Genomic DNA, 60948 nt, shown 5'->3' with positions numbered 1-60948 from the left:
CTGAACATCCCTATAACAAGTTATTATTAGTTTGTTTTTTGTTTTTTTTAAAGTGTGTAATTAATGATATGGTGAAGTTTTCTTTTAGATCTTTATTTAGCATTTTTAGAAGTCGTCTCCCATGTCAGCACTTTTTAACAGTAAAATGTAAAGCTTTATTGATACAGAAAAGTCTTCAGGACGGAGGACTTTGCAGTTCGCTGTTTTTCAGTAAAAAATGAAGAAAAATAAAGAGAGGCTGGTCTGGTGATGTTTAACAGGACGTCATCTCTCAGACGTTCACGTCATTCGAACGTAACTATACATGTCGTTCCATTGTTGTTGTTATTATTTCCCAGTCGTGATTTCTTCCTTACTGCATAGTCACATAATTAATTAGACATCGCACACAATGTAACGTCTTAAAAAACCACATAGAAATCTCAATTTTCTTGATTCTAAATAACAAACCTGCATATTAAAATGAAGTTCATTCTATTCATTTTTGTTTTGTTTTTTTTTAACCTTAGGTCCTGTTCCATTAAGTGCCTCTTCTGGATATATCACATTCTATTACACAGGGAACGTGTCTAATATATGGAGTGCATTGCCAGCCTACTGGCTTATTTCACTGCTCTTACTTGATGTTCTTCCTTGATATTTCCCTTGGGTTAGTGAAAAATTTTCAAATAAATTTCATCCTCCCGTTATCTCAACCTGACGTATTAATCTCGGCAGCCACTGGCAATTTGATCAACAGAAGAAATTGACCTAACTGTAAACAAAATAGTACATCAGCTTGTTTTTGCATTCTCATGTGCAGTTTTGGATCGAGCCGAAAAGGACTGGACTGGACTGGTGGTGTCTGATATATCGAGGTAAGAGCTGTTGCTACGGTCATCTAGACATGCCCACACCCCTTGACGACAACAGCCTTTGAGAGCTTGCCTGTTCGTAACGTAACAGGTACGTGCCAAAATCTACACTGCAGGCCAAACTAAAAAGGTTGCTTTTCTCAGCGGTTACGCTGCTAAAGGCTGTTTTATTTTTGAATGATGCTTAAAAAATGCAGCCTTCAGTCCATTACCTTCAGGGACACGACCAGTATGTAGGTCGCGGCTTCGCTGTACCTATCCAACAATTGAAACAAATGAAGACTTTGTTTAAAGTCTACGTTTGATAGAAATTAGGAAATGAGAGCAGATAGTTTGTAAGTTAAAGATGAGGTCAGTGATTTTTAAGTCAGTAAAAAAATTCAACATTTTCGTAGTAGTATTCAAGATTTCTTTTCACATTTCAGAAGCTGTCAGTGAAATATCTACTCAGAGGAGGAAATCCAGTCCCTCTGGCCTCACAGGGTCTTTAAACAGGATGGGAAAAAACACGATATGGACCACTAACATGCAGCCAATTAGGACAAGGCATTGTCCTTCACATACATGATTTAGACTGTTTTAGGGTGATTTTTTTTTTGTTGTTTTTTTTGAGGACTTTCTACTAAAGGCAAAAACAGTTTTTGCTGATTTCTGCCAGAAATTTGAGAATTACCCTTTGTTTACACCAGCATGCGACAAGTCCCTCGTGCCACTTGTAGTTTGACTTGTGGACCACTACTGGGAATGCACTGTCCAGTGTGTTTTTAGTTCTTCTGAGTAACAGTTGCCAAAATGTAAATACTTCTACTAAAGCTAACCCGTTAAACACAAATCAAATAACACATTAATCAGTGTGAAAACGGCTTGTTTCGTTTACAACGTCTTCTGCTACTTCTGCACATCAAACTCTAAATGAAAACAAACTGCAGTGTAGGAGCTGAAGAAACAGGAGAAATGTTGGACCACATGTGCCATAGGATTGTCTGAGGAATCATTCGAGCAAGTTGTTTGGATTTGTTAGTTTACCGTATCATCCGGTCCCCTCCGAAATTATTGGAACAGCAAGGCCAATTCATTTGTCTCACCGTGTGGTACGGGAACTGCACAGCCTCAGACCGCAAGGCCCTACAGCGAATTGTGAGGACACCTGAAAAATCATCAGGGTCTCTCTACCCACCATCGACACCTCATTCAACAACCACTGCATCCGCAATACCCTTCTCACCTCTCTCATGGACTCGTCACCCTCCTGCCATCTGGTAGAAGGTACGGGAGCATCCGTGCCACCACCAGCAGACTCCGCAACAGTTTCTTCCCTGAGGCAGTCAGATTACTCAACACGCTGCTGCCTTCCAATGCTCACCGGCTAGTCAAAGACTTAACCCAGTAAGACTCGGTACCACTGCTCAGTGCACACACACTAACCCAGTAAGACTCAGTACCACTACACACCGCACTTTAAACAGCTGCATCAGTCACTTTATATTATGAAACTCGTTTTTACTGCCAATATGGCAGCTATACTTGTGCTGCTACAGTACACAACAGCTACAGTTTACAGCTCATGTTCTGTGTAACTATTGTCCTGTGTATATACTGTCCTGTCTATTTATTGTTTTGTTTTGTGTATTTATTGTCTTGCACTCGTCTCACACTGTTTGTATTTGCACTTTATGTAGTCTTGCTTTACTGTTCTGTGTTGCACCATGGTCCTGAAGAAACGTCATTTCATTCCAGTGTATACAAGCTATATAGAGGAATGACAATAAAAACCCACTTGACTTGACTTGGTTTGTTTTTGCTGTCGGCTGGTTTCTTTGCTGTAAAAAATCCAAAGACGTTTGAGTTTGAGATTAAAAGATGAACATGAGAAGCGAGTTTAGAATTTCAGAGTTTATTTCCTGGTGTTTATATGTAGATGTGTTAAATGAAAGGGAACATAGCACATTTTGTATCAGACTACCCAATTTGTAGGTGAGCAAAAATATTGGAACATGTGACTGATAGGTGTTTCTTGTTAGCCAGGTGTGTCTTGTTAGATTGACTGTTTAAACTAATAGCTCTGAATGCCTACTCTTGGTTTTAGTCTTCAGCTTCACCTGTGAAGACTGCATTTGATATTAGAAGAAAAACCCCAGAACAACAGTCTGTGAAATCAATAACAACCTCCACAGGGCAGGGGTGAAGGTAGTACAATCCACCATTCGAAGAAGACTTTGAAAACAGAAATGTAGAGGCCATACCACAAGATGTAAACCATTCATCAGCAGTAAGAATCAGATTGGAATTTGCAAAGAAATACAGAGATGAGCAACAAATGTAGATGAACCTCTACCAAAGTGATGGAAAGGCCAAAGTGGGGGGAAAGAAAAGATATGCCCGTGATCCAAAACATACAAGCTCATCTGTGAAACATGGTGGAGGTAGCGTCATGGCTTGGGCTTGCACGGCTGCTTCTGGAACAAGGTCACTAATCTTTATTGATGATGTAACTCATGATGGTAGCAGCAGAATCAATTCAGAAGTTTACAGGAACATTTTGTCTGCCAATTTACAGAGATATGCATCCAGATTAATTGAGAGGAACTTTATCAAAAAGCAAGACAATAATACAAAACACACACGCATGCGTTTCACCTCCCGAAGATGAGACATCCCCCAAAACAAACAACAACTGAAAGTGGCTGCGGTAAAAGCCTGGAAAAGCATCACAAAAGAAGAAACCAACAATTTGGTGATGTCAGTGAGTGCAGGCTTGATCCAGTTATTGCAAGCAAGGGATATGCAACCAAATATTGCATACTAAATGAAACAAGCATGCTACATTATTATTATTATTATTTTACTTTTTGTACTAGTTAAATGTCTCATTATCTGTCAAAATATTGACTAGTTTAATAGTGAATAATCAATTCCTGCCACCTAGTGACAAGAAAGTGAGGTTAAAAAAAAACAAAACAAAACCGTATATGTACACTGTAAAAGCAAAATGATGTCGCCATCTTGTGTTTGTCAGGGGTAATGCAGTCAGTTGTGTTTTTTTTTAAACGGTCCTCAAGAATCTCTGTTTTCAGCTTTAAAACAACAAATACCAGATAGAACACGCGAAAAAGAGTTTTTTTTTTTCCGGTACAGTATTAGTTGTTCTTTTAAACACTAACACTTTGTCAATGAATAAACATTGTGAATATGTTAAGCGCATTATCGTAGTAAATAAAATAAACGGTTCAGTATTCTCCAGGTTCGGATGTAGACCCGCCCCCTTTCCAGTCTCAGCCAATTACATTTCGTCTTAGCGTCACGGTCATTATTATGCAAATTTATGAGCCAGCTCAAATCAGTAGCATGCTCTTTAGCTGTAGTGAAGGCAGAGTGAGTGAGAGAGATTGTATTATTATTATTATTGTTATTGTTATTGTTGTTTTGTTAACAAATTAAACCACTAGAAGATTGGAAGAATTTCTGTTTAGCTTTAACGTTACTTCCTGAGAGTACGATTCAAACACTGCAAAAGAAGTGAAAGGACTGAAGGCTGGAGAAGAAAGTCGACACATCTGCACGAGCGTCTCGTGAAAGCTCGTGAACGCTCGTGAAAGCTCGTGAACGCTCGTCTTGTTTACCGAGACAAGAGAAAACCTGAAAAGAAAAGTAAACGTGTGCATAGTGTACCTGGGGAACATGAAAGAAGACGCGTTTGGGTGAAAGTGTTTGCTCCTGTGGTCGCTTGGTGATGGTGGGCGGGAGTCTGGAGTCTGGAGGCAGCTTGTGTGTTGTTGTTCTCTAGGTAACGGAGAGCCGAGGCCTCGGTGTCAACTTCACTGATTTGGGGAAAAAATAATAATAAAGACTATTCTTCTAAACATACATGTGTGTGTGGTTCTGGAAAGCTGAATTAGGGTAAGTTAAGCTTTAAAAAAAAAAAAAAAAGTTCCACTGTGTCTCAAGAGTATTTGTTTTTCAATGGTCTTATGTGTGGTTACTTTTGGTGAGTATTATGTTGTACAGTACTATAGTTTTATTATGGTGCATTATGGGAAGTAATGTTCTACACTATACACATTGACCTTGCTATGGTTTTACACTATGTTTTGGTTTGACCAGCTATAGTTTCCAAATTCCAAGCCAAGCTGATCAAACTGGTAGACCATCTTTGTGAAGGGGCGGTAATTCATTTCCAGCTTCCTTATTGCTTGACTAAATGGATTGCTGTTATAATACTGCTGTATTCTATTTTATTTCTTCAAATCATGTTGCGTTAATAGCGGTAATTCCTAAACAGTTTTCTTTGCCAACAGGTAAACATGGCCAACCAGTTTGAGCAGCTTGTCCCATGTTTTGGCAGCTGGACAAGCTGGATTTTTTCCATCAGGCTTCTTTGTAATTATGGTTATTACCAGTGACGGCTGGTTGTGATATTAAATGGAAGAACTAAAGTCTAATTTCTGTCAATAATTCGACTGATAGGTTTAAGCTGTGCATTTTTTGAGAAGGTCTCATCGACGGCGTAATAAGAACGATTCATGATTTCAAGTGTTTTGAACTGTTTACCAAACATTCATTCATTCACTCATCTTCAGTACGCACTTTATTCCCTACAGGGACACGGCGGATCCAGAGTCTCTCCCGAGAACACCCGGCGTAAGACGCGGATACACCTCGGCTGGAAATCCGTTCCATCATCACAGTTTATCAAACATGGTAAACAGAAACATAGTGTAAATAATCCACCTGTTTGTGTTCGTTACGCTCGCCACTCCCATTTTACATTTCACATGCGTTCTTTCAATCGCTTCTAATGATGTGTTACAGCTATATATTTTAAAAAAAAAATATCCCAAATGGACCCAAAATCTACTGGGTAGTAGATTGACCTGACATGACTGTCACTGATAGGCTGCATGAATATACAGGCTGGGCTAGAATGAAATCAGCCCCAGCCTCACTTCTTCATACCATTCTATGTGCTTTTCTTACACCCGTTGCATTGATGGTGATGGTTGTACTTGGGTCCACACAAGTCCAAAATAATCCTCCTTGAGTCATTTGTTAACAGCATCTTATGTGGACACAAAAAAAAATACGATTACAGAGGGTATCTTGCAGTAACTATGGTTGTTGTTCAAATGATTAAGCGATTGGGCTGCCATTTGTATCCCACTGATATTACATTTACACAAATATTAAGTAAAAGTAAATTTTAGGTAAATAAACTAAACTGTTCGTTTGACCTATATACAACACGTAGCACTATGGAGATATCTGTAATATTGCATTTCCTGGTTCAGGTATATAAATGGGCAGATTTTTTACTGAATAATGGAGACATTGTTTCACAGAGCTCAATAGCATGTACATTACAAATCCGCTTATTGCTAGAGAGCACTTCTAACACTTAACTTAGAGCTTAGCTGCACTCTGCTTGATTGTGTTTTAATTATCTGAACTGCATTAAGAGGTTAAGGTTGAACATGGTGTAGATTCATAGTGTAGAAGGAACAGCTGCACTATCAAGCACGCGTTCGCAAGTGAATACTTTACCAGTTCCCTTGTTGATCTCTAACTAATCAAGCAACTAATCCAGTGAGGTTGATTATTTTCATGCAGCAGCATATTCTGAAGTGTTTCATTCCACTTATAATACAGCAGTTTGCCACGGCTAATCATTTTTAGTGATTAAAGAACGTTTTTATTGTTGTGTAGCATCCACAAAACAAGTTCGTTCCCGTTATCACTTACATTATAGCAGCTATAAACAGTTGTTCCCTCACTACACTCTCTTTTTTTTTCTTGAAGTTAATAAGACAAAAGAAAAATGCAGCTTGTCAACTGAGGAAACCACGAACTCAAAAAAACAAAAACAAAAAAAAAAAACAGCCATTTCAGCGTCTGCGTTTTGTTTTCCGTCTCCGTCCTCAGCCGTGACCCTGAACATAAGTAGCTTATACGTATCTGCTTGGCCTTTCCTACACACTTGCTCGGCATTTGCTGTGTGTCAGCACTGTTGGATGGATACCTTCACTGCTTTAGCAGCCACAACCGCGGGAGTCTTTGACCTGCCAGGCAGCCTGGAGAGTGTTAACAAGCATTTAATTAGCCGGAGTATCATCATCCAGCATGTACTGTAACTCTTCGGCATATAAAGGATTCGCTGTGTTTAGGTATGTGTGTGTTTCTAGAAGCTGGTGTGGTTTACACGCTGTTGTTTTAAGGAGCCGGTTGTCATCCAAGAGAGCCATAATAGTACCATACTGGGTTTAAAAATACTGGTAAGTACTACCACTTCAGCACCGTTTATGTGATACGCTACATTCTTGCTGCTTGCTTATTTAACGAGTGTCGTTGACATGTACACCAAAATGAGAATGAATGGCTTGAGGTGTATTTATGTGATTTACATAGGAAAAGTGGGTATAAGAGTGTGTCAAGGGATGCATTTCTTTTTCAGATGGTGAACAGGTAAGAGGCTTATGTTTTGGTTCTTCCTTTTCGTTATATAGCATTATATAATAGTCTAAAGAATACGCTGCTCGCTCTGCTAGTCTGCGAGATGGAGTAGAAGGATATACGTATATAGTAGCTGTAGTAGTTTGGCTGCGTGTGAAGAGAACCAAAACATTTTTTTTGTAAAGAAGTTCTCAAAATGTGAAGAAATTCAAAAAATGTTTTGTAATTATTTCGTTTTACAGCGCTGTTGGATTCTTGATTCTAATTGTTGATTTATTTTTCTTTAAAGGTAGATCAAGCAGTAATTCCAGCAGTAATTTAAAAAAAAAAAATGACTGGTTTTTATGAATGTACCTGTTCTAATAAAACGGGGAAAGTCTTCACGACCGAGGGTTTCTTGGTAACACTCAAAGCTCAGTCCCTCCAGGATTTCTCGATTTTGCAAAATCAAGCAAACGGCGCAGTATTCGGAGGAGCTTGCAATTTTTTTCAAAATTACCGCAGATTTTCAGCAGATTCGAGCCAAGACGCGTCACGTGACGCCATCACAACGCGCGTTCGGCCAAAACCCTCTTCGATTCACACGTGTGTCGAACATGAGTACAGCTGAAGGGTCTCATTTACCAACAAACATCACTGCGGACGACCGTGCGAAACAATTTGCGATTGCGATTTCGCCCATTCAAATAGTCTTCCACAAAAAAAGCTCAAAATACTCCGCAAATTGCATCGCGAATTTAAAAAAAAAAAAAAGAAAGAAAGCCGCAGCAAAAGCAAGCATTTTTTGGACGCGTCAATCACGAAAAAAAAACCTTTTGTCTTTTTAACTTCACGAGAAGGATATTAGAGAGATTGTGGTGAGAGAGCTAGATACAGCTTGACTGTATCGTTATACGCATTATAACATAAATAATAACAGGAACTAACTTGATTTGTGGACATTCCACCCAAAAAAAAAATGTAAATATAACGTGATAAAAAAATATGATGTTAAAAATAAAGCACAGTGATTAAAAAAAAAAAAAATTGTAGTACTTGGCAAACTGCTGTGGTACCAGAGGAATAAAACATGTCGGTACATGTCAAGAAGTGTTTTAGTCCTTACTTGGACAGCTTTCAAATGCTGGAGCAATACAGTGAAAAACAATTCGGGTTTCTTACGCTTTAATTGATATCCATGCGTGATTAGGCTAAAAATGTACTAACATAAGCCTGTGATTTGCACCACAGAGCTGTTGTGCTGTATAAAATGAATCAACTTCTTCTGACCAATCAGATTTAAGAATGCCGCATAAAGCATTTGAATCTCTTTTAACTATGTTTTTTTTTTTTTGTGTGTGTGTGTGTGTGTGTGTGTGTGTGTGTGTGTCTCTGACATACTCATACTTTACATTCATCAGCACTTGCAAATGTACCAGTAGAAAAGCTGCTATGAAAGGATTTATTTAAATTTGCATACTGGAACAGATGTTTACATTCAAGCAAGCATCTCCTTAATCTGTGTAGTCTTTCATCCCGGTTTGTTAGTGCCGCTCACGACAGAATGACTAGCAGCGGTCATTTAAAGGAGATGTACTTTTAGAGCTGTATCTCTTGGGCTGCCCAGATTTCCTACGAGGCGACTGTTTGTTTTCTTCCTGGTGCTCTTTTAATCCTGTTTAATTATGCTCAGTGGATTTCTTTACTCTGCACTGTGACAGCGTTCTTTTTTTTTTCTTTTCCCTCCCCATTCTTTTTTTTTTTTTCTTTCAGATTTATAGTTTCATCACCTTGGCTATACCTGTTCAAACCACCATCTTAGGCATGACGGGCAAGAGAGAGTCTGGCATGGCGGTTAGTAAGTGGGCCAGTAAGCTACAAATGCGCTTTTTCGATGCGGTGTAAGATTGAGAGAAGAAAACAAGAGGGGGCATGGAGGGAAAAAGGAACACCACCAGAGTGCGGATGCGTGCGTGGACCCCTGCCTCGGGATACTCTTCACCGCCCAGCCCAGTCAGCTCACAGCTCAGCTGGGACGAAGGCAGAGATGAGGATTTCCGGAACCAAATGGATGAGAATGGCATCATAGGTCTGAGAGAGACACAAGAAGAGGTACGCATGTCACGAACATACTTACGTACTGTAGGTCTTGGGTTAAGTACAATGTAACTATGTAATTCAAGCCAGGTTGATGTATATGGTACAATTACAGTGCCATTGTGTCAGTTATATCTACATTGTCCCTAGGCTTTTTCACCATTACAGTACATCAGGTAAACCTACCATATGCAGTACTTTGCATAAGTATTCACCCCACGTTTCCACATTTTGTCCAACCTGGAATTGAAATGGACTTAATTGGGATTTTTACCTTTTGATTTACACAGTATGTTTAACATTTTATTGTGACACAGAAGTAAATTAAACAAAAAGAATACAATTGTTGTTTGCATAAGTATACACTCCACCCTTGGGTCAGTACTTGGTAAAACCACCTTTAACTGCATTTACACCTGGGATAAGTCTCTCTCAGCTTAGTACATCTGTATGCTGATATTATTGCCTCAGATTTCGAAATCCGTTTCGAACCACTCCGGTATAGCTTTGTCAGCAGGCTTAGGGATGTTGTGAACCTCTGTCCCGGCCTCTAGTCTCAAGGAGATTGGAGCAGGTTTTCTTCTAGTATTGCACTGTATTTAGTTTCAAACATCTTGTCCTCAACCCTGTCCCAGCTGAAAGGTAAAGCAGGGTAAATACTTATGCAAAGCACTGTAGTTGCAGTTTTTCAACCCTCTTCAAACGTGAGAGGAAAAGGACCACTATACGATCACCTCTGACCAGATGTTATTTGGATGATCAATCATTCACAGCATAACATTGCCACTGGCCCGGTATGAATGTGGAGCTGGTATGAGTGCCTAAAAACACAGACTTGACCTGCAGCTACACTGATGGTGACTCAAATTGTATGTGCACCAACAAATAAGTACCCATTAGTGTTTTAAAACCCCAACAATGCTGTTCCACCACCCAAATAACAACCACCAGTAGCACCAAATGTGCTACAGACGGTAACTGTAAATGTAGTTATCATGAAGCTCTGTGAATATAAATGATCTGTAAAGCGTGAAATTCACCATCGTATCACCCACTTAGCTGGAGGAAGAAGATGAGGTTGTATTAGAGGAAGAAGAGGACATGTTTTCAGATGTTGGGACTCCAGAGCCTGAAGAAGGTCCACCTACTGCACTGGAACATCTCAGCTGTCACCTGAGTGAGCTGCTGGACTCTGAGCCTCTCACCCAACCCATAGGAGATGACTGTCTCTCACCCTCACACAGTACCAGCCTTTTTATTATTATTATTTATTTAAATTTTGTATTTACGTAGGACAGCAGTATTTAGATCAAATATCTTCATGGTAGTGATGAATTTTGATACTCATAAGGATTTTTTTTTTTTATAATGGCCACTTGTTTACAGAGATGAGGTTTTTACAAGCATGTCCTGTATAAAGAAGAAACGCTTTTTCTGTAATGGAAAGGTTTTTTTTTTTTTTCTAGGGTTGCACATAAGGATTAAAGTGATAATCACTATCACAGTCAGTTTATTCTCAGGCTTTAATTATTCATTATGCTGGGGTATACAAGGAGTAAAACACTTTTTAACCGTTTCTATTTTTACATTTAATGTTGAAATTAAACATCCATGAAACAACTGATTTCCTCTTTATGACTTACATTACAGCAGCTATAAACAGTCGATCCCTCAACAGCCGCTCTTTAAAATAAAGTATTCTCTCTTAAAATTAATAATGCAACTAGTTACTGAGAAAGCGCAAATAATAATGAGATTACTATTAAATGTACATCCCTATATTTTTCTCTGATCTATTTTTAGATGATGTCGAGTATAGTGTTTCTCTGGAGGACTGGAGTGATGATGATGAAGAGAAACTTGACGACGAAGATCAGAAGAGCATTAACGTCCGCAGACCTATCCCACATTTAAGGCCAGACAGAGGTCTGGTTTCGGGAATTACGAACGATGAGATTGAGGAGATTACGACGCATAGAGATGAGTCATATCCTCTTCAAAGGAATATAGACCCCCAGGATAACTGGATGGACAGCCATGATGTCACCAGTCATGAAGGAATGGATAATAACGAGAACAACAAGTCTGATATAGCGACTTTAGAAATGCGCGCACCCTCCCAGAACAGTTGCGATGAGAGGAGTCATGTGTCTTCCTCACCTTCCTTCATAAGCGCTCCTCGGTCCCATGTACGCCCCCCCCTCCCCGAACCGACTTTACAGGAGGAGGCGGCTAACTGTAGGATTGAAGCTGAAACATTTGCAGAGCTAGGTGGGTCTAACAGCAGTCGACTCCACAGCCCTAGAACTTACCAAGCTGTCAGACTGCTGCAGAAGGAAGAGCCTGCGTCTGTACTGAGTATCTTTGAGTCAGAAAATGGTTCGTCTGAATTAGAGCAAAAGTCTGCTGGACCTCGTCAAAGTCGCCATGTTTCCTCTCGTCGAAATATCAATTCTACACCACAGGAGGATTACCCATCTTCCAGCTCTGCACAGCCTACAGCTAAAGCCTCCACGTATGGACGCAGGAGACACCACAGACCCTCCAAAACCTCTCACACTGACCTGAATGATGTGAGGTGGGTTTGTGTTTGTGTATAAGCTTTCTATAAACTATAGACAATGTCACAGAGCAGCTTTACAGAAATGTAGCTCGAGATGTAGCTCTAGATTCCTAATGAGCATGCTTTGACGGTGACGGTGCTGCAAGAACCCTAGAGAGAAACCCATCCTCTTCTGGGTGACACCTGATTTGCGTGCAGTCCTTAGGCACAAATCTGCAGTATCCAGGTGAGATTATTTCATGACGCAAGGGTGAGACCTGGGCTTGAACTGTTTTTGGGAAGTGCAGATCTTGAGGCTATACATGTGGGACCGTCCACAGCAGCAGAAGGCGAGTCACAAGTGCAGAAAGCTCCATTAGGATGAGTCAGGTAGGGCATGACATCAGGCAGCATGAAATTAGCTCTGCTCTCAGCTGGACAGAGTCTCAGCTATGCATCTTTGCCTTAAGAGTCATCTCATAAGGTGAGATGTTTGAACAGAGAAGGCGTGTGGTTGTTGGAAGGTTCAAGGCTAACAAGACCTCCCCATTACTTCCACATTGCAGTTAGTCAGTTACAGTTACATTTATATAGCGCTTTTATAGATACTCAATGCGCTTTACGTAGCATGGGGGGATCTGCTCAACCACCACTAGTGTGTAGCATCCACCTGGATGATGCATGGGCAGCCATAGTGCGCAGACCAGCTATTAGTGGAGAGGAGACAGCGATGTAGCCAATTCTGAGATGGGGATTATTAGGGGACCATGATAGAGAATGGCCACTTCCAGCAGCAACCTTAGTTTTCTCCAGGAGGTCTCCCATCCAGGTACTGGCCCAGCTCAACCCTGCTTAGCTTCAGTGGGAAACCAGGTTTAGAACTGCATGAAGATATGGCTCTGGCAGTTGTTTTTATTGTCTCCGTGTTCTCAGGAAGGGCCAGCTGAGTCACCCGTTACCAGATTTTTCCAAAGTGGAGCCCCGAGTTCGTTTGCCCAAAAGCAGCTACAAGCCCCCGAAGAGTCAGAAGCCTCCTCACAAAGAAGACTCCAAACCGGAAGGTCCTGTAGTGTTCAGATCCCCTGCTGACATTGTGATGGAGGCTCTGTTGAGTAATTCTGAAGGGCCCTCGGATACTGCAGCCCCCACTGTCTCCCAGAAGCCCTTGAATACTACAATGCCTGAGGAGTTCTGGTGCCCTCTGCAGGCCAGCACTATGGTGCAACAGCTTCAGGTATGGCAAGGAGAGCAAAATCCAGTTCTAGTGGTTTGTTTGTGTGTCTGATGCACATATTTGACCGGCTGTGTTTTACATGCATCCTGATAAACCATTAACTACATGACTCATAGCTCACTTGAAATAAGAACATGATAAAACAACAGGTTAATCCCTGTTCTAATTAACATTATAAACAGCCATAAATTGTCCTTCCATTGTCATGTCAAGGAGAAAATAGAAAAACTTCTGGAAAATTTATGACTGTTACAAAGCACTGACACTGGAGACTCCTTCCATGAATGTTAGCTAATCATCTCCCTCACAGCTTCACCTATTATATCTTTCTCTTTAAGTAACAGCATGTTTTTAACGCATTTCTTAGCCAGAGATTATGCTGAGCACATGCTGTACAAGTCGCTGTGATTGAGCTGTTTAGAAGTATTAAAATAAATAAAATGAAAACTACATTGACGCCAGAACTATTTTCTGAGCTGCTGTTATAGAAAATTTAATCAACACCGTCTGACCAAATAAACTCGAGCATTCAACAGCACTGTGGTTATTAAACCGATGGCGAGAAGAAGAAGAATGCGTGTGTCTTCAATTGAATTAAAAATTGTTAGCAAATTGTTGGCAAACTGCTGTGGTATAAGCGCAATAAAGCACTTCAGAACATGCTGTTATTGGGAAATACTAGACTTTGGGATGGAAGAAGTAACGCAACTTTACGTCAGGCCACGTCACACCACCCCATCGACGATTATTTTCCCATAAAAGCATGAACTGATTGTTTTATTTGTTACTTGAAGAAGGTTTTGCTCAGGTCCGATGTGAATCAAAGCAATAAGTAGCACCTCGTTGTGACTGTGGTGTCGGCACTAAATGGATCAAATACACAGCCTATGGGAAAGTAATTCCACATTTTGTCTTCCTTTCTCTCTTATAGGAGGATTACAATAGGCTTCTGACGAAGTATGCGGAGGCTGAGAATACCATTGACAGGCTACGTTTGGAAGCTAAGGTTTGATTTTTCTTGCAAATATGAATGGAATTGTGCACGTCAATTAAGTCAACTTTGGTTCCTAGAAAATGGAAAAGTCCAAGGGGAGTAAATATTCATTTAGGGCACTGTACAATCCAGTGCTGTGTGGCACGGTGATTAATAGGATGAAAACAGGATGTGATGTCATGCTCCCTGACAGCGTTATTTAGCATGTCATTGACTGACCCTGTGTCTGAAATGGTGCAGTGCCTTTCACTTCCTTTCTGTTTCTTTTACTTTCCTTTCTTTTTCCTTCCAAGCATATAAACTACAGTGTTTCTAGGGAACATTGTGCACTAACCTACTGTATTGCAATGCATTTAAGAATTTCGCTGGCAAAGGGGCATAAAGTGCACTAAATACAGTGGAGAGATTGTGGATTTGATCCAGCGATTCCATTTTACAGACTGAACACTTTTATTTATAGCACTCAGTGTCTTGGTTGCTGTTCTTCCATCTGGCTGCATTTATTGTTGTGCTAATTACAAGGAGCTTACCCCCCCAGCCCTCATGCCCTGGCCATCTGTCCTTCCTTTTATAGGTATAAGGATGTAGGATGTAGGCGACAGCATGTCATTCGTTCTACTGAGACACCACATTGGTTCTACAGTTTCTTAAGAAGTGTACACATTAGTGAACTTTAAATAGTAAGGGAGAATGCGATTGAAATTGGTAGTTCCTGTAGTGGTGGGGGGGTCTGCTCAGTGTAATGTATATAATGGAAAGTGGAAGGGTGGTGTGTTACTCCAGGCACAGGGGTCACATAGAGGTAAATGCTGGTGTGATATAGTGTCTGAAAGTCTTATCGAGAAGGAGCAGTTATCCTGTCACCTTCTACTGAGGCATTTGCTGACTGTGTGTGGGGGGACACAATTTCCAGACATATTCATTGTCAGAGTGTGCGTTTGGGTACAGTTGCGGTCATAAATTTCTATACGCCTTGCAGAATCTGCAAAACGTTAATACGTTTTGTTTTTTGTTTTTTAAAAAAAAAGAGATCATAAAAATTGCATTTAGTTTTTTTTATTCAGTCCTGCCCTGAGTAAACTATTTCACGTAACATATGTTTGCATATAGTCCACAAGACACAATAATAACTGAATTTACACAAATGAACCAGTTCAGAAGTGTACATGCGCTCGATTCTTAATACCGTGTGTCGTTACCTGGATGATCCACGACTGTTTTTATGTTTTGTGAGAGTTGAGCATGAGTCCCTTGTGTGTCCTACATTAAGAGCCCGGGGGTGTAAACTTTTAAACAGGTGTAAATTGTTATTATTTTGTCTTCTGGGAAACATGTAACTAAGCAACGAAAAATGAATGTGTAATCTGTCAGGTTTGCCTGTACTCGGATCCTCCCAAACCCATCCAGCCTGCTCTGTCAGGTGTTTTGAAGGAGGGGTCAAAGGTTATGACCCTGAGTTTTCCCCAGGCTCAGAGGGCACAGCTGGGAGCGGACGCTGTCCGGCCGATCCAGCAAAGGCTCGGCTCGGGTGAGAGCAGTTTATTAGTTCACACAGTAGTAAATTGCAGATGAAGCAAAGCGAGCAGGAAAATAATTGGATTCTGTCGTTTTTACGTTGTGAAAGCTACCAGAGAGACACCCGCTCGCCCGTCCTCTGTAGACTCTTTTTCTTCCAGCTGGTGTGAATCTGCTGCTGCATCTCCACTAACCGAGGCACTCTCCAAGCAGATGGCGAGATTTCAGCTACAGGTGTTGACATTTTAATACCTCTTTTCTCCCTGCATTACAGTGTAGACTAGGTTTTGCACTGCGATTCATTTTTACCATTTCATCTTTTCCATAGTGGGGAAAAAAAATGCTGTTAAATTAAACTGATAAACAGCAAGGCATCGAATTGCACAGTAATTACATTACGAGTGACATTTCCAGCTTCAATAAATGTGCAAACATAATCCATAGTCATACTGCACTATGTAATGATGTACCAGTTCTTAAAATGCACTCGTGGACATTCTGGACCTAAGAGCGCGCAGCATGGAAGCTCGTGCCCATCAACAGGGCCCACCTTGTAGCTCAGTGTGACTAGAGACAGTGTTAGTTGACTAGTCTCTGCAACCCCTAAAGTATACTTAATGCACCGTACATATTTACCATCAATATAATTTAGTTTTATTTGGCGTACATTAAATAAAATGTCATCATCTGACCCGTGTGAAATCTGATCATTGTTTTGCTCAGGTTAATGAGTTTGAGAAACTACTAAAGAGCCAAAGACTTCAACCTAATGAGCAGACACAGGTACCATCATTCTTACGTTTTTACGTATAGGACGTGAATGTGTGTGTATCTGCGATGTTATCTGCCTGCTAACACGCTATTGTTTGTGAACAGGGGTTGTCTCAGCTGGCCCAGGGTCAGGATTCGATAGAAAGGGCTTACCTTGCCGCTCGAGATAAGCATCAACAACTGCAGAGGCAAACAGGAGGGAAGTCAGGACCTTTTGACCCTGACAGGTGAATACTGAGCACTTTCTATAGATACGCAGCACCGTATTCGAGACTTTGTACATACGCAGCACGTAAGTCATTTCTATGTTGCGCTTCGTATTTTTAGGGAACTCGAAAGTCTGATATTTCAGTCGGGGTTACAATTGGAGGACCTGAAGGAGTGGATAGACCAGTCGGAACGTAATCGGCTCATAGAACCTACCCCGAGCGACCCCCCTCACTCCCTTCAGCCCTGCGTGTCTCTGAAAGAGACAGAGCCGCAGCCCGAGGTACTCTAAACTCTGTCACTGACCCACTCTCAGACATCTACGGGGCAGTGTGAGAATTATAACCTTCCTCTGGGCACTAGTAGTGTCATGAGTAATTCACATCTGAAAAGAAAGCAGTGCAAGAAAAATAAATGCAGGTTTCAGGGTGAACACAAGGTGGTGCTGTGGCGACGCAACAACATCCAGGTTTACTCTACGAATAAGTAGGTTAAAACCTGAGGAGTCGTTTAATCCACAACTGATATTTTACATAAAATATCAGCTAAAATTAGTAATACCATACTAGATTATGTTTAATTAATTGAGGAAGCAGCAACCTATAATGATAATTACTATATGATAAATTGTGTAAGCTTATTCAGTATGCTCTTGTACTAGTGTTATTGGTTGTATGGTGCTGACCTTCTGCTCATCTGTCTCTGGTCAGAAACCCGCCGCTGCAGCTCATGCAGAGGTCATGGTCGGCTTGGAGGTGAGTTCTGTCAGTGGGGAGAGCGATGGAGGCAGAGAGGACGACGAAGAGGACATGCGTCCATCTGTCCTCCGTCCACTGAACCGCAAACATCAACGTGTGGAGGAAGACTTTAGCAACCTGATGGATCGGTAAGAGCTTTAAGACCACATGAAAACCAGTACATCTGTTTAGTGGCTCTGCGTTAATCCAAGCATTTGATGCTTGATCCACACTAATGTGTAGCTCTGCTCAAGTAGCTGAATATTAAACACTTGTCGCTGTACTGTTTTTTTTTTTTTTTTTTTTTTTTTCTTTCTTTTTTGCTCAGCTACCAGAACTTCAGGGATTTTTCCAAGGTCCTAGACAGAGACCAGGCTGATGTGGACCAGGATTCCTCGGCGTTAAGAGATCATTCTCCTCACCCTGCCAGTATTGATAGGATAGAAATTGAACAGCAGTGGAGAAGCAAAGACGAGAGGGACTCGAACAAACCTCTCCAGCCGTGAGTCTGGTTGTTACAAGAAAAATAATCAAAATGGAATTTAAAAAAAATAATAATCAACATGTAAATGATATAAAACAGTTTACTCTCGTTTTCTCTGTCGTTCTATCTCTTAGACAGCCAACGGCAGACTCTCTCTCAGGCCCCTCTTGTAGCTCACATGTGTGTAACTCTATGGAAACTCTCCCAGAGGCCTCAGCTTCAGCATTACCAAGGAAACAGGGCAGTGGAAGGAGAGGTAGCATAAAGTCCCGTAGCAGCCTGGGAGAGAGAGCAGCCATGGGAAGAAGGGCCTCTAAAGAGAATGCACTGAGAGCACAGCTTCAGGTCAGTAAGAGACTGATATCAGATATTTAAGCCTTATGTCACATTATACACTCAACTCCAGAATTAATAACTCCGTTCAAAATAAAAATTGGGCATAAACAATTGGGTAGGATACCTACCTTTTTTCCTCTTTAAAACATCATTATAATCAGAATGTTTTCTAGGAATTCTTTGTCACATTTACATCGTAGAAAAGGATGAATTTAATATTTAATTCCTCTCAGTCTCCAGAAACTGTTTTTGGAGTATACATATGATTTTGCACACCCCTTCGTAGTGTTACACCCATCACCATAGAGTCCACTAAAAATACATAAAATATAATGACGCATAATCCAGTCATAATAAAAGGTTTCAAATATCTCCAGTTCAAAACAGAACGGTTAAGGATCATTTGGCAGGAATTGGGCACTTTTATATACGGTCACTTCCATGACAACAAGCTGTTTTTACAGTAGTTGAGTTGCACAGAAGAATCTGTTGCTGAACCTGAACCGAGCACCGAGTTTGTATCCTGCCTCCCCCTCGCACATTTGACAATATTATTCGTTTCATATATTCATCTTGACTTCTTGTTATGAAAGCTGCCAATATTTATGGAGTTCCCTGTATTCCATTGTATGATCATTCTTATTGAAAGACACTTCTAGAGAGCTGTATTTTGTTGTCCTTATGGGATTGTAGGATGGCGTGGTAACTCCAGAAACAGATAGCGGGTTCGTGGGCTCAGAGAGCAGTCGACTGACACCTGCAGCACAAAGCCCTGTCCAGCAGAGGGCAGCAGTGAGGTGGGCTGCGCTTCCACTGCAGAGCTTCTCTATTCATCTCTTTCTGTGCTCACTAAACACATACGTTTTCTATTTGCTGTTGATTTCACATGTTTTAGGCAGGTTGCCCTGTGTGTGTGTGTGTGTCTTTACTCTTACTCCACCCTCTTTTCCTGTTTCCTCCAGGGCGACAAGGCCATCTGTCTCGCAGGAAAAGTGCCAAATAAATCCTAAGTCTAGCTCTCGAGCACACACACAGCCCTCTTTAGATCCCTCTAGAGCCCATGCCATTGCCTCTGGAGGTGCTCCAGGATCCTTGGGGAGAAGAGGAGAGGCAAGGATGCGGCACATTCCCAGTCTGTCTACTTCTAGCTCCCCCGCCTTGCGCTGGCCCAGCACACCTCTCCAGCCTTGGCCTAGTAGCGGCGTTAGCGAGCTGGAGCAACAGAGTGAATGTGGTAAACGTTATTCACAGCACGTCACACGGCCCTGTCGTACACTTTAACTGAATATATAAACAGGTCAGCGTACTAAAGAGCTGATCTGGAGATGTATAATTGGGTGGATGTCGAGTTTCCTGTATTTATTCCTCTATTCCTGTGCACCGACCTCTCTCATGCATTTTTCTTTAGCCCATTCCATATCAGAAGATGGAACACGACAGGGTGACCGACCCGCACAGCCGTCCAATCAGGATCCGTCTTATTTCAGAAGCTCCTCCCTCACTGCACCGTATCACCATGGTGACCACCTCAAAGCCCAAAGTTCTGGGCAGCTGGCGAATCACCAGTGAGTCTCTTCATAGCTGCCACAGGGATTGTAGCACAAAGAAGCCAAGATTTCTGCCTGCTGCAGAGTGGACACACTGAAAATAGTGCACTGCAGTGTATTATTATGAGGAGAAAGTCCACAGTGGAGTAATGAATATTATCTTAGCGATTTATTTTCTCACGGGCATAAGGTTACATGTCGTCCGATTTACTAATTTACACTACCGGTCAAAAGTTTGTGGACAGTTGACGGAAATGCTTCTCATGATCTTAAAAACCTTTTGATCTGAAGGTGTGTGATTAAACGTTTGAAATCGGTGTTGTAGTGCCGACATATTCATTTCTTTCGTTAGAAAACGTAACATTTTATTTACAAAAAAATCTTTTTTTAAAACGTACGAATATGAAATTTTGACGTATGCAAATGAATTTTTCGGAAATATTCCGAAAAGCAGCCGATAAGAGTCCAGCGTCGGTGTGAACTCCTTTTAATACTCCTTTGGATTTTTTAACGCAGCATAATTCCCATAGTTCCATTTGCGTTACTCCATTTGTGTTACTTTATTATTATTATTCTAAAAATTTTAATAAACAATGAGTTTGTCTAAACTTTTGACCGTTAGTGTATAGTATCTTATGATCTTAGGTATGTGGGTTGTAGCTTAACTGATATACATGATATAAGGAATTAAGGACAGTATTTTAAAATTATCCATCTTCTATTGTTTTTTTTTGTTGTGTTTGTTTGTTTGTTTTTTTACAGTCATTGAAAGTTGATTATCTTGAGCACCATAATTGGGGAGGTATTTATTTTTAACTGCTTTTACCACATGCTGTGTGAAATTGCATGGTGTGGTTGACCCCAAAAACAGCATGCTGTGTGCCGTTAGTGCATCTTTACCACATCTTACGTCAAATGTAGCTTGGCATCTGCAGTTATGCTGTCTTTCAAACCCACACTTCCATAAACTCCTTTGTTTTGTGTTTTTTTTTTTTTAGCGAGGCCATTGAGTCTCTTCAGGCAGAGGTGCACAGACTCAGGGAGCACTTAGAGGGAACTCTCAGGACAGCCAGTCCTCCCCATCGTGTGAGAGTGCCCCCTTCTCCCTCAAAGGACATTAGAGACCATGCACCTCCTCACACATCTATACCTCATCCACGGCAGCGTGATTTCAGGTATCTGTCTTCAGAAACACTTTCTCTTTCTCGCACCCTTGTCAAACAGTTCTTCAGGTGAAAAACGAAGGACAGTGTTGTAAATACCGCACACTTAAGCATATTTCGTACCAAGGCGGTTTCCTTGTTTGCTTGCTACCTTGCCAAGTACCTAAAGCAAAGTCGTAGCCTTGTGACGGTGACACCGTATGGGCAGAGCTGGGTGGAGTAGTCAAAAATTTTTACTCAAGTACATGTAAAACTACTTATAAAAATAATTACTCGAGTAACAGTAAATGTAACGATACTAATAATTACTTGAGTATGAGTAATGGATTATCCAATGAGAAGACTACTCAAGTAGCAAGTTACTGGTTACTTCGGATCTGATTAGGATAAAGGGAAAATCCTGGATCTCAGACTACATGCAGAACAGTAAGTCACACCATATCGGTTCTCGGCAAGGAAACAGGAACATTCCGCTAGATCTGAAGGAACGCACCCTGGCAGTCCTCCCGAGGGAACATACGTAACCTTCCGTTTCCATGTGTGGAATTTTTTTTTACAGGTCTTTGGAGAGAAAGACGGCTGGCAAGAAAGAACCAAGAGAGAGTGGGGGCACTTTAAAGGGGGAACAAGAAAGAACTATACCAAGGAGGAGATCAGCATCCGTGCCCCGCCTCAGACCACAGACAGATTCCAGTGTGTAGAGTTAATGAACACGTAGCAGTCTTAATATTGAGCTTTAAAATATGAGCACATTTTCTCATATTAAGTAGAAATAATATGTGTAGCGTTAGTATGTGTCAGGAATTTCAACATGTATTGAGGAAAAATGTAAAACCAGGTAACTAGTAACACGCGTATAATGGAAGAATTCATTGTTACTATTAACTAATTAATAACACTGTATTATTGGTGTTTACCTACTCTCATGTGTTCTATATTTAAAAAAATGTATATAGGTACAGATTCGGAGCATACCCAGTCTGAAGACATGACACCGAAGCACATCCGAGCATCGCTTTTGATGTCACACACGACCCGGAGAGCGAGGGCTGAAACTAGACGAAGCCCAAAGACCCACACAGATGGTAAGAGAATGTGGTAGCCTACGCACGCACTGTATCTGCGAGCTTGTGGTAACGCTCTCGGGTACAGATTTCGGTTTTTGCTAATCACAGAATAAAATGAACAGTAGTGTATTTTCCACTAAAGGCCAGAAGCGTAGCATATCTGCTGAGAGATCGGATGCGAGAAAGGATGAGGCCGAAAGCAGAGGAAGGCCAGTACCTTTGTGCTTGAGCTGCTTGGCACGACGCAACAGAACCTCTGGATGTAAACGTTTTTCTTTTTTCGTTTCCATTATGCGATCTGTCCTCCCTCTGCTCCTGTATTGTTTAGTCACTTGTGCATTTCTGACTCTTTTTTTTTTTTTCTTGTTTTTTCAGGTCAAGCAAGAAACGTTAGCTCACCTAGTCACACTCGTTACTACTCTAATCACTGTCCCCTGTGTGGAGCAACAAACAGAGAGACAGTCCTCAGAGCTGGTCAGAAATTACATTATTTATACTTACTTATACTTCATTGCACTTCTTTTTTTTTTTTTTTTTTTTTAATAAAAATGCTCAAAATAATAAGTATAAAATAAAAGTTCTCCATTATCATGGTGGTTTTCTGTTATAGCAGTTTTACCAAACACACAGGGCAGGGGTAGGGGTGTCGAACTCACAGCTTCGTTACACACAGTCCAATGTCAGTGTCAATTAAAAAGTTTTTGCCATCGTGTAAGTATCCACCTCCTGTTGCTGTGAAACCACTAAATTAGTTCTTTTGGAAAGAGATATGGTTATATTGTCAGCTTATTTAGCTTGCTAATGAAGAAGTATGTATCGTTAGCACATGTTGTAAGTGACAGTACAGTATGTAACTCATGTAAAGGTTGAGTTACATGTGAGGTTATTGCTTCTGAATAAAAGGGCTCTTTTTTTAATCTTTTTATTCTCTTACGGGCCACAGATCCTAAATTCATTTGGCAGGCTGGATTAGACACTTGGCTGTAGAAGCTTAGGCTGTATGTCTGACACTCCTGACATAGAAACTTGGTGTGTTTTGTGCATACTCCAGCTTCGCAGTACACAACCAGCTAGTTGTAACCCGATCACAGTGAAGACTTTGCTTAATCAGGCATTGATTAGAACCCAGTATGGAAACCTACAGCTGTAGAAAGGCACCACGTATATTTTATTTATTTATTTATTAAATATTGATCTTTCCAGGTTCATTAGGATAAGATCCACATGCAGGGTGATGTAAAGTTATATATCATTTACTGATATCTGATTTCAGGAAAACAAAGCTCCATGCAGAAGGAAACTCGGCCAGTGAGGTCCACACACATGCAGACGGGGGGTATGTACCTGGCAGTAGCACCTCCCCCTCCAGTGATTGGCAGCGTGCCTGTGCTCCAGTGTGTGCCGGTCTGTCCTTCAGTCCTGTGAGTAGCTCAGGATAACCATCTTCATCTTTCTTAATCAGGTCAACGTGGACAGTGTTGGATTCTATAAAACAAATAAAAAGTGCTATCTATAAAGAGACATAGTTTCCGTGGCTGTATTTAATCCATCTGTGTTCTCTATAGTCAAAGAGGTCAAAAGAGCAAAAATACTTAATAAATAGGCTCATTTATTAATAGCTAGTAATACACTGGATGTTAAATTATGGCATTCTAGAAATACAAGTTGTTGGGTTTTTTTTTTTTTTTTTAACTTTTTCGATCCCTGGAACTTTGTGATAAATTCTAATTCATTACAGACAGCTTAGACAGACATGCTAATAATACTTAGAATTGTGACCAGGCTGTATGTTTATGTACGAGAAAATATCAGGCTGTATATTCATGTACGAGTGTATATTTATGCCTAGACCTTTCACGGTCACTTACTAATTTAAAGACAAGCCTAAATTGAAATGGATCTTATTACCTTCTCGTATTAATAAGCAAACCACTCCGACATTTGTATGCTTCTTAAATCTTCCGTCAAAATGCCATGACTTGTTGCTTCTAAAAATAATCCGATGGTTTACCTATGTGAACATGAACACACGGAAAGCAAAAAAAATGTTTATATATAATGGATTGTTTCCCACAATCTAATTCCGGTAGAAAGTCCAGCCATCTTGGGAACCTGACGTGTTAAATATTCAAAATTTGTTAGAATTGACTTTTTAACGTACTTTGACCTCCTCTGTCCTGCAGCTACTACTCCAGCCCTGTGGTGTCAGCCTCCTACCAAAAGCCTCTTTACTTTTCACTCAGTGACGGGAAAGGCTACAGGGGTCACCGTAGGCGCTCTCAATCTGTAGACGCACAGCGCTCTCTCAACCGTTCTCTGGAGCGTGCCATCGCCACCGCCAGTAGCGTGAGAGAGATGTCTCAGCGCATGGTGCACTCTCTCTCCTCAGGACTGCATCACATGAGCCCACTCACAAAATCCTGCACCTACTGACGCTGCACCACTGCTCCCAGGTGACCTCCAGAGAAGCCAAACTGCAGCTTGTAGACACCTAAAACGTTCTTGACGTGAGATTGGTAACGGATACACACATGGCAGCTATACTGTGAAAAGCTTCACTTATTGCACTGTTTACAGCTACACGGCCATTTCGTGAAAAGCAATTTCATAAACATTTCAGATATTGGAAATACTATACGTAGGGCTTTTGTTGGTGTCTATGATATTTTGTACTGGGAAATATTCTTCTACATTTCTGCACTAGGTTTTATTAATGCCGTTTATGCACAACATTTGATTACAAATGATTTCTTAAATGTGCTGCATTTTGTAATAAATAGTCTACGTCTGTTTTCATAATGGAAACTGATGCTTATTGGACGGTTAACAATTTGGGGAATTGTTTGTTTGGTAGTTTTGTTTTATATTATTTATGGTACAGGTCATAAGTTTACATGCGCCTTGCAGAATCTACACCGATCATCCTGTTCAAAAGTTTACATCCCCCCCTAGCCTAAGGCTCTTAATGTAGTGTGTTGCCTTCTTGAGCATCGGTGAACGTTAGCACCTTTTGTAATAGTCGTGTACGAGTCCCTCAGTCGTCCTCAGTGTGAAAAGATGGCTCTCAAGATCATATAGTCGCTGTTGGAAAGGGGTCAAATATGCAGAAGATGCTGGAAAAGCAAAGAATGTGCAGGACCTGGAGGATGTTATCTGAAGAACAGTGGGCAGTTTAACTGCTCAGGACAAACAAGAGACTCATAAACAACTATCACAAAAATCATCCAGGTAACGAAAAAAACACACGGTATTAAGAATAAAGCGTATGTAAACTTTTTGAACTGGTTCATTTGTGTAAATTCAGTTCTTATTGTGTCTTAACATTTGTTATGTGAAATAGTTTATTCAGGGCAGGACTAAATAAAAAACCAAATTTAAATTTAATTTTTATTTTTTTACTTGTTTTTTTTTTTTTATTATTCACATTTTGCATGATTCTGCAAGGCGTCTGTAAACTTATGACCTCAACTGTATGTTGCTTGTTACTTGCTTTGTGTCCTTTAAAATGAGTTTTGAAAATGCAGTACCTCATGGGCTCCAGGGTGTCGCAACGCATCACAGGTTCGAATCCTGACGACGACGCTGCACCAAGAAAGCAAAATCGGCCATGCTCTCTGAGCGGGTGGGATAGTGTTAATCTCAGAGTGACACTAGCCGATCGTGACTATCTGTGAGCTGATGTATGCGGATGAGGGTAGATAGCACTTTCCTCAGAGTGTGATGCACTGCTCTCTGACGCAGCGTGATGTAGAGGAAGCATGTGTTAGCCTTTACTAACATGTGGCTGGGAATTGGTAAATGGAGTAAAAAAAAAAGTACATCTAGCAGACTTTAAGACACCCAAAGTGTACTATTATATATTTTTTTTTTTTTTAAAGCTAAGAGGTACTATTACCACTTTATTCTAACTTCTGACAATTTTGTCTGATAGAAGATGAGTCTTATGGATAATAGAACATAGCGTTTAGTTACGAAGCATCAAAGCGGAGTGTGCAAACGTGTTCAATTCATCCATACGCAGTTTAATCTAATCATTAACGTATCCTTTGAGAAACGACTGTGACCCTACAATGCGACTGTGGAATAAATTGATTTTGAACGCGTAGATCTGTTAATACTCGCTAGAATGAATTTCTCTTTCGGTTTTTGGACAAGTGGATGATTTCGAAAGCAGAAATGTTTGTGAAGAAATCCTGCACGTTTTTGTACTTTTGTACCATTATTAGAAAAAAACAGTTATTAAAATGGCTCTTAATACTTCCTTCAGTCGTTCCTTTAGACATAATTCAGCATCGTTTCTTGACTATACTGACCTTGAGAGTGTTGTTGCTGCAGGTATTTGGACGCTTTCCAGAAACACTTCCTCAGGTAAGATGAATGATGTATTACCCTGCTATCACAGACCCTGCATTATTATTATTATTATTATTTATTATTATTATTATTATTATTATTATTGCACTTTTACACATAAGCTCGCACGCCGAGTTTCACTTCAATTCACTCCTGCTGATATGCGTGTAGAAAAATTATACCGATTCTTTGCAGTAATGGAAGCCAATTTATTGGACAGTCTTATTACATCAGTACACATCAAGTTTACTTTTGTTTGTGCTTCAACGCTTGCAAACATGAAATCCCAGCAAAGATAAACAGGATTGAGACAGACTAAACTTTTATTAATGAATATTTTTTTTCTCTGATAAATAAATTTGATATAAATCTAGTAGACACACTCGGTGCTTTTACAACAGCAAACCAAAAATAAAAGGACTAAAAATGAACAAGCATTCGCGTCACAGAAAACCCATAGTGCATTATACAACCTGGTTGCCGGAGCAGAGGAATAAAATAGGAATAAATAGAACGGGAAGTAAAAAAAAAAAAAAAAAAAAGAATATGGGATTACATCTCTTTGCGAAGCCATTCACCAGTGGAAGAGTTACGCTGCACTAACGAACAGACAAACCAAATATAGATCGTTGCTAATTAAATCTTCTTTTTTTTCTGTTACTACTACAACTACGGTACAGCTCGAACATCACAAACACATTGGCTTTGTATTATCGAGAGAAAAAAACAAAAGTACTACTTCACAGTCAGAAAAGTCAACAGGGAGACGGTAAAACATCAACATATGGCATATACAACATCACACGACTCAGTGCATGGCCCGGTTAAACATCGTTTACTAGCCAATGATAAGACTTAATCGGACAGGATACGATACTGAAGTACAGCTGGCCCTTTTTTCTGTTGAGAGTATTCTCAAATTGCAAGCAATGGCCTTTTTGACACTAAAACGTGAAATTCTCTGCAGAGCAATCAAATAAAAGGTCCTGGCGAGTAGATAGAGCCAGATCTGAGGCCGATCGGCGAGGGCCGATATTTGCATTCTGGAGCTATTTACATTTGACGTTTGACTCATCAGTTTTTCTCATCAACTGCTTTGGTTTCCCTCAGCAGATTCAGTTCAGTCAGTGTCAAAATCACTAGCTTTCTTTTTTTTTTTTTTTTTTTTCCCCCCCCTCCTCCCCCTCAGATTTCAAAATGGCCACAAATAAGATTCCATGGCATGCATGACTATGAATCTAAAACCAGAGCGTTCAGCATACAGCATGACGAATGACAGGATTTCGTCGTAAAGCAAGAGAAATGATATGATTGAATGAAGTTCTCGACTGGCGCTCACATACAAACGACTTGCTTGTCCCTCCCCCATCCACAACCATGATAAAATCACACCAATGATTCTAAGATTCTACCATTTACACATTTCCGAGCATCCAATATCAGTAATATTATCAATATTTGGTTCTTTCTGTTTCAAATGGCCTTTGATATTTAAACCTTATTTCAACAGTTTAAACATTTGCATCCATTGTAAAACATGAGAATACTTACAATGATTCTTTTGCTTTTCAACATACTATATATATTTATATATATATTTATATATCTCATTTTTTAAGTCAGTGTTTCCATTGTTTTTTGTTTTTTTTTTCTTTTACATTTTTCTTTTCAGGCAAGATGCATACACATTAATATAGGAGCAGGGGATTTGGGGCGATCAGATAGAAGAGAAGAGAGGGAGGGTTTTAGCTTGTCTGATCCTCGTCTGGTTTGTTCATGGTCTTGAGTGCATCCAGGAGCACGGTAGGGGTGACGACAGTGGTTGAGCCTGCAGGAGTGACGGCAGCCATGGAGAAACAGACAATATATGCACACGTTAGAACTATACAGGCAAATCGGCTTACCTCTAAATGTGTTTTCAGCTGTTGTATCTACTCCACGTAAAGATCGTGTAATGTCACGAACCGAAGAACGAAAAGGTTTTAGGAAAACTTTAAACACTAACTGGAATGCAGGAGATCAAACGCTTAAAAATGAGGGGAAATGACGTCTTCAATATGGCCGCACGTCGTGAACGTGTCACGAGACAAGGTAAAAATTTGTAGAGGCACTACGACAGACGTAGTGGGGAAAAAACCCAAACCCAGAAAGAAAAAAAGAGGGTGAAAATCTACTCCATTCATGTGACGTCAATTCAAGAGTGGATCTGAATCTTTTTTTTTTTTTTTTTTTTTTTTAGATAAATAGCTGAAGACACATTTCTTCTCAAGAAGAAACAATAGGTTCACAATTAATCAAACATTTGTGCCACCTGGAATTCATTTTATTCATTTATTTTTTCATTATTATTATTATTGTGGTTCGAGTCTCAAAAAATGTCAAAAATGATTATGAAAAATTCTGAACTTCTCATAGCCCAGCTGGAACAAATGCTTGATTCAGTTCTCGACATCCTTTCAATGTACGGTTCACGTGTTTGTTTCTGTAGCAAAGCTGCACATTTCCTTTTACTTATATTCTAAAAGAAAAATAATTTCACTGTAAATAATTGTAAATTCTAAAACAAACTCAAGTCATGTTTATAGTGGCTAAACACGTCGGACCATTTACGCTTAGATGATTATTTACAGAATTTCAATCATCAAAAACTGCTGTATGGCACCATTATAATTGAGTAGGGATGGAAATCCAGAGTTGTGTCAGATTTTTGGATCAAATTTAGTCCTTAAACCACATACATACCTTTCTGTCCTTTAACCACCCGGACCACATCAAATAAACATGCAGCTTTACTGAGCTCTGGCTAGAATCACAATGAACTCTCTAACACCAGCTAGATGAAACGACTGGAATAAAAAGCCAGAACAGAAACAAACTTTATTTGTGGAGTATAAAATGACTGAATAGTTCAGTAGGTGTTGAATGTATGCAGTATGGGTTAGGGCTGGCATACTGCAAATGGTGATCGCTATCATTTAGAAAATCCAGAAATAATAAACCAATTTTTAAAAAGGGGGGGGATATATAAAGAGAATATAGCTTTAGCACACGGTTCACTAGGCAACTAGTTTATGTTTATATATATATATATATATATAATATATATATGTTTTTTTTATATAATATATAACTTAATATCTAGTTTGATAAAATCAGGACATTATATTAACTAAAAATTGTTAAAGGTATTACCCATTTGTCTTTAAATTCGTGAGCAATAACAAATGAGCATTTATGCATATGTAACTAGATTAAGTAAGGAATGAAACAGTTTTATTTTATCCATTTATAGTTACATTTAATGTTGTGGAACGTCTGCAAAACGAGTTCCTGTATCGCTTACTTTCTAACAGTTATAAACAGTTGTTCCTTCACTTTCTCTTGAAGAAAACAATTGAGGTTGTTACCAAGAAAGCAAAAAAAAAAAAAAAAAAAAAGGAATGTTCTCTGTCCTGAAGACTCTCCCGCGGCAGCAAACTTTAAATTTGTGACTAATTCAAAGCTCTTGCCCTGGAGACTCCTTCCATCAATGTTAAATATATTGTGTATTATTACTATTAGATTGTCGTATTCTACCATACAAGCCCCTGTGATTTAGTCGTGAGGACGGAAACGTTTTCGATCGAGCGCGTTAATATAAATCTGTGATTCGAATTACAGCCAGAACGAATGTCAGCGCTGCTGTTTTAGAAAATGAATCAACCGGAGTAAAATTTTTTTTTTTTTTTTTTCCCCCAGAGTTTGTGCATGTGTAACACATGAACTACAAATTATACGTCACTTTTTTACAGCATACAGAACCGAGTTTTGACAAAAACACACCAAATACCGTTTAAAAGTCCTATTTAGGAATTCTGAAGCAGTTTTGAAGAATTTTTCATAACTAGTATGGTAACGTACTTTACATATTGTACATTTGATTCGAAAATTATCATTTAAAAGGTTTTGGCAGTCCGTGTTGCAATTTTAAAGCGATGCTAACTAATTATTAAGGTAATTAGCAATAGGCAAGGACAAAACGGATTGGATTTTTGTAGTGCTAAAGCATATCGAGAGAACACGGCTACATTTCAAGTTTTGGCATCTGCAGGTGAGTCACACATTACTTCACCAAATTGCTCCAGTTAAAAAAAACAAAGTAATGCAGCAATTTGGAAACTGGCAATATGGCGGTTATCCAAATGGAGAGTATTGCTGTGCAATCATCGCAGACGCTCACTTGCTCATGTAGAAGTGATGTGTGGTGGTTTGTTTGAATAAAAGGAAAAAGAAAAATATGTCCTTGAAATGCCCTGCTGAAATTCAGCATCAAAGAAAGGAGCTCTGTTAATTGATGTGAATGATATTCTTGGGTTGTTATTCTAAATTAACTGGAATACGATTAATCTCTTGGGTAGATTAATCTGCAAAAAAAAAAAGAAATTAAACATGACGAATATGAAATTGTGGGTGGGCAAATGTAGGAGCTCCTCGTCACCCGAAGAAGAAGATGCACCACTGGGTTAGAGGGCGTATGCTAGGAAAAATGCAGGTTAATCCACCCGGCTGAGAGGAATGGGAACGGCAGGGATGGAGTCAGCACCCGTTGCATGGCTGCTCCAAAGAGGCTCCACTCGCTGCAGCTCTATATGTCAGAGTAATCCACCAATCATGACCAGCTGTTGGTCTCTGATATGGACACTGATTGGTCTCTAACCAGCAGTGGGTGGAGCCTTCTTTAGACTGGCAGGTTCTCCATGCACTGAGGCGGAGGCCAAACGCTCATCTCTGCAAGGGCGGGAGTAAAACTGGAAGTAAGGAGGAAAAGAAACCCTTGTGCTGTGGGGATACAGAAAGGGCTTCTTCGAGCGGCTGCCTTTACTTTGTCAGAGTGTGATTTCTCTCTCTTTCTCTCTCTCTCTCTTTCTCTCCCACCCTTCCCTCTTTCTCTCAATCGTCTGAGGGAACGGGGTCCTCAAAGGACACCCTAGTGGACTCTCGGAAGTCGGGATGCTGCAGATCCATTAGAAATTTGGTTGGGGTGAGCGTGTGGGTGGAACCTGCGGAGGAACAAAGGTGGCTTCACGCTCGGTTATCATCAAACAAAGCAATCCCCATTTTGTCTTTCGCCACCTTTCAGTCGTCTTGAAGAAAAGAGGGGTTAAGCAACCATTTCAATGCATCCATTTCTCATAATACATTCATAAACCCCAGCGTTTATGTAATGAATGGTCTTCGAATGGTCTTAGTGTTTACTCCTATTAAGGCCATTCTGTCTAAACAGCATGAATATAAACTGTATACAAGCCTCGAAAGGATATTTCCTAGACCTTGAGCTTGATAACTTAATGAATAGAATTTGATGTACTGTAATTATTTTGATGAAGACATTGATGGAGTCACATTAACAACCAAACACATACAAGGATGCGAATCAGCCAAGGACAAGTTTCAACATAACGATGCAAGATATGCTAGTGTGGCTTCTGTGGGATCTATTTCTGCTAGCGGAACAAAAATAAACAGAACATTTGGCCATATTGTGTCCGAAATACAGTTAACTGTCGTATAAAAGCAGTATCGCACTCAATCGTGCCGCCTCGTGCCTATGGCCGAATCCCAGCCATGCTGAAATTTAGTACAACAGTGAGTGCGATATTGCTTAATTAACCACGTAAACGATCTCATTATTGTTTGTTGCGAAAGACATTATTCACTAACTCCTATAAAGTACTCATTAATTACTCTGAGACTAATAGCGAAGATATCCAGCAGGGATGTCACCAAATATTCAGAATGAAGAGATAACGTTGGCACGTTACCTCGTCGAAAAGTCACGTAAGCAGGAGGTTTTTAATTGCGGGAAAGACAAAGAAAGACCACATTCATTAACATAAATGTGAACAATGCATTTATATTTACAATGCATTTTCATTCATCCTTAGTAACTGCCTGGTCAGGGTCCAGACGATATCATTTGGGCTACTAGTATGTTTATATTTTGGGAAACTGAAGCAAGTAAATTTGTTGATGTCACATGTACTGTAGGTACAAACACAAATAATTTTTTTATCCGTATTACAAAAACCAAAAACTCTTCCGGATTAGGTCCTACCTACTTCTGGTTTAAATCCAATACCAATATTTGGAGCAATAAACATGTACAGATACAGATAGTGTCATTGTATTAGAGCCTAGTATGTAGGTAAAAGAGTGGGGAATTTTTTTTAAGGCAAAAAAGTGGGGTTTGCATAGCCAGAAGTCTTTTTTTAATTAATTCATTAATTTCATTTCATTACAGTGCTGGAAATCACAAGCCAGCTTTATCAAAGTTATAATATTTATTATTGAGTTTAGCCTTTTTTGGCTGGTCACTTAAATGGTTTAATCCAAATATCAATAACTCAATAACAAATACAAGTAGGCTTGTCAATAACGTCACTTTGGACCTAATGGGCTCTGTGAACGGAATTTTTCACGAAAAATGCCCTGTAGGTCTAATAAATAGCCAGATTATCTTTTGTAGACGTTTAAATAATGAGCCGAATATTTGTATAGTTTGATTATGCTCATAAAATACAACTGTACCATGGGGTCCACGGAACTTTTTACCTGCAAAAAACTGTGAGCCCCTGGTTTAAGGCATTAAATTGGTATTGGCTCAGTGGTCTGATTGTGAGTTTGTCTTACGATACTGTCAGGAAAGCAAACCAAACACCAAACCAAGCAGATCACTGATTCGCTGACGGTTCTGCTTTTAAACATAAGACAGTCAACACGATGATGACGGTGTTTTCCACTTTCTAGAGAACGTTTTTCACTGGAATGACAGTACGAAGACGTTATTTTCTAGATATTGAGGACAGTTCTAAGCTCAAAAGTGCACTACTGCCTCTGATCCGCATGTGTCAGTGTCAGTAGGGATTAAGATCAACTTTTAAACTTTTGAAGAATAGTCTGCAATGTAAAAGCTAATGTATGTAAATGCTATCCTTGCAAGTACCCAGTAACACCTCCAGGCTACACACTCACCGATGATGGCCTCCCATTTTCCGCTGGCCTGCGTGGCCTCATAGGCGCAGCGCATCTCGCTGAAAGACACTCCACCAATGATGAAGACAATGACACGTGGCCCAGTGCGGTACTCTCCAGGGGTCTTATTCTTGTGCCAGTGGCCGTATCGGGCACTGCCAGGAAAAGGACGTGTTAATGAGCAAGAACGATGCTATAGAGAAGTCAAACAGGTGCAGTCATGCGTCTTTAATCGCAATGGCACTAAATGCACGTGAGCACATTACGTTCTTAGACCGCTAATCTCTATAATAATCTATCACGATAATGGTTTCAACGGGCCATATGTCGTTGAAGTCAGTGGCCGTAACGTCATTAAAAGTATTCTCCACTGTGTTTTCAACATTCTCTATTTAACACATCTGTAGCGTACGTGTGGCGGCCTGGGAAAACAATTCATATGGTGATATGTGTATGTGTATATATATATGTGTGTGTGTATGTATGAAAAAGGGAGAAAATGGTATTACAGATTTCATTCCAATTGTACTGAAAGACTCCCCACTTACCTCTAGAGTCACAACTTAATCTATGCAAATTATTGAAAAACAACATAGGGCTGTGCGATATAATATCGATATCGTGATAGACGATTATGCGATACACTTTTCTGAGATATCGTTGGTATGGTGAAGCATTTTCCTTTTTTACATGTTTAATAATGTCAAATGAAACGGTACTGCGTGAACGCCGTTGATTCGACGTCATTCTTCTTCTTTGTCGTATCGCACGGCCCTACTGCCAAATTTGAATGATGAGTTCACAACAGGAAATGAATTCTCAGCATCATCTCCTTAAGTCTCTGCCTCATCAAGCGAGCTAAAAGTCACTCGCAGCATTTAAACACACGCCTCATTGTCGTCTGGTCACTCGATTTTCTCATCAGCCAGGAAATACTGTAAATCGCCGATCGATTCGGTCGCTTCGGTTCTTTTTGTCTGGTTGTCGACGTCTCTTTATGTAAGCACTCTTCTCTGTTTGGATTCTGACGTAACGGCGCATGGCAAGCATTTTGAGAGTCGGTATCCGATTACAAACCGAACTGACTAGGCTTGGCTACGGCATATAATTATCCAAAAGGTTCTTCCTCAGTGTGATCTCTGCAGGACGATAGCATAGGCAAGATTTGAAAGTAAATATTGGTCATTTTGGTTGAATTATATTGCTGGCTTCTTAAAGGAGAGAGGTCAACGTATGTAGTAAGCAGAAGAAAACAATTTTTTACGAGCTGATTTTTCAGCCAAGTTCAGGTGCAGAGCTATCGGACAGGTTTCCCCACACCGCCACACGTATATATGCAAGCTCAAGACAATTGCTCCTAGACTTTGAGTTATGTTCAAAATCGTGTCAAAACTCTTCAGTGGAAAGTGATTCGGTTGAAAAACTCATGATTGTATCTTAAATGCAAAAACAAATAGGTACATTTATGCCTGTGTGTCCTCTCCATGGGCCTAGTCACTGATCACGCTATTGATCTCTGTTCTCCCTCCCCCTCTCTGCACACAGATGACTACTGATCTTCAGTCTTTACAGTGAATGCTTGTGAATATGTGTGTGTGTGTGTACCTGACTGCTGAAGTGCTGAACGAGGAGGATGAGCGAGTCGAGATATAAGGGTAATGCTTGGTGTCCAGCTTGTCCTCAATGGCATCCTGTGAAATCCATGAGGGGTGAGTGATAACAAGTGTTTATTGGTCACGTATACATTACAGCACAGTGAAATTCTTTTCTTCGCATAGCCCAGAATGCCAGGATCAGCACAGGGTCAGCCATGATACAGCGCCCCCTGGAGCAGAAAGGGTTAAGAGCCTTGCTCAAGGGCCCAACAGTGGCAGCTTGGCAGTGCTGGGGCTTGAACCCACGACCTTCTGATCAGTAACCCACAGCTTTAACCGCCAAGCCACCATTGCCCCTGTGTGTGTATAGATGTGTACAGAAAAGCATTAATCCAAACGGGTAGTTTTGTTTCTAAAAATCTGACCTACCCTGATAATAAAACTGTCTCACTTAAGCCTTTAAGTGTTCACTACATTGCATGGAGTAGATTTTATCATGTTGGTTTTTTTTTGGTCACCATTTTATAAAAGCAATAAGCCACTCAAAAGCGTGTGTGTGTGTTACAATGATTTTCTCATGGGTACGGGAGTTTTAGGTACTCTGCTTAGCGTCATGCTAAAGAACACTCTTACTCATGATAAAATCACTGTAGCACACACCCTCGAGCGGTTTAATGCTTATACGCAAACCCAGGCCAAAGAGAGAGCGTGTTTTACCTCGATGATGTCCTTGACCAGTGGGGTCCAACGAGAGAGTTGGTAGGTCTGCTCACTCACACGCTCCTTACGGTCCATCTTCTTCCCCCGGCGCAGGGTGGACTGGACCACGCACAAACAAAAGAGGACGTGAGCGGCGAGCAGAAAAACAGCGCGCAAGAGCAAAACGAAAGAGAGAGAGCGCCTCACGTCTGTGATGATGGGGACACCCAGGTGAGCCATGTTGGTGATGATCTCACTGTCCTCAGGAGGGATCTGTGCATGCTGGATCAGCTTGTTCAGGTTCTCCTCTGTGATTCCTAGTGAGCGCACACACAAAATGAAAAGGATCGCTACTGCAACTGAACACCACAACTGTACACGTGCGTGTGGATCTAGTGTGGATCTCCCTGACCATTCTTGAGGAAAATATAGAGCAGGATGATGCGGATCTTGTCGTAGGTGCTGACGTTGGCGTCGAGCAGGATTGGCACGATGGCCCTCATGGGGTCCTTAATCTTCTCGCCTTCTGCATCTGTTCCCATGGCCAGGTCCTGCACGACAGCAACAGCAACGGTGTAAGGGTTTGTTTTAAAACTGGAGCAGGTTTGCAGTATACTTTAAGGAACGGAGGAGCCTAAAAATCTTATGTTTTGTAAGAAATAAAGCACGACTTATGATTTACAGTTATGATTGTTGATGTGCTACCTGCTCAACACGGCACAGCTTGTCCACAGTGCCCTGATAGTGCTTCATGCAGTCTTCTGCCAGCTGCAGGTGAGTAGAGTACTGCAGAGACGCAGGCATTCACGTGTTAATGCTTATCCAATTCGCACCGCACCGTTACAACACTGTTTTACGTTAGCATGCTTCCCATCTGGCTCAGTGTCCTCTCTCACCTTGCTGAGCTCTTTCTGATACTGCGGCATCTTCTTCAGCATCTGAGACAAATCCCTCAGCGTGGCCTGAAATGCAAAATGAACACTTAAACACCCGCACACGCAAACCCTGCTTTTAAGTAGAGAAGCAAAAGCCTAATATAGTCCGTTGTGCTCCTGTATTACAGTTGCAAATAACAACCTTGCTTGAACATGAATGCGTGAGTGTGTGCGCACTGTCAGTAATATTAAACTGCCGCGTTCTCGGGGAACGTCGTGTCGAGATGAGTCAGCCATCACGGCTCGGCTCGGCTCAGCTCAGCTCAGTACACAACGCACTACAGAACATTCCGGTCTATACAGTATACTCCTGCCTTCCTGTACCTTATCTCCAGTGTTCATCCGTTTGCTGGCTGAGAAATCCTTCAGAGATTTTGTCACCTCCCTGTGAAGGAACACAGCTGAACTGAGTACCTTCTATTAGAAACGTCGAAAGGACGAAGAAACAATGTAGAAGAAAAGAGAATGTTTGTTTGGTTAGATAGAGCAGCTACTCACTGGGACACCTCAGCGATGTGCTTGTGCCGCAGAGACACCCACAGGTCATCGTCCTCATGTAGCAGCACCTCTTTCTCCCGAGAGTCTCCCATTCCACTGGTTTCGTACCTGCAATACAGCGCCCATACTGAAGCTTCGGCATCTCTTCGTCATAACGGCAGGACTCGAACTTAAACGTGTTTGTCGCCTGCCGCTATGGCAAAATATCGTCACCCCAGATGTGCTTCTGAAATCTGATCAGCTGGGTTCCAGTAAAGGGGAATTGTAATGCTACAGCATACAAAGACATCCTGTCTAATTGTATGCTTGTTTGGCCAGCTACAACATCATTCCCTCACTCCTTCACTATTCGCTATATAGACTGTTCTAGTACATAGAGCACTATGTATACACCGATCAGCCATAACATTAAAACCACCTGCCTAATATTGTGTAGGTTCCCCTTGTGCCACCAAAACAGCTCTGAGAAATGGACTCCACAAGACCTCTGAAGGTGTACCGTGGTATCTAGCACTAAGTCATTAGCAGCAGATCCTTTACGTCCTGTAAGTTGCGAGGTGCGGCCTCCGTGGATCGGACTTGTTTGTGCAGCACATCCGACAGATGCTGGATCGGATTGAGATCTGGGGAATTTGGAGGCCGAGTCAATACCTTGAACTCTTTGTCATGTTTCTCAGATCATTCCTGAACTATGTTTGCAGTGTGGCAGGGAGCGTTATCCTGCTGAAAGAAGCCACTGCCATTAGGGAATACTGTTGCCATGAAGGGGTGTACTTGGTCTGCAACAATGCTTAGGTAGGTGGTACGTGTCAAAGTAACAGCCACATGAATGCCAGGACCCAAGATTTCCCAGCAGAATATTGCTCAGAGTATCACACTGCTTCCGCTGGCTTGCCTTCTTCCCATAGTGCATCCTGGTGCCTTCTCTTCCCCGGGTAAGCGTTGCACACGCACCCGGCCGTCCACGTGATGTAAAAGAAAACGTGATTCATCAGACCAGCCCACCTTCTTCCACTGCTCCATGGTCCAGTTCTGATGCTCACGTACCTACTGTAGGCATTTTTGGAGTGGACAGAGGTCAGCATGGGCGCTCTAACCGGTCTGCCCCATACACATTAAGCTGTGAAGCACTGTGTGTTCTGACACCTTTCTATCACACCACATTAACTTTTTTTTTTTAAACCAGTTTGTGTTACAGTAGCTCTTCTGTGGGATCGGACCAGACGGGCTAATCCTCGCTCCCTACGCGCATCAATGAGCCTTGTGCTCCCACGACCCTGTCGCCGGTTCACCATTTGTCCTTCCTTGGACCACTTTTGGTATGTACTAACCACTGCATACCGGGAACACCCCACAACATCTGGCGTTTTAGAGATGCTCTGACCCAGTCGTCTAGCCATAACAATTTGGCCCTTGTCAAAGTGGTTCAAGATCCTTACGCTTGTCCATTTTTCCTGCTTCCAACACATCAACTTCCAGAACCGACTGAATTGATAATCAATGTTCTTCACTTCACCTGTCAGTGTTTTTAATGTTATGGCTGATCGGTGTTTAGTAGTCAGCAGAAGCAAAGACACAGCGGGTTGAATTCGGACACTTACGACTATTGAGCGCTCATGAGAAGCATCATCGTGACCTCTTGTTACATGCACGATTTGAACCTAACAAATTATCTACCAAACTGAAAACACAACAGAACAGAAATGCTAAAACTGGTGCCTTAAATACACCTCTAATGAATATTTGCTGGATTTAGTGGCTGTTAAACCCATTTTGTATTTACATTTATGTATACAGCATGTAGTACATTTTGAACTAGAAGAAATGGCCATACAGTGTGGTAATTAGTGATGAAATGGCGTGCCTCGGTAGTACACGTGAATTACGGCGCAGTGTCATTTGTCCGTGGAGAATTTTGACAACACTACAAAATACTGTACACTACTACAATAATGGGTTTGTTTTTTGTTTTTTTTAAACAGTCTGCTCTGTCACGATTTGACCCGTCATGCTGCTTTCGAGACATAAGACAGTAGTTTACCTTCAGCAGTGCTAAATTCACAAAGGAATCATCCAGTGCCAGAGTTTACCTGCTTGTGACGGGTAAATCTGCATTCAGATCAATTCCTGAATAAAGTTCTATTGTTTATTGACGATTTCTCATATTGTATTCTTAACCTTCACCTGGCTCCCAGGGTACACTGTAGACAGAGTTCAGCCAGCTTTCCTGATTGGTTAAAAATCAAAGACTTACTTGTAGACATCGTTCTCAATGGGCAGCAGATCGTAGCCCATGGCCTGGAAAGTGAGTTCGTGAAGGACAGGAGAGACGGGATCAAAAGCCCGATCCAGAATGATGAGCTGCGAGCGAGCCTTGTCAGGACCCTGTGTACAGAAATCATTATTAATATTTAGCCATAAGAGCTAACCGCTACGACGAGACTCCGTTTAGGCCACTAGTGGAGATCCTCACCTCTCCCATTGTGGGGTCATCTGCCTTGTAAGCATCCAGTTTGTCCTGCACCAGCTGAGCCAGAGTGGCGTTGTCTTTATACTCGCTGCGTTGATGGACAAAGAGATAAACAGGCACTAAGATAACTAAGAGGATGCGCTCTGGTATCGGAGATGTTGGTATTGCATCAAACATAAAAAAAAAAAAAAAAGTGGGATCAGCAAATCAATATATAGCAATACTGCTGATCGTTTTGTCTGTGGCAGTGCAGAATTATAGGTTCACAGATAGTTCAAATCTTTCCATTGTACTGCCTTCAGTATAAATCCTTCTCAGACTGGATGGTTTTATTTCCCTGGAAGGCTGAATATTAACCACTCGAAGTAGCAAGAAGGGCTGAGTTATTAGTGTCTCACCCACGGTATCGGACAGCAGGGTACTCCTTGAGCGTGGCACACAGCGTGGCCAGCTGATCAGCTAGTCTTTCCATCACTGGGTTTTTCATCTGAGTCTTATGGGGGCTGTAGAAACTCTGGAAGGCATCAGGGTTATCCAGAGAGTACACCTGGATACACAGGCGTAAACCTTCATCAGTGCATGCTCTACATGAAAATGATTGAATGAACAACTGAACTGCCATGACTCTGATTTGTATCGCTCTCTCTTTCTCTTTCTCACACACACACAAACACACCATGCAGTGATAGCAGTGAGAGAATCAATCCTCGGTGACACACCGAGACTCCAGCCTTTCCTTCCTGCCTTTGTGTTTCTTAAACGTCTCATATTTTTCATCTCCCCCTGCAGTCCTGCTATCTCCCTCTCTCTGGAGCACTGGGCTGTGCTTCTCCACCGACACCTCCCCCCAACTGTGTTCCCTCAGATGACCGTCCTTCTGTTCAGCAGACAAGTTTTCCTTGATGCCCCTCTTTTCCTCTCTTAACCTTCTCTCACCGGTGATCAGGCAGTGCATTAGGCAATACCTTGTCTCTAAATAGGCTGGTTTGTCAGGATGTAAGGTGTATAATCATGCCAGGAGCAAACCAGAGCTAATCTGAGCCCATTGAATTAATCATCGCAGACAGCATCAGAAGCAAAGCATTGTGGGCCAAACTGCCTTACAGCTCTGGAACTCTTCATATCTGTCAATGACTCGCTGTCTATGCTAACTGTCTATACTCCTCTATACATTTCTACCATGCTTCTCTTCCTGAAATCCTCTTTGGTCGGGATAAAACATTTATGATTTACTATTACTGCTACTACTATTATTACAACTTCTTCTACTATTATTATTACTACTACTACTACTGTTTCTATTATTACTACAAATAATACTACTACAATTTCTATTACTACTACTGCTACTATTTCTATTACTACTATTACTAATATTGTATTACTACTACTACTGTTTCTATTAATACTACTATTATTATTACTATAATTACCAGTAATTATGCATTAATGGGTATCAGGCTGCCCCAACTCATCTGTACCTACTGTATGTGAATTGTGAGTGACTAAATTAAGAAAACTGGAGCCTTTGCTTCATTAGTAGTACTGATTTACCTCCTTTTATGTGTCTCTTACCTGCGACTCATATGGCAGGAAGGCAATGTTGATCTCATTCAAAGACTTGATACACTTTGAAGCGCGACTCTTTACCACTTCATTGAATAACGGATCCGGGCAAGCTGTAGATCAAACACAACTTTGGTTACAGTGTTCAATTTTCATGTGAGTCTAACATATACACAAGTGTTTCTGACGTACAACAACACAATATCTGTAAAACATAATATATGTGAAACTCCCCTTGGTCCATAATTGGCTTCTGGTAAAAGCAATATATTGTTAATTGGGTTATGAAGAAAAAAACGATTCAAACTGGATCAGGCCTGAAACGAATCATATCACTGCTGAACCGAATCATTAGTGAATTGCGGTATGAATCGTTACTTGTTTAACTGTATAATAACGTAAACTATGCATCAATATGTCTTTCATATCGTCTGAAAGCGGGAGGTTCACACCCCTAATTATTAAGTAGCAACCTTTTTAAGTATTCGTTTGCCGTTTCTTAACGTGTTCACATGCCTAAATGCACTCTGCTAGCATGTCTGTTTTTCTCTGCGGTGAGCGCTGATACTTACAATCAGTGAAGAACACATGAGCTGCTCTGTATTTCGACGAATGGGGATCCTTAAAGTCACCAATGAGCGTCTGCACAGACTGAAAACAGACAAGAAAATAAGTGTTAAGGGTACATGAGCATGCACTATAAAATACGTGAGCGTGCACGTTGCCATAGCAGCTGCGGTAGCCCATGGTAATGCAGAACCTGAGATTGTTTGCGTAGGCTGAGTCAATACTGTGTTTGGTGATGTGGCGCTTCGTACAGCATGTAACATATGGTTAGTGTGAGCCATGTGAACAGACTTCCTCCCTATTGAGTGACTAAAGATAGACATGGAAAAAAAAACAACAACAAAAAAAACCATAACAGCCTGAGCTGAAGTGCTTTTGAGTCTGGCTGGTATAGTGTAGCTGTGGGTTTGAGTCTGAGTGTGTGTGCGCTATGCCAGCGCCATCATCTGAATGTGTGTCTATTGTTTAGTGCCGTTTTTGTACGATGGCCCTGCCTTTGCTGATAGAAGTGCTTTTAGCTGATGGAGAGACAAGGCTCATACCTTCTCAGTAGGGGTGATGAGGTAAATGGCCTCCAAGGTGGGTAGAGGCTCTCTCCGCTTGTTTATATCCTCCACAACTGGAGAAAAGAAGAATTACAGAGCAAACGATAGAAAGAAAACCAGAGAAATACGGCATGACATAATGCATTTGCTATAGATTTTCAACCTCGTCCTTATCCATTGCGATCTCTACAGTAAAGGAAGTTATACAGACAATGATTTTAAGACATTAACCTGTACTGAGAAGCATGTTTAAAAAAAAAAAAAAACTCACTCATAATGGACCCATGAAAGGGTTCTAGGAGTTTAATGAAATAAAATTCCTCCAGTGTCACACCTCATACTACCAAGTTTGCACCAAGTTTACTGTGAACACTCTTCCCTCTCGGTTCCCTTTTCCTCTTTGTTCCTGTGTTAACTCTTCCCAACCAGGTACAGACAGATAAAGCCCCTCAACATCTGCTCGCATTCCATGACTTCCTGAATACCATATATGGAGTTGTTCCTCTCTTACACTGATATGCATCCTGCTAAATGCCTAGAGAATCAATAGTTAACCCTTTGTCTGTGTTGTGTGTCAAGCATGATGTATACTCTGTTTTCCTTTGAATAAAGAGAGATCTTGCCATTTGAATTGCCGTGTGTCATTTGGCAACTCTCTTGTGGAAGCGTGTAGCAGGGCGTCTTTTTGTGTACTTTCGTTGCCTCTCTTCTTAAAAATCATAACCCAAAGATTCTCAAATCCTAACAATATTTAAGACATATTTCAACATCCAGACGGGCCTATGGAACATCATTTGTTGATTTATTCCTTATTAATATATATATATATTTTTTTTTAAAATAAGCTTTACATGTGTATCATTTATCTTTTTGGAGATTCTTGAGAGGAGTAAATTTGTGGTGTTTTAAAAAAATTGATATATTTTTTTTGCCAATGTAGTCATGTGGGTTTTGAAGCGTAACCACAGAAACCACAATTAATTTCTACTATGTTGCTCTAGTGTGAGAAAGTCTTTACAGCGCTAATCACAGTGTATATGGAAAAATGCCTGGCTCTGCTTTTCTGGTCTGCAGTTATAAGTGAGACTACTGTAGTATTGTATTAGAAGGATGTACTTGTGATGCCCTCTGTCATAATGTCAGTCATCTTGCAGCAGGAGGAAAGCATCCTCATGCTCAGCTGATCCACGATCAGAGCCTAAAGAGACAAGATACGGGTTAGCCATAGAAACCCAACATTACGTTAATGAACCTGGCCGGAAAATAATCCTCTGTTCACATTAGCAAGCAACAAGTCGTTTGTCTCTTTGTGCGCATTTACCAACCACTATTGCTGTTTCATTTGTGCATGCACTGCCCTAAATTTCTCATGTTTAATGAATAACAGTAGTAGCTATGTAAAGCTTCTAAAGCTAACTCGTTAAACACGCACGTTAGTTACCTAACACACTAATGGTATGAAAACCGGTTGTTTAATTTGCATGTTACATGCAACATGATACACTTTGCAGATTGGCAAAGAAAGCTAACTGTACTAGCTATGTACCGTACACACACCAGAGGTACCAACGATCTCTGCTTCTTCATTCCAAGCTTTACTTTTCAAACAGCAAATGGGATCTAACTACATATTGGATGACAGGAGCCATAGGAATCTCCGAGGAATCTTTCAAGATAATGGATTTGTCGCTTTAATGCATCATACATACTGTAATTTGCAAAATGTAGAAAATCTTGCCTGCCGCTGTGACATAGGAAATGAATGGTGGTCTATCGCTTGCTAATGTGAACATGGGCTTAAACTTGGTCACTAATTTAGCAAAACCACTTGACAAGAATTTTTATTTAAACTATAGTTTACAGTTAACCATTTCATAACTGCGGAGAAACATAATTAAAAAAAAAAACAAAACACAAAAGTGAAATAACTATAAAACTGATTCTAATAATCAGAAATATGTACTGTAGTAGATGGGGGGAAAAGTATGCATTTTGGAAAAAAATTTAACAGTATGAATTAAAACATGCAGGAACCTTTTATTGTTGAATTTTTAAACCAGAAGAAGTACATTTGAGAAAATTAAGATATATACCTTTAACTACTAGCAAATACACTTCAGAACCTAAAATTACCGTGATTTAAAGAAATGCAATATTATGCGACCCAAACATTAACGCTCAATTTCATTTGCTTAGTGAACCGAGCAGACTTACCTTCCATTCTCCCTTCTTCTTCACCTTCTTGATCACATCATTCATAATCTCTGTAAAAAAAAAAAAAAAAACAACAAACACGTCTCGTCAATTTTTTGCTATTAGACACAAACTGCACAATGACTTTTGAAATCCTTTCTTCATGATATAATTACAGTTACATTACAAGTATGTAACGTGAGTGTAATTATATCAGTGCTGTAAACAATTTGACCGATTCCATTGAGGGCGACGCCAAGCAGTCCAGCCTGGAGACTGCTGAGGACTGGTACTTTTGGACCTCAATTCCACATGGACATTTTCGCTGTGGGATTACGGTTGTTCCTATGGCCTTAAGACTGCAATTACTACGTACAATTTTGCGCTCAAGTCTCCTTTAGTGAACCAGTGGACTAGTTCAACAAAACAGACTTTATATAAAACCCATAATGAACTTTCTTTTACTTTCACACTATCCGTCGTGACCCAGATGAGGACGGGTTCCCTTCCGAGTCTGGTTCCTCTCAAGGTTTCTTCCTCATATCATCTTAAGGAGTTTTTCGTCGCCACCGGCTCGCTCAATAGGGATAAATTCACACATTTAAAATCTGTATCCTGTGTTTATATATTTCCGTAAAGCCGCTTTGAGACAGTGTCCATTGTTAAAAGCGCTACACAAATAAAACTGAATTGAATTGAAATTCATTTGATACTGCTGCATTAAGATGTCAGTTTATTCATCGTTTATGAATATAACCTAGTGCAGACCTTCCCTTGCAACACACCTGCATGGCTACTTTATATTCCCAAACTGATGGGATTATCCTGTTTGTGCAGTTACACATGAGCCTGACCTACTCTCTGTCTCATTCTCTCACTACATTTATCTATTGCTTTTATAATCTATATAGCTACATTGCTTTTATATATATATATATATATATATATATATATATATATATATATATATATATATATATTTATTTATTTATTTTTTTACAGTCAGTACAGACATGTAATCTTCTTACATGGTTCATAACTTAATCTGACTATGCACTGTTTTTCTGTTTTTTATTCCATTATGATGCCTATTTCATGCCATTTAAACCTGGTAGTCAGAAATGAAACGGAAAGCCGCGGCAACCTTGTGTTGCTAAAAATGGCAAATCATTCACGCACAGTGTGCCATTGCTTCAGGCACACGCTCGATGTACGTGTCTGCCAACAAGATGAAAAGCTCAGCCCAGATCTGAAAGCTCAGGGCCATTAAAAGGAAGCGTTATATAAAATCCCGGCATGCAGAATCTAAATGTTCAGCCTGAGACCGTGTCATAGGACCAATCTGTGCCCTACAATGTCATATGACTTTGGACTGAAGGAATCGATGATAATTTAATCGGGTTTTAAATAAGCGTGTCCTATTTTTGCTGTAGCTGATGCCGCTGCTGATCTTTGTCTAATCTCATTCTGTCTGTGTGCGATTTGCTCTTATGAATAATCCTACGAGTCTGGGATTTAACCGAGTCATGTTTGGATGCTGAAGCTACAATTAGCCCGATTACTACACTGCCCATCCGGCTGCAGTGTGACGACAAATCATCTCAGGCTCTGTTCGACATGTGGAACAGTGCAGCGAGATGGAGTTAAGCCCTACAGCTGGCTGCGCACGGATTATAGCTGTTGATGCAGCAGCCAGGTTTAAAGGCTGAAGAAACGCTCGGCATATATTCCACTCGTTTATGTGAAAGGAGGCTATTTTCCTGCCAATGAAATAATGAGCTGGTGATCAATCTACACAGCCTGTTATTATAAACGTCACGGCCTCGATCTCCTGTCGAAGTGAAAGACCTCCCTGTATAAACATGTTTGAAAAGGCTCATGTATTGTGTGTTAGAAAGGCGTGTTCTCGTATTACTGTGTCAGCTGCGTACTACATTTAAAAAAAAAAAAGGAAGCGTCGCGCTATGCCGTTTGTCTCGTCCATCCGTCATCCTGTCTTTGTCTCAGACGTCAGCTCCTGCTTACGTTACATTTGAATGTTGAACCGTTAATCACTATGGCTATAAATTAGACAATTCAATAAGGGTCGTGTTTTGTTTCATAGTGGTGTTTCTCATCCCTCTGCTCAGATAAAGCATAAATAAACGCACACTTTGAATAAACGATTGCGTACTTTCCAGTCGATTCGTTTTTCAATTCAAGTCAATTCCATTTTTTTCTAAATTTTTCTGGGTGATGACAGTTATTGAGGATATAAATCATTTCTCTTTTATAACTGTGTACTGTTGTGTTGGAAAATACAAGTTTTCAGTATAATCATTACGGTCGTTGGTGATTTCAGTAGAGTTTTAGCTTTAAGTCTGTACTATCCAGATGAAGTTAATACTATCCAGATAAATAATAAGACTTGAGGGCAGTTGGTGTGAATGGGAGAGCAGAGCTGAGCCTCTTTGTCTTTCAAAGGTAAAAAGAAGTACACAAAAAGAAGAAAAATACACAATGGTATGAAGAAGCGGTCCATAAAATAGCTTTTTTTGTGTGTGATTGTTGCAGCCCAAAATGTGTGATTTAGTTGCGACATTTTTGCGAAATTTGCGATGCGACTTGCGGAGTTTTTGCGTTTTTTTGTTGTTGTTGCTGCAGAAAACTACTTGAATTGGCGAAATCGCAATCGCATCACATAGTTTTCTTTCGCAGTGATGTTTGTTGGTAAATGAGACCTTTTCGCTGTACTCAAGTTTGACGCACGTGAATAGAAGACGGCTTTGGCAGAAAGCGCGTTGTGATGATGTCACATGACGCGTCTTGGCCCAAATGTGTGGAAAATCCTCCGAATTTTGGCGAGTTTGCTTGATTTAGCGCTCATTTCTACGATCGCAGAATCTCAAAATCCTGGCGGGACTGAAGAAGTGGCGATGAATAGGTATGATTTCTTCCTAGCCTAGACTATCTATTCATCAGTGACGATCGTGGTCATGTTTCGTGTTTTATTCAGGGTTCTCCGGTTTCCTCCCCCGGACCAAAGACATGAGTTGTAGGCTGATTGGCATTTCCAAATTGTCCGTAGTGTTTGAATGTGTGTGTGACTGTGCCCTGCGATGAGCTAGGACCCCGTACAGGGTGTTCCCCTGCCTTTTGCCCCGAGTTCCCTACGATAGGCTCTAGGCTCACCCACGATCCTGTGTAGGATAAGCGGTATGGAACATGAACAGATGGATGTAAATGAGTCAAAGATGCAACACACAATCCTTTTCGTGTTTATTTGACATCAAATAATTAAGATTGTGGTTTTATCAAAGAAGAACCTTGACCCCATATCACTATTAATATAATGCACTTGCTCTTTTATTGGCAAATTCACACTTACAGCACAAACACAGACTTGGAGTTTAGTGAAAGAACTGCTAGAATGGGGAAAATCGGCGGGGGGTAACAATCCCCTTCTCCGTCTTTTACTTTATTGAGATGAGCTTCCTTTCACTGTTAATATATTATTAAGGGTACAGGAGATCATTCGTATATGTCGTCAGTGAAAAGGCGAGAATTTCTGCTTCTGGTGAAATAGAACACTCTGGTAGCTTGTAAAACTCTGGCATTTTAGTTTGGTGGCCTGAGTATTTTATAAAATGTTTCAGCTCAAGTCTGTGAGGAAGAATGCATCCGAATCACTCTGTAGATGAGGACTCGTGGGTCACAGCTAATGAACGTAACGTGCTTTTTATAGCATTTCACATTCATTTGGGGAGAGAAACTGATGCATGAAGAACAGCAGCATCTCCTGCAGGCAAAGGTAAAGTCATGATCATGATTAAAATGTCTGATGTAAAATTCAAACTAGCACGTGTCTTGGTGTACAAAAAGAAAATGAAGTAAAAATAACATGAAATAAGAAAAAAAAATCATAAAATAAAATTCAATTAAAATAAAAGCGAAAAGCTATCCCATACTAAGCTACTTTATCTATTTGTTTAATACTTGCTAATTTCCTGACCAATGAATTGTTGTTAAAAGCTTTAATATTGTGCCCTTTTTTACTTTTTTTTTTTTGCCTGAGTGTATATAAAGGAAATACTTCTAATTTGGCAATGTGTTCTGACTTTAACTTCAAACTACTGTGCAAATAAAACAGATCCAACCTCTCTCTCTCTCTCTCTTTCTCTCTTCCTCTCTCCCCCTCTCTCTCTCTCTCTCTCTTTCTCCCCCTCCCTCCCTCTCTCTCTCTCTCTCTCTTCCTCTCTCCCTCTCTCTCTCTCCCTCTCTCTCTCTCTCTTCCTCTCTCCCCCCCCTCTCTCTCTCTCTCCCTCCCGCCTTCTCTCTCTCTCTCCCTCCCGCCTTCTCTCTCTCTCTCCCTCCCGCTCTCTCCCCCTCCCTCCCTCTCTCTCTCTCCCCCTCCCTCCCTCCCTCTCTCTCTCTTTCTCTCTCTCACCCCCTCTCTCTCTCTTTCTCTCTCTCCCCCCCCCTCTCTCTTTCTCCCCCCCCCTCTTTCTCCCCCCCTCTCTCTCTTCCTCTCTCTCTCTCGTTTATGAGTAGGTTACAAAAATCTTATTAGCTGCCTTTTTTGAAAGTGCCCACATTCCGCCCTCCTTGTTGTCACGTCCTTTAGGATCACATGTTTAAAGGGAAAAAAAGAACACTGTGAAAGTAGGCTTATATGCCCTTCATTTTCCCTCTGAACTCTTAATAGATGTGAAAGCAAAGGAAATGACAGAGGGTTGCCCTGGAGTCAAACACCAGAGAGCGAGCGAGAGAGAGAGAGAGCGTGAGAGTGAGACAGAGAGAGCGAGAAAGACAGAGAGAGCAAGAGAGAATGGGGATCAGCAGGCGTCAGCACATTCAGGATGGACTGAATGAACAGCTGTAGGGACTGCTCTTCCTCTTCCAAGCAGAAGTACAATGCAAGACTCCACAGACTAAACAGACGTGGGTGTGCAGAGGAGAGACCTGCGCAAACGCAAAGCTCTGAGTGGACAGGAAGTAGCTCACGCTTGAGATTGAGCAGCTCTCAAGTGGTCACGAACACAGCGAACCTGACTCACTATATCGAATAACCAGCGTTTACCTAGCATTAAGAGAAAGCTGCAGATGTTATCACAATGACCAGCTGTCTTGCTCCTTCTCTCAGCACCACCCACTCTTTCCCCCTCCATCACACACACACACACACACACGCACAAACAAAACAGCTCTCCCATCAACCCCTATTGTCTATTGCAGCGTTTCCCAACCCTTTTTCAGTCACGGCACAATTTGAAAATGTTCAAATATTTGAGGCACCCTTCACAAACACTAATGCTAGACAGCGTTAGCTACTTGAGGATGAAGTTGATGGTCCAGAAGATCTCATCAGACGGCTCCTGCACGAGTCATCGGCTGCCCTGAATCTGCATCAGTCGTCGAGTGAATTAAGCGCACGAGAATCGTATGACACTCTCAGCAACCTCCCCTTCATATTCCACTCTCGCACACCACACAGATGTGGAGATTTAACCCCCTACTCACTCACGCTCCCTTGGGGCTCTCGCTTCTGATTTCACGACCCACTTTCACCCTGTCTCGGAGGACTTCATGTCTGTCGTCTTAAAAAGACAGCCAGCTATTTATTCTGTAGAGCCGAATAGTCACATGGTTATTTGTGCCTGGTGTAGTAAATCTGATTATCCGAGGTAAGGAAAAAAAAATTCGGAGACTTGGCTAATCGCAGAATAGAAGAAGACATAAGTCAGTCTCGTTCCGACTTTTATTTTCTTCTGACATGCTACATGGCCCAAAATCGTAAAACAAACCCCATTAACCAGAGGAGTCTCGGAAAGGACAGCACATTCTATTATTTTGTGTCAGAGAGCAAATGCGTGCAAATCACGCCCCATGTCCTTCTCCCTCCACTGATTTTTTTTTATTTATATTTGCTCCCAAGCTTGCTTATTTATTTATTTATTCGGGTTTACTATTTCCCATATTGCACGGTCAAAAATCGTAAAAAAAAAAAAAAAAAGAAAGAAAAGAAAAGAAACTATAGCCTAGATGTTGGCATCTCTGCAAGAAAAGAAAATCTAAAACTAAAACTGAGTAGAACGCTGATTAAAGAAGGTGAGGTGCGTGGAAAACACACCAGGAATGTCAATTATGAGTGTAGACATGAATGCGTGTTCTGTTCATAAAGCATGTCAGGGAAAGCACTTGCGAGAGCCCTATTCAGGCAGGATTCAATTTACACGGGGTCCTGAGGTTAATTCCTATTTTACTAACAATTTTGCAACTCTGATTTTCATTTCCTCCTGGCTCAGAGTTAAACCCTCTGTATTTACATTCATGAAGCCGTCTCTTGATTGTAGACTTTGACAATGATACGCCTACCTCCTCTGGTGTCTTCTTGACTTGGCTGGATGCTGTAAAGGGAAAGAATTCTGTGATCACCCACTTTAGTTGACTTCCGTGGTCTTCCAGGCCTTTTGGTGTTGCCGAGCGCGCCGGTGCATCTGGCCACTCCTAAAGTGTCTGCTATCTCTCTAAAAGGATTGTTTCAGGGTTTTTTTTTAAAGCTCAACGATGGCCTCCTTCACTCGCATCGACAACTCTTCGGCCCGCATATCGAGCGTTCCCAGGAACAGCTAGCAAATACAAATTTAACGCTTGGAATCAACTCCAGATCTCCTCAATTTGTCACGAAATAACGAGGAAACGGGCCGTGCCTGGCCATGAAACTACTTATCAGTCAATTGTCCAATTACTTTTGAGCCTGTGAGAATGGAAGGACTCTGTTTAAAAAAAAAAAAAAAGCCTGTAATTCCTGAACGGTTAATGCGATATTTTTGTTCAACCCTTTGAATTAAAGCTAAAAGTCTACACAGACGTCTTGATTGCTTCGTTTCAAATCTACTGTGGTGGCGTACAGAGGCAAAACTATGAAAATCGTGTCGCTGTCCGAATACTTATGGACCTCACGGTGTATCCACTGTTTCAGCATTTCAGGGAGATTTCAAGCCACTGCTTTCATCGTGTAAAATATGCAGTAACTTTTTTTTTGCTATTTGAAGAACCATATGTGTGAAGCTTGTGTTTTTTTTGTTTTTTTTTGGTTTGCATTCAGTTGAAGGAAAAAAAAAAACTGTATTAAACTGTTTACAGTTTAATACTCAACCAATTGCTTCCAGTTCAGTTCCTACAGCTGCTTGTATATTAATAGCTCCAATATCACTGCATCGCAGGAGGACAGTAAATCCTCCATATGACCTGCTGTGTTGTATATGAAGGTTATATTCTCGGAAATTGGTTTGAAGTGTATCCACTCAGCCACCGTATTATTGTGTGCTCTACTGGGAGATACTGTGTCCTGTTACGGTTGTGCCCTTGAGAAGCAATGAGCATGTATTTGACCGAGGATGCTCGAATTAGAGCTATGGAGTCCAAGGACAGAACACACACATACAAACACTCAGTGAGCTATTCTTTTGTAGCATGCTGAGTCATCACGCACATCTTTTTACCCGACTAGAAGCAGCTTTGTGAAACATCACACAATCGCACAAAATTGAGACACGCCCACTTCCTCTACTAGTACATTAAGATGTGTTTCCATGAGAAGTAAAGCGTTCCAGAAGTCTCCTAAATCAGAATGACTACATGAGTCCGTGTACAAGCTCCTGGTTTGTGTATCCACCGCACTTCTAGATCGCACTATTCACAGAACATTCCAGGGAACGGCAATAGCAACCCTTGATATTTTCAGATATCGTAGTCATGAAATAATTATGACAAACCAGTGAATGCATACCGCTAATAGTCTGACCTATATAGCGTATAGGAAATAACGTCACGTTCTAGTCCAGGCTGTTTCAGTGCTTCTATCCAAGACCGCCCCTCATGGAATATGTATGGTATTCCATATGCTTTCTGTGCCTGCAATCCATACTCTCAGTTATCTACATTTTCACTCTTGCGCGAATAATTCAGATATGATGCTTTAGGTTGCTTTTCCTGTATGACACCTGGTGCATTATCCATTTTACAAAGCCAGTATTGCATTACCTAAATCTGCAGTGACGAGCCACTTGGTAAATAAGGAATAAAAATGTGACGGGACGTGCTGTTATAGGAAAATAATCCGCGACGGGGTGTGATGCCTGATTCTTTTCCAGTAACAACATGTACCAAAGGGTTTTACAGTATATTTATCTTATAGCACAGCAAATGAGAATGACGCATTAATCCATTTACAGTTAGATTCAAGAATCCGACATAACTATGATATAACACTCGGACATAACCGTGTCTCTCACTGCTCTTATCAGCGATCGACTCATCTGATTTATCTCTCCTGTGGGCTCGCTGCTAAGGCTGATTTCATAGAAAGGCAATCTGCTTGCACAGAATGAATCATGGGTAATGTGTTCCTCAGAGAAGCAGCCGTGAGATTTATTATCACTCTAGTGCTGGGTTAAACGCAGCACCTTTAATGCGAAAACAATATAATCTCAGTCTATCTAGTCACTGCTTTATGGTTAGCATCCCGCAAAGTTCTGGAACCTTTTATGGAACTAAACAGTTCAAGAACCATCCGGAATAACAAGGAAGCACACAGTTCCTGCAAGAATTCCTTTTCCGCTGCACTGCAGAATGCAGGACCAAATGTTCAGCATGCAGCAAAAGGCTATTAGCAAAGCAAACATGATGGGGGTTGAGATTGAAGTTGCTGTCCTTGATCGTTTTGACTCGCCACAAATGTGTCGAAATGTTCCTCTCTGATCGTTGGCCTGTAGGAATTGTATATAAAACAAGCTTTAGTAATCTCTGGTTAGGTAAAAACGGCTTTATGAGCTGATTGAGTCATTCTGTGAAGATTGTGTGGTTGACCAATCATTCAGTACAACTTCAACCCAGAAGTACGCACTTTGAAGCAGGAACTAAAACGGTCCTAAAGTTATCACGTACCAAAAAGCTACACCCTTTCGCAGTAAGAACCCTGACGCGTCCTCCTCCGTATTACGCGGCCATTTAGGACGAATTTGAACGTCATTTCATAAATCAGACGCCACTGTAAGAGCAGATATCGCAATTTAATAATGAACAGATGGACTAAGCAACAAAAATATCTCCGTACTGTTGCCAAATTCGTTTCGGTGCCGCTGTTTGATCTGATTTTGCACATTTACAAAAGGTACACAAATACAGACTGTCTTAAATGTGTCTTTCAGATACAGTGTGACGCGGGTTTGCTAGTGTGCACAGAAGAACCTGAAATCACTGCCAGAAGCGATGTATTCTTAATAAAAATCATTTTTCGGATGACACGGTCGTAATAGTCGGCAGCGATGTTATTAACGTTGCTTATGACAAACCACAAAATCACCTTTACTACAAACACAAGGCTGCCATGTTGTGAAGTGACGTCTCCAAAGACACTAAAGCCTCGTGTATCGTTAAAACCATCCCAATCCTAAACCTTAGGTTAATAAATGTTGTTTGCCTAGAAATAGTAACACTGTAGTTGTATTCCCGAAGACTGTCAACTCATTTCGATTTATATTTTAGATTTACAGCATTTAAATGTCTTTACTGTTTATGTAAGTGAATGTAATCAAATCGGGAGCGGGCCAATCAATAGCAGAGATACCCAGGACAAGCAGCTCTGAGATGTTTTTTTTATTCGTAGTTGCTCAGTGAACAAGAAGGTTCAACAACCAGAAAACGAACAAACAAAAAAACCCAACTATTTACTGACTTTCCCAAAAACAAGTTTTCATTTGGTTTATAGCTAAGTCAAAGTATTCAAGTATGCACTCGGACTCACATCTGACAATAAATAAAAATACTTTTCCAACCCGTTCTAATGTACTGTTCAGCCTCCTGGTTCACCAATACAAACACACACCAAGGTTACTGTAATGTCCTCCAAAATAACAGGTCTTCCCATTGACAACACCACTGCCCTTTAACAACACAGCCATCCTACGAAGGGTCATTCTAAAATCTCAACGTCCTGAACAGTCCTACTTGCGTTAGTTTGTTACATCTGCAATTTTAGCTCTTAGCAAACCACCTCTGAAGCCAAAATGATCTCTTTAATAAGCTCATAGCCTACATACAGTACATGGTTGTATACACAAGTGTGCTCCAGGGACCCCCTAGGGGTCTGTGAGACAAAGCCAGGAGGTCCATGATATTGTAATGAATAACGTCAAGTTAAATTTGATTGATTTTCTCAATTCTACGTAAATTAGGTATGATTCAGTAAAGCAACAACTCCAAGCAACTGGCTCAAACGGTTCCTCAGACCAATCCTGTGGAGCTTTTCTTCAGTTTCCCACTCACAACTTTAGTTCGTACCTGCAAGTAGTTCCCATTTGCTGTTTGTGGCACAAAAATGGAAGAAAATCTTATAAGTGTACAGTATTTTCACCTTATCCTGTCACATACAACCTCTCATTAAATGTGTCTAGAAATTATACATCACAAAATAAAATAAAGCTTGGAAGGAAGTAGCAGAGATCGTTGGTGTTTCTGCACATAGCTAGCACATTTAGCTTTTCTGTGCTAATTTGCTAATGAAGCTAGTATGAATCCTAGCACACTCAAGCAATATTCACACTGACTAGAACATTATTTTATTTATGTTTAACTAGTTAGATTTATATGCAATTGCTACTATATTGCCACAAACACTAGACAATGCACAGCCACAAGCGAATACAGTAGTCGACTTAGGACGATATCCTAGATCCTAGAGTTGCCATGTGTTTTTGGAATTATGCTGTACATGTTTGAACCAAGGTGTACAGAGAGTTGCAGGGTCAACACCGGGAACATATGGTGGGTTTGAACGGCAGGCTTATAGCTAAAGGGTTAGGGTAAGTTAAATATTCTGCTACTTGATCAAATAAAATATAGGCCTACCCCAATAGTGTATAAAGATATATAGTGCATCACATTCTGAGGTAGCAAGACATTCTGCCATTAGACAGCCTCAAGTTGGTGAAACATTCCTTTGAAAAGTGCCTGTTACATAATCGCGAATTCACCGTCTTCAAAATGAAAAACGCCAACAATTTCTTTGTCAGCTAAGGGATGGTTGGCAAAGGGAATAGTGTGCGGAGCAATCCATCCATCCATCCATCTAGGGAGACTAGAGCCTATCCCAGTGAGATGCCCCCAAGGCGGGGGGGGGGGACACCGTGGATGGAGTGCCAACCCATCGCAGGGCACAATCGCCCACACACTCACACACTACAGACAATTTGGAAATGCCAATCAGCCTACAGCACATGTCTTTGGACTGGGGGAGGAAACCAGAGTACCTGGAGGAAACTCTCCGTGCACGGGGAGAGCACGTATAAGGCAGAGGCGAGATTCGAACCCCAACCCCAGAGCTGCGAGGCAACCCTGCTAAAGATGCATAACCAAAAATGTACTGGCAAACTCTATCGTTGCTCCTAGTGAGCTGCTACTGTAGCGCAAGACCCACCCCCACTTTCTAGAAAGCATTTAATTGGGTGAACACAAGACAAGTACAGGATGAATCCTTACCAAAAAAAAATTCCTGGAAATGATCAATTATAAAATTTAAATATCTCCAAAACTACTATGTAACTTTTTCCTAGACATACTATAGTATTGGTGTCTATAACACCAAGGCGCCGATTTTTAACACCTATTTTAATTTGCACGTTTCGACCCATTCCATGGCCGCTGATCCCCCTGAATCATCCCTCCTTTACAGCACCCCTGGTGCACATTAACACATCCAGACGGTGTAAAAAAACACGCTTGAGTTTTAGCAAGACTGTCCTAGTTTTGTCTTTAGAGGGAAGACCCCCTCTGTCCGATTCCCTCGTGCATGAGAATCGATTCTCCATGTTCGGGAATCGAACGGTTTTTTTTTGGCAGGAGATGTTTGTATATGTAGCGCGTACAATACGATCCAAGAGAAAGCGAAACAGCCGCGCCATTATGACATGTAATGAAGATTAAACACCACGTTAATCTAATGCACAACACTACTAAAGGCGTGGAGGTGCTCACTGCGGAAAACAGCATCGCATTTCAAACCAACCGATTCCTTCTTCTGCATGAACGTTGCACGGTATAACACAAAGCACACTCCACAGACTCCATTTAGAACTCGTTATAAGGATTATAACTAAATAATCAGCACGTGTACCGCCCGGGTGGGTGTTATTATTATTATTATTATTATTTTTAAAAAATTATTATTTAACTTCATTTCAGTCACTGCGTTCATAATAATAAAGGGCTTCAGGGTTGGGCCTTGAGTTACGGCTGAAAACGTGCAAACATGCCTAGACGCCATGATGAATTGGATATGAAAACGTGAAGATGTCTGAGCCAGGTCAGTCTGATCATTCATGATCTCTCAGTACAGTACGTTATATAGCTCATAGAATATTTATAAAGGATGTTGAGTGCAATTCTAAACAAGGCCTCGGGGCAATAAGGGGGAGGGGGAGAGGGGGCGGAGTTAAAGGCAGCGTTTCTGTAAGGATGCTTGCTGTATTTCAGGGCTGATGTGAGGAAAGGCCACATCGTCAGTGTGTTATATTATTCCTGTATGAACTCGCATATTAGTCCTTGCATGATGCATGAGCAGACAAATAAGAGGAGCAAAGGGAAATAGCAGGCATCAGAGAGATGCGCATTTTCCATCCACCAACCACCTGCACCATTCCGCCATTTATCCTCAGCATCCGGGGGAGGAAGAGGGAAAAAAAAAAAAAAAAATGCTCACTTATAATCTTGCACATTTTGACTCACACCATGTGACATATCCTTATCACAGTGATCACTCACTATCACTATCACCATCACTATTACAGGGCTGAGGATTCAGCATCCCGATCACGAGGAGCCTAAATCAGTGCTATTGGATCTATGATTTTTATTTGCATACTGAATTGAATAATATAGCCTTTTCTGATCTAATGATTTGAATAGATCAGACTTATACTGTAGTTACAGTGCTATAAGGAAACGCCGCATCATCCGTGCCTTGATGTGTATCCAAAATACGGGCGTTTCTCGATTTCTCTGTACATCAAACTACAGAGGTTGTTGTTTTTGTTTTATCTAAGGATCAAAATAAATCAATCCTATCTGTGATTGCACGCATAACAGTAAAAAAAAAAAAAAAAAAAAAAAAAAAAAATCTCAATTCAATCATCACTATTTAACAGCATCCCTTGGAGGCGGCCACCAAAATGCGCATGAAGGACCGCCGAGGACGCGCACGTCCGCAACACCTCCAACGCATTTGATTCAAAAAAACAAATCTATATAGATATAGACAGATAAATATACCTGTATATATATATATGTATATATGAATGAATGAAATAAATGCATAGCTACTTACTTTCTCCGACCACCGCCTTTAATCCAATGGGTGCCATGATGCTCTTCTGGACGCTAACGCAATATTCCGCTCTCTGCCTCTCCTCCCTTCTCCTTCCTGCGCTTTATTGCGCTCCTGTGTTTGTGTGTCAGAGTGAGTGTGTACGTGTGCGTGTGGATAGCGTCCTCAGAGAGCGGCTCACTGCAGAGAGAGGCTGGAAACGTCACTGCACAGCCGCACCTCCCTTACAGGATGCTGTCTACGATATGGAAAGCCAAATGGGGGAAAATGTGTGCAAGTCATTACGACCTGGACAAAGAGCAAGATGACATAGGTCAGGGCAGTGGTTTTCAAAGTGGGGGCCGCCAGGGGGCGCGCGGGGGGCCCTCAACAGTTTGGTGTGCCCATCCATCCCAGTAGTATGTTTTCTCTTTCTCACTCTCAGACAACCACACCCACACACAATCAATTCCTAATGTAATGTAGTATAAAGATGTAAGATGTAATTATTATTAATAAAAAAAGGGGGGATATATATTCAGAAGTCTGTATTTTTAATGTGTTTTAAAGACATCTTGCAAAAAGGGGGCCTCGGTCAAATGTTAATGCCATTTGGGAGGCCTTGCCCTGGAAAAGTTTGGAAACCCCTGGACCAGGGGTTGTCAAGTGGACATGAGTCTGGATGCAGACCCGACTAAGTATTTCAGCACTCTATTTTGTGTTTAAAAATGAATCAGCTCATCTTTTTTTTTTTAAGCAGATTTTTTTGTGGTTTATCCGATATGCATTTATGTGAATTATTTATCTGAAGGGGCTTAGTTTGATTCGCGCCTCCACCCTGTGTGTGCGGAGTTTGCACGTTCTACCCATGCTTCAGGGGTTTCCTCTGGGCACTACGGTTTGGGGAGAAAATGGGCAAAAATCCCCAAACTAACCATTACTGGTATGCATTAATAAAGAGTCAAGAGGACACTGCTTAGTGTTGTATACTAAGTTATTTCACTAGCGACATAGAACAATACAAATATTTATGTGAGCTGTTCTATGACTTAAAAGGGCTGGATTTAGTGATTTGGGGCCCCTGGGAAAAATATAGGAATGGGGCCCTTGTTAGCTTGAGACCTAAGGTAATTGCCGACCTTTCCCTAATGGTAAAGTCTACCCCTGATAACTCATATTCTTGCCAGATCCATGCAATGTCTGTTCCATGTTTCTTTAGTTAGGCCTACATTAGGTAGGCAGGAGAAAAATGGATTTTTTGCTATCCTAAATGGAAAAAAAATGGCACCCAATAATGCAATATTTTGCATTCTTTTTTATAGTGCATGTCTATGAACATCTTGCTAACTGAATTGTACATTTACAATATCTACAAATTGGAACGTTCGTTTTAAAGTAGCTTATTAAAGTATTCTTAATGTAACATGTATCATGTATGGACAGATCTCATTATTCAGGGTGTCCCAAAAGTCTCCATATATAGAGGACTGTGTTTGCCAGCACCACGTCGGTTATGCCTTCATCAGCAGATCTTCGTGGACGTCCGCAACACTTCCAGTCTTTTTGAATTTGTTAATAAGTTTGGCGACAGTGTCGTGTCTGATGTGCCCGCCTTGTTTCCTGTTAAAGTCCATCGCAACCTTGCGACGGCTTCCCGACCCAGCCACGATAATGATTTCAATACTTTTGTATGAAAAATTAGTATGAAACGTTTGGAAATTCTTGGAAGACATTTTGCCAAGAGTGTTAAATTTCCCCCAATGTATGGAGACTTTTGGAACACCCTGTAGTTAGCACGTGAAGAAGACGGTTGTTGGTTTGTTTGTTTTTTTAAGTGTTTTTGATACCTTTGGTCTTCCATAGCAGTAGTGCTGTTGCTCTGTCCTGCTTCTCCAATGATGCTGATGGCTCAAAGCCAGATAATTATGGGATGGTAGAGAGATGGTTAGATGTTTTCCGATTAACAAGCTGGTTATATTGACACATAATATACATTTAAAAAAAAAACAAAAAAAACCCTCATTTAGAAATGAGATGGTGATTTTAGTAACGACCTAAACTTAATTCGTTGTTCATTCGCTTTAGAATTAAATATTTCGATTATAGTGTAGTATAAATCTTTTCTATTAAAAAAAAATAATTTAAAAAATCAATAGCGTTTTAAGCCACATTTGTCCACCAGAGGTCAGTATCTTATTTCCAAAACACGCTTATACGCCATCTAACTAAATAGCCTACCTTTATCTTTAAATCCAATTAAAACTGTTTGCTTAACCCATGCAGTGAATCCATCTATGAGTCAGTTTTGTTTCTGAAAACAAATAATCATTTAATATGTAAACTACACAAATCATATTTTTGTTTATGATGATGTTTTCCCAGATTCCAATTTCCAATTTTCAAAAACAGCTAGTATATAAAAATCCAATCATTCTTCCCAACGTCCAACTCGAAACATGCAGACACTTATTCTTACAAATAAATACAAAAAGCAGGGTGGCTAAAAACTAAAGAAAGAAAGAAATTAAAAAATTAGGGCGTTCCCTTCCGCTTACTGCGTTCCAACCTTAAGCCACGCCTACCCACCAGCCGCAGGTTAACCATAGGGTTGCCAGGTTGATATTATTGAAATTTGGGTGGTTTCTAATAACATTTCTAATAACTTTTTTTTCTGATAACATTTTCTAATAACATTTGTACTGTGTAAATTGTCCTTGTGAGCACGAGTTTGCTGGAAGTTAACAGAATGTGAGAGTTGCTTTATGTTGAATGAGATTTAAATCACTACTGGAGTGAGTTAGAGTGAAAAGACAAATATATGGCAACCCTGTTGAACACGTTAGACTAGTCTGGACGCTCTTGGAGAGAGAGTGAGTGTGTATGAGAGATAGAGAGAGCTCAGTTGTAATTATCAGCACTGCGTGTTCAACACCACCTTTCCCATTCCTCTCTAGTGAAAGAAGAGGCTGTTGATTTCGGCTACATTTCATCACACACCTGTTGGAGTTTACTGATCTGTAGTGTCTGGTGTGGTCTCATGGAAGGCGCAGAGGAGAAAACGCGCAGATATATTTTGAGTTTTTGAGTAGTTTCTAATATTAATCCACATTTTTTTTCCTCTTATTGCAAGGACTAGTTTCTCTGGATCTTTTTCCCTTTTTTTGGTAATAGTATCTCCACCATGGGGGATGTAGTTTCTACTC

General features: G+C 40.8%; 3 protein-coding genes across 4 annotated transcripts in view; 2 read left to right on the top strand and 1 right to left on the bottom strand.

Moving 5' to 3' along the window:
* The first annotated feature begins 4543 nt into the window (after positions 1–4543).
* Positions 4544–24818, top strand: akna (AT-hook transcription factor). Its single transcript, XM_053648358.1, has 25 exons — positions 4544–4751; positions 5453–5552; positions 9051–9389; positions 10434–10617; positions 11178–11952; positions 12850–13150; positions 14082–14156; positions 15516–15672; positions 15769–15893; positions 16383–16442; positions 16536–16657; positions 16758–16920; positions 17348–17523; positions 17703–17876; positions 17993–18203; positions 18888–18991; positions 19157–19428; positions 19603–19759; positions 20740–20916; positions 21464–21597; positions 21861–21989; positions 22114–22233; positions 22347–22445; positions 23245–23392; positions 24155–24818. The coding sequence occupies exons 3-25, from the start codon at positions 9210–9212 to the stop codon at positions 24402–24404; spliced, it is 4293 nt and encodes a 1430-aa protein (XP_053504333.1). The 5' UTR covers positions 4544–4751; positions 5453–5552; positions 9051–9209; the 3' UTR covers positions 24405–24818.
* Positions 24819–26519: 1701 nt separating this feature from the next.
* Positions 26520–57903, bottom strand: stxbp1a (syntaxin binding protein 1a). 2 transcript variants are annotated; one of them, XM_053648364.1, is made up of 20 exons: positions 57767–57903; positions 44425–44474; positions 43327–43408; positions 42208–42284; positions 41671–41749; positions 41108–41211; positions 39931–40079; positions 39536–39620; positions 39317–39447; positions 37063–37170; positions 36889–36949; positions 36526–36591; positions 36335–36415; positions 36042–36180; positions 35837–35946; positions 35648–35749; positions 34941–35026; positions 33336–33490; positions 31186–31363; positions 26520–28152 (listed from the first exon to the last, which is right to left on the bottom strand). In XM_053648364.1, the coding sequence occupies exons 1-19, from the start codon at positions 57801–57803 to the stop codon at positions 31254–31256; spliced, it is 1812 nt and encodes a 603-aa protein (XP_053504339.1). In that variant the 5' UTR covers positions 57804–57903; the 3' UTR covers positions 26520–28152; positions 31186–31253. The 2 variants fall into 2 exon arrangements, with proteins under 2 accessions (XP_053504339.1, XP_053504338.1); XM_053648363.1 differs by lacking the exon at positions 31186–31363.
* A 2348-nt stretch (positions 57904–60251) lies between these two features.
* Positions 60252–60948, top strand: part of niban2a (niban apoptosis regulator 2a) — a 38127-nt gene continuing 37430 nt past the window's right edge. The window contains exon 1 of the mRNA XM_053648361.1: positions 60252–60948. This exon is cut by the window's right edge and continues 33 nt beyond it. Within this exon, the coding sequence (XP_053504336.1) occupies positions 60927–60948 (22 nt within the window). The 5' untranslated portion in view covers positions 60252–60926.

Source organism: Ictalurus furcatus, chromosome 18, assembly GCF_023375685.1.
Source record: "Ictalurus furcatus strain D&B chromosome 18, Billie_1.0, whole genome shotgun sequence".
Lineage (NCBI taxonomy): Eukaryota > Metazoa > Chordata > Actinopteri > Siluriformes > Ictaluridae > Ictalurus > Ictalurus furcatus.
This window is presented reverse-complemented; position numbering and strand designations above follow the sequence as displayed.

Coding starts and splice junctions, on each gene's coding strand:
- akna (XM_053648358.1), top strand. CDS start 9,210: ATGGAGGGAAAAAGGAACACCACCAGAGTGCGGATGCGTGCGTGGACC. Junction 18,204..18,887: donor CACTGAGAGCACAGCTTCAG/GTCAGTAAGAGA, acceptor ATGGGATTGTAG/GATGGCGTGGTAACTCCAGA. Junction 22,234..22,346: donor ACGCAACAGAACCTCTGGAT/GTAAACGTTTTT, acceptor TTGTTTTTTCAG/GTCAAGCAAGAAACGTTAGC.
- stxbp1a (XM_053648364.1), bottom strand. CDS start 57,803: ATGGCACCCATTGGATTAAAGGCGGTGGTCGGAGAAA. Junction 35,947..36,041: donor CTATATTTTCCTCAAGAATG/GTCAGGGAGATC, acceptor TGCGCTCACTAG/GAATCACAGAGGAGAACCTG. Junction 31,364..33,335: donor AAAATGGGAGGCCATCATCG/GTGAGTGTGTAG, acceptor GTTCCTCCGCAG/GTTCCACCCACACGCTCACC.